The sequence below is a fragment of the Lonchura striata genome, chromosome 5 (genome assembly GCF_046129695.1).
Source record: "Lonchura striata isolate bLonStr1 chromosome 5, bLonStr1.mat, whole genome shotgun sequence".
Classification (NCBI taxonomy): domain Eukaryota; kingdom Metazoa; phylum Chordata; class Aves; order Passeriformes; family Estrildidae; genus Lonchura; species Lonchura striata.
The window spans coordinates 37,366,631-37,438,719 of NC_134607.1; the positions used below are offsets into that span (position 1 = coordinate 37,366,631).

The following is a 72,089-nucleotide window of genomic DNA, read 5'->3' on the forward strand; positions in this document are numbered from 1 at the left end:
AGTGCTGTTATCCTGTGTGGTAAATGGTCAGAACTGTACAGTGTTGCTTTAAGATGGTGAAAAATTTATGAGAATGGTTGAGAAAAGCATGAGCTGTGCCTCTTCCTTATTTTGCACCTGGCTGGATTAGGGCCTAACAACTGACTGTTGTCTGGAGTGAAGTGGAGGTGTAGCAGCCTGGTGCTGTCTCAGTGAGGCACAGAATAGCACCTGACCTCTGGCCACATTCACTTTACTGATAAAAATAAGCCTTATTATGAATCTGCTTCATTTAGGAGATAAGATGAACTCAAAGACCCTCTGATGAGGGCCTTTACTGCCACCTCAGTAGTGGAGGGCTAAAGTGTTTATTCCAGATTTTCTGTCAGCTATAAATTCTCACCCAAAATAACCAGTGTCCTCATTAAGCTTTTTTAACATGTTCACTTGCACATTCTTCAGGATGCAAATGAAGAACATGGATGTGTAATGCATGTATGACCAAAGTCACAGAACTCCACTTATAATATGTAATTGTTCCACTCCCTCGGGAGAGGCCAAAATTTATAGTATGAAAGGGGAGTGTCAGGGTGGAAAAGGTGGGTGGGGAAAAATCTCTCTGGAGAAAGAAAACATCTCTGCCTGCTCAGTAAACTGTGTTTTGCCTAAGCTATCACCTGTTGGTAAGCTTTGCTCCTGCAAGGGCATTGGAGCACACACCAGAATTCATTTATATGCCTATGCAGCTATTAGAATCTCCCTTGCTATACTTTCTGTTGTAACACATTACCACTCTGTACTTAGTGTACAGCAATCCTGAACATGCTTTCCTGTTGTTTCAATAAGCCATACTAGTCATTAATCTAGATCATGCAAAGTCCTTGTTGAGCATGATCGTATGTATAGGACAGGACTGGTAAACTGCACTGTTTGTTCATCTGTGCTCATACAAGTTTTTATTTTGAACTCACCCAGATTTACAGTGCTTAAATTGGCTATAATCAGAAATTAAGCTCAGCAGCACCCAGTTCCTTTGATCTCTGAGAATCAGTTGAAGTGCAAGGGGGTTTATGTTCTGCTAAATTCTTATACCCATAATGAAACACCTTGAAACTTTTCATCTTCCTTATCAGAAGCTGTTAAACACATTATTTGATAGAATTTACCAGCATCCTTAAAAATGACAAAAGCTTTTCCAATCTTTCAAATTTCATACATCTTTTATATATGACAGTCTGGGAAGCAATAACTGTTCTCATTTCATTCAGACACCAGATGTGAATGTCATACTTTGAAAAGTTTAACCTAATCTTACCTAGGTTCTTATGTGACTACTGCTTGTTGAGTTTTAGCATATTATCTGTTGTTGCTCATGATATTCCAATGACCAGATTGTGTAATATGTGTAATAACAGGATATTCCCCAGTCTCTGTGTTTAACTTGAGCCTTTATTTGAGTGTACTGGTATGAAATGATGCATTCTCTGTTCATTTTTCATTAAGTAAACCAACCCTTATTCTTATGATTTTTTTGCAAATGTTTTTATGCTTTCACAACATTGCACGCTGTGTCTTTAAAACTTAAATTTTAATTTGAATTTATTTTCATGTCCCATGTTTTTTTTAACATTTTGTCATTCGGTGAAAAAAAAAACCTCTCCAGGAAGTCTTATTCTTTTCAAATTAATCACCAAGTGCTATTTTCTGTCACAGTGCAGTACAAACCAAAATAAACAGCAGAAGCACATAACTCTTTTTTTTTATATACTTCTGTGATGTTAGCAGTTGCTCTTTGAAGTGTTTTTCCTTGTTTGTAAGACCTGTGACACTAATAAAGCATTGCACTACATATGACTGTACTGTGAGCTATGAATGCCACTGAAACAGGAGTAATTTAAACAAGAACATATCTGAATATTTCTAGAAATTACTTAAAGTGTATTTGAGATAGAAACATGGTGACTCAGTTTATCCTTTAAAATAAAGGCAGACTCCCAAGAATGTTCTGCTGTAAATTGTTGCCCAGAATAGTTGAAGCCAGATATGATCCTTCTTTTTTGTCTTTTCTCACATTCAGGATGAAGAGAGGGAAAAAAAAAGTAGTAATGTTAGGTATTAAATGTTAATATTTGTGGTGATTTATTGGGAGAGGGAGCTTTCAGAAGAGATAGAATAGATGTGTATTTGTGGGTTGGCAAAAACACAGTGTCACAAGGAGACACTAGGCAATGGTGTACCATTGATCTGGATTTTTTTTTACAGTCTGACTCCAGGGTACTTTTGCTCCCTATTTTACCTTTACAAAGTCTAGCTATATACCAGTATCTACTCTAAAATTAATGTGGTATTTTCTTTATAGTTTAAAGATATTATTTCCTTAATAACATCAATTTGTAACTGTATTTTGAGCTTTCAACATACAACTCAAAGACCAATTTTGCTAGCCAGGTTTGCCCCTCTGTCAAATCTTGTTTCCAAGCATAAATAGATTTTTTAAAAATAGGTCGCCACATTCTCTGGTTTTAATTCAGCCTATTATAAAAGGTATTTTGAATTATGTGTTATTATACTTGTCACATAATATCCATATATTTATACCAACATACTTAAACAGTAATAAAGATGAAACTATAGTATAGACAAGATAGTCTAAAATTTAGTTTAAAACAATATAGTTTAAAATTAGTTCACTTACAAATAGTATTTGTTTAAAGGTTATGTTTAACCATTGCTGAGAAGATTGCATTTCCATAATGTCTCAGAGTAGAGGGCCAAAATGTTTATTCTACCTTTTCTGTCAGCTATAAATTCTGACCAATGTCCTCATTAAGCTTGTTTAACATGTTCACTTGCACAATCTTCAGGATGCAAATGAAGGAGAACATGAACATGATCACTTGTGTGAGCATTGTACTCATATCCCAAACAGGCAAAATAATCTCCCAATGACACCTGCTTTGATGTCCCATTGATGCTATTTGTCCCATTTTGACCAGGAAACATTATATATGATCAAACCAAAGAAACAGAAGACTATGCACAAGCAACAAATTAAATATCATATGTTATTAGCCAATTGATAAATAAAATGTGTGCAGATGTGTTTCTGTAGTGGTGTGTTCACATCATCAAGTTCTGCTGGAGAGGTGGGTTCTTCTTAGCTGCAAGTTCATTTTTCCTCCAGGAGTCACTATCAGATACAGCACCGAGAAACTGAACATATAAGGAAATCCTAAAAAAATAAATTTGTTTTCTTGCAAAAGTTTCATACAACATACATTATGACATTACAAATAAAAGCTTATACTCTTTTAAAAGTTTAAAATATTTTCAATGGAAAATTGAAAATTTTCAATTTTTTCAATTTTTTAAATTTTGTTTTCAAAATATGTCCAAAGTAATGAAAATTTTAAATAGTTCAAGAACTTAATTTTTCATTACCATGAAAATCATTGTAAAATTAATACATCTTTTAGTGAATTTTCATAAAATTTGCTGTTGATATTTAAATGGTAGTTTAGCAGTTTTTGTAGCTGCTACTCTGAAGTGCATAATAAGTCTTATAAGAGACAGAAGTGTCTTGGTGGTAACTGGAAGAGTCAACATTTTTAAACTGATTTTTTTTTCTTTATTCATGGGGTGATTCCAGCATGCAGTGTCTGATTCACTGGTGTTTCTTACCTGCATGTCAGAAATCAGTTTGCAACAGAGCTGACTACAAATTTTCACTCTTGCAAACCACATACATAGTGAAACCTCAGTTCACTGCCAAGACAATGCCAGCTTTTTTCAGGAACTGTTGCTCTATAAAGGTGTATTGATTTCAGAGGTATTTAAGAGGCATAGAACATTTATCCTTGATCAAACCAGTAGCTTAAATTTAATTACCGTCTTCCTGCTGAAAATGCGTAACCTAAAAGTTAAATACCCAATTCTCCTCTTTTCTTTTTTTGTTAAATGTACTCAATACTGTTGAACCCATCTTCTGCATGTTTGATCTATAAACAGATGAATATAAAATTTACTTAATAAATCACTAGTGACAGGTTCAAGAGAACCCTGCAGTTCTTATTAACTGGATGCCAAATTAATATGGTTAAACATATAAAAGGAATTTGTTAATGATATTGCATTATTGCTATGAACTGCTTATAACCTTTGCCATTCTTTTTTAAGTTTTAATAAAAATGTACTACTGGCTGTGTCACATTAAAATCAAAACAATCAAACTGTAGTCAGTTTACCTTTTTTTGCTGGTGTTTGCCTGTTTTTTTCATGCTTCTTTTTTTCTTAACTCAAGTGAAGCCAAACTTCAAAACATATTTTTCTTTTGAGACACAGCAACTGCTGCTGCTGCAAACAGGCAGAATGGGATTTAGCCTCAGTTTTAATGACCTAAAGTTGGCATACCCTACAGGGTAAAATGCCCAAGTTTCCATTTCACTAAATGGAGATGTAGACTCAACTCAGTCACACAGGTCCAGCCTCATCTTTCCATAAACGTGTGGGTCTTTTGTTCATCCTGTCTTTTTTCCTCCAGTTCCATGCAAATGTCTCAGATATCGTGGAGGCATTTCACAAACCTTTATATGATAGCATTTAGGCAAAAAATCTCAACCTTTAATGTAAAGAGAGTTTGAGTGTTGGGCAAGTGTGCAATCATCCTCACACAAACACCTCGATTTAATGTCATTCTTATTAACTGATTCTCCCTTCTTACAGTCAAAGTTATTTTGCCTTGGATTTCAGTTCCTAAATTCCAAGATGTGTTCTATCATGAAGTCTATCAACTGAGAAAAAGTTACAAAAATTACACAAAATATTGTTGGGCCAAAATTTCTGTTCAAAGAAATAAGTAGTGGCAGGTAAAGATCATCCTGCCCAAAGGTCAATTCCTTTTCAAGATTTTTAGTTTTTTTCATATTTCAAATGCTGTAATAAAAGAATATGCATTTTTTCAGGCATCATTTAAATCCAAACTGGTCCTATTTCTCTTCTGCTTTTTTGAGCATGGACAGGTAGGATAGGAGAGAACAAGTAATTTCTTGATTAGAAAAATTACTCTACAAACAATACATTCATCAAACAGGGACCTGCACTTCTATCTCTACAGTGTTCCACAGAGCCTCAAGTGAGAAAGTAAAATTTATTGTATCCATGAAATCTTAAAGGCAGAGATATTCTCACTGAACTTTCTTAGCAATGCATTAACTTTCCCTTCAAACTTCATTCCTTCTTCTTATTAACACACTATGCTCCTGGGTAGTTCCAAGGAGGGTTCTTTGGCTAATGTTGAAGTGTTTCAGCATTGGAAAGAATCTCAGGTTGCATTCACATTCTTCTGTATTAATTGCCTCATATCATATTTTCTTTTTCTGACTAGAACTTCACTTTAAACAAGTCTCATACAAACATTTCTTTACTGATATTATGTCACAACCAGCTATTTAACAAGTTACTGCAGTTATAGGATTAAACCATGTTTCACATATCCAGAAATATGCCTCTTTTTCAAAACATTGAAAATTGACAAAAAATCTCCTCATATGTATAATAGAGGGAAAATAGGCTTTGAAAACTGTACAAGAAGTTTTTCAATAGAGGCAGTAATAAAACATGTCTTTCTCTGACTGTCCATTTCGTATCTGAATTGTGATATTACATTGTCCTCTGTCAAGTTTCTTATATACTTCTATTACAGCATTTTAAACTATCCTCTCTATTCCTTTCTGGGATTCTGCCAATTTTGTATGCAGTAATTTGGCCAGTTAATAAGAAGTGCTGATTGCCTGTCTGTCCTCTGCTCTTGGCCTCCCTGTAAACTCCACAAAACTCTTCGCCTCACAGGAGCTGATAAGTCAAACCAATGACTGTGACCCTGTACAGGCTCTGTGGAAATTAAATATTTCACAGACATGCTTCTCTAACCAATCTGGTAGATGTTCAGTAGCTTTCCAAATTTTGAGGGGGAGAAAAGGAATGGAGCAAATAGATAAGAATGTGTCTTTATATTCTGATACATACTAATTATGGGTACATACTTTTTTTTTTTTTGAAGACCTAATCTTACAAAGTCAAATTTAAAAAAATCCAAAAAAGTTTAGTAAAACATTTTAAAATCTTACTCTATATTGGACCAGCTCATAGCTCTGCGGAAATTTATTTTCCTTCCTTCACTTTTCTAGAAGCTCCTTTTAGCTGCTCAGTATTCAGTTTTAGTTATGAATACACTTACCTCCTTCAGATTACATAAAAATATGTATCCTAACCAAATATGCATAGAGTGCAGTATTCTTTTCCTATGACTTTATAAAGGTAATTTTTTTTTACCTATATAAAACTTATGTAAACTGCTAGAAATCAGAATCTTAGTACTAGAGACTAAATGCTCTTATTTTTACTCAATTAGATGTCTTTTTTTTCTTGACTCGTCTATGTCTATTCACATGTCTTGCAACATGCATGTATTTGTCTTTCAACAATTTGCATCAACCTGTTGAATATTTGAGAGCAGCAGAAGAACACATTAATATAGACTGAAACAACTTTCCATAGTACAACTTTCGTCTGAATAACTTGTTGAGTTAGGAAGCAGGGACAATGCCATGAGACTCACATGGCTAGCCACTCCATGTAAAACATTAACAGTAAATGGCTGAAGCAAACAGTTGGCAAGAAGTCATATGCTAAAAGGCAGAAATGTTCAGTTGGGGTAGACTTTTGCAGTTAGAGTACTTCAAGCAATCAATATGACAGAAAGCAACATTATGCCAATGGATGCAATGCCAATTAACTATCTTCTGGAAGATTTTCCAAACCAAAATGGTCATATCTTCAGCATTCATCAGGTGAGGTGTCTGCTCTTGCACAGAAAACTCAACTTTAATCTCTAGCTAACCATTGGTGTTGGGTACAATTTGAATGAATAGAAATTAACAGCAAGATTATTTAGATAATCCTCAATTCCTGGAAAAGGCAAATTATTTTCACCAGCAATAATTAGTTTCATTGGCAATGTATCTGCAAATTTACTTTTCTCACTAGTATCTGTTGCAGACATTTAACAGTTATTTGGGTTTCACATAATGAAATAGGGTAAGTAATTCTTAAGTATTTATTCAACCTACTGGAGATGACACTGCTGAAATATTCAGTCAGCACAGCATTAAAACAGGGGACAAATATATTGTAAGCTTCAAATCTGTCATTTTGCTATGTGACTAAAGGACCCATAGATTGAAGGCATAATAATAATAAAGACTTGATAAATGTGGTTTGGAGAAATGGAGAATTATTCCGGTTAAGGGAAGTTTGTTTGCTCAGAGACTATGTCAACTATTATGAACAAAGAGAAAGGTGGCAATATTCTATCTTAGCCTTTTATATAGTTTCACATTACTCTCACATTTCAGAAGTTAAATCAGCAGCAAAGTCACTAAAAGACTTCAGAGAGTTTCTAATACTCTTGGTTTGAGAAAGGAGTGGGAAAGCCAAGAACTTTTCCTAGATTCCTGTCACCTCATCTCTAAAAAAATGAAAATGATTTGTTCGAATTCTTTGTCCTGCCATCCCTTTTACTGTGGTCTAAACATCAAAAATAACAAATTAAAACTTTTGCAAATGTCAACAAAACTGAATGAAGGAACATAAAAGAGCAAGTGTGACTGATAGAATGGTCAAAGGAAGATTTCATACCCTCTTTTGCACAACAGTCCAAACAGAGGGTAAATTTTTCAGCAACAGGTAAACCTCTTATCTTCTTACAGACAAGCCTGTGCCAGTCAATCACAAGCTACAGCAGCACTGGATATCAAGTTAGTTTCCAAAGTGCTGCACTTTCTGGTTTATGCCTCTTACAAAACAAACTCCCTTCCCTTTTCTGAATTAGTAATTAAGTGTCTGAAATTTGAAACCCAGAAAGGGAAAAACAGTCATGAGCCTTTTCTCTTTTTCAGTTTTTCTAGAAGGTGTATTTAAATGTAACATTTATTTAAATGCAACATTTAGACTGCCCTTCAAAAAGTCCATATGCTGGTGTGTCTATGACATCTATTCTTACATAAATTACTCTTAGTGCTTTAAAATTAATTTCCCAAGCTTCAATTTATCCAAGTTCATCTTTCAAGTGTTGGAGAGTCTTATGTCTTTGTCTGAAATTCTCAGCACTCTCACTATCAGATCTCTTTTATTTGAATGAGGATCTGTACTCTGATTAAATCACCTTTAACCTTCTCTGCAGATGTGCCAAATTGTTTGAATTATTTAAACCTCAGATAATAAGACTCTTTCTGATTCCTAGAGCCCTTTTATATCCATTCTTTGAACTATCTTCAGTATTTTCATATTTGTCTGGATGTAGACACTGGCAGTATACACATCCTGGCAGAAGTCTGTTTTTTGCATACTAAGTCAAAATTTTATTTATTTACTTTAACTTGACAGTCTTCTCTCACGGACAATGGCCTTTTACTCCAGTATGAGATTAAAATTTCACATTAAGAAGGTTCTCTTATGATTTCAAGTAGCTTTCTGGATAATTACATTCTGAGGTAGTGTCCTCTTCTGTAGGTATAGATATAATTACTTGTTTCCTTTGCTACTACCCACAATGAAGTGTGTTAAAATACATTTTGGTAGGTTGTGACCATTTGGTTTCAGAGTGACTCAGGTAACTGATCACTTGTCCTCTTTATTTGTTACAATTCCAGACCTAAGTATGTCTAGCATACAGTTCATAACATGGTCTAATTAGACACTTCATAATAATTTCTATGTGTGGAATCCCAGTCAAAACAGCTCCACTTACAGATCCCTATACACTTAAAAATACTAGATTTAACCAGTCTTTAAGGTGGTTTTAAGCTATTTATTATGTGCTATCTATATTTTCTATGAGTTTTTAATCAAGATATGATTCAATGTCAAAGACCACTTTATTAAGGCAGGAATGTCTCAGACTGAGCTGCATTCCTTATAATTGAATCCCATGTAATTTGTTGCATGTCTGATCTACTTTTAGTTACCAGTATGAATCCATACTTCCTGTCATATTTATGTGATCTCTTTGTTGATAAAATGATAACTTAATCTAGCTGAATTTAACATGGAAAAATGGTTACTGGTTTTATTGGAAAGAATTTACCTGATATTATTTATTTGTCCAGGTAGTCAAACTTGAAGTCTAGTCCAGTGCCATTATCACACAGGCTTGGGAAGAAAAGGCCAATAGCAGCATATCTTTTACAGGGGAAAGCATGCTAGAGGAACAGGCAAGGCAGCTTGGCAGTTCAGGAAGTGCATAAATTAGCCCCATGGTAACTCAAGATCTCTGAGGGACTGTAAGCATAAATGCCTCCTGGAGTTTTAGGTGCCAAACTATTTGTGACTAGATGCTAAAAAATAGCCCACATCATGTCAAAACAAGATCAGCCTACTCTTCATAAAGTAATCTTACACACACAAACATGCAAATATCCAAACACCCACAACCTGCTGGAGAGTTTTTGAGCAAAACAATGCACATAAGCACATGTAGATACTGTGGTCATCCCAGGTTTTCTCCTGCCTGAGCCTTGTTTAGTTACAGAGCTAGAGGCATAAGGATCAAATATGTAGGTTCCAGTTACTTGTCTATTCAGGACGTGGCTTTCAAGTATTATATAGCAGATAATGAAAAGGCAGAAGGATTTAACTCACTTGAGTAATCCTATTTCCTAACATTCATTATCAGTAACTTCACAGCTGCTGTATGGCTTACTTATTAAAATAAAAATTAGGAGGAGAAATCTGTTGATGTCAGATTTATTCTGAGTGGCAAGACTTACCACCTGACATATCTAGGTAATTAGAAGGGGCCTTTAACAGGAGGTTAGAACTCAAATATTACACAGAGTTTATTGCTTGTCATGCTGAAATGAGTCTTGGCCAGTGCAAGGAATTTTCTCAGTAATGTTCTGCACCAATATTATGCAGAGATGTTTGAATAGTTTCTCTCTTTAGAGTCCTCTTTTTTTCTCCAGGTAATTATGTTTCTTTATTCTGTCTGCTCCTGAAATGCCAGTTCAGTGATTGATCCTTAACTAAGAATAAACAGATGAATGATTAGACAGAACCACACATTTTTTCAGGGAAAGCATATAGGTAAGGACAAATTTCTGATTAGAGATTATATCAAGCATGTCATTATATATTTTACTGATTTGGCAGTAGCATCATCAGTTAAGTATTTTTTTTTCCTTTCATTATTCTGTTGTTCCTTTTTCTGAGAAAAAATGGCTTTAAAAAATATTCACTCTGTAGACCTATCCACTTGTTCTTCTGGAAAGAAGAAGAAAGAAATCTGAATTGATTCAGCATATATTTTACTGATTTGGAAGTAGAATCATCAGTTAAGTATTTTTTTTCCCTTTCATTATTCTGTTGTTCCTTTTTCTGAGAAAAAATGGCTTTAAAAAATATTCACTCTGTAGACCTATCTACTTGTTCTTCTGGAAAGAAGAAGAAAGAAATCTGAATTGATTCAGCATAAGTTTCTTTGCTGTGTATTACTCACAGTGAGAGTGATGTCCCAAAGAATATAGGTCTTCAAAGTCCTTCAAGCTTATACAGACATGGTAAAAAATATGGGCAGTATGAACAAAGTACTTGCAGGAAGAACAATCTCCAGTTATTCTAGAGGTGGTATCTTGTCCAAAAACAGTCCTATGCATGGCTTTGTGGAAAGTCTATTTAGCCTCAAGCTGTTTGTCACTAGTGTTTGTTGCATGATAATACTTTCACGCTGATTTTTTTCCTCCAGGATAGCAGAACATTTGTCACCAGCAGGATTGAGACAGGTTTTTATAAAAAATACAAAACTTACAATTTAATCGTCTTTCTTCAGTAAGCACCAAATTCCTACTGCAAAAGAGAAGAAAATTATAAACCAGCAAAATCTTTGTTGTTTTCCAGGAGGGAACAGTATAATAGAGTGGACTGGGTATGGTAATAGAATTTTCCCCAATATATAACTGTAGCATGTCCCCTGTGGTTCTTTAAAACATTCTAAAGAATGTTTCAGTAAACAAAATAAGAGAGTGATAATGAAAACTGAATTAGCAATCATTTGGACAGCCAGTTGTTTTGGGTTAATGTGCACGCCAGTTTTTGGAGATATTCCTTCTGGTTTATTTGAACATACTTAGTTTTCCATCCTGTCAGATGTTTGCAGTCTAGCATACAACAAAAAACAGCAGAATGCTGTGTGTGTTTTTGGGCTGCAGTGTAGCATCTTCACAGCTGACCAACAGCATCCAATAACTGATAATGACTGATTTGTCTTAAACACTTTCACTAAAAGGAAGGAATTTATCTCTTATTAGCCTCTTCATTGACACTTCTGTTTGGCAAAAAGAAAATTAGTGCTTTGAATTAGCAAGGTTGGGGTAGTGAACTGTTGGGAGTAATGCTTTTTTGGTATAAGTCTTCTGATCAGGTTAACTCGGGCTTGTTTTCAAATAGCATAAATAAAAGTTACATGGAAATGTTTCTGAACATGACAATTTTTCTGATCCAAACAGAAATGTGTACCATCTGTCAGAGCAGAGAAAAAACGTTGATGTTGAAGAGGCATTGTGGGTTTTTTGGGTTTTTTAACTGTAAATGTTCAGGACTTTTAAGGGTTCGTTTAGTACTTTCCATGTAGGAAAATACTTTTAACTCAAAGACAGAAAAAGTGATATAGTTCCTTACATGAAGTAAAGGATATAAAAATAAAAATTTGAATGATAAGCCAAAGAGGGACAATATCTCACCAATAATTTCCCTTTCCATTCCACACAGTACTACACATGAAACTACACATGATCTCACAAAGTAGACATACAAAATAATTATTTTAATAAATGCATCTTTTATACATTTAGAGTAATGAATATTAGGGATCTGGTTGGTTGCAAAATAGTTAAATTGGATAGATTCAAGTTCAGTGATATCCTTTATTATCAGTAGCTGAGGAGTTGAGTTTTCAAGTATAATGCAAGTATCTTCCAGAGCTGAAATACATAACTGCCAGTAAAGAAATATGAACTTAAAAGATCTGTGTTGCAACTTGTGCTCTGTGTTGACCTGGTTAAGATGTCCAGCTCCTAGAGTAGCCAACACTGTATGTATATTCATCTTCTCTCTACAAAGATAGAAATTGGATTATTGTTTTTGTACTTAGTGATATTCATTAAATGAACACCTTCTTACTTCATGATGAGATGTGGTTTAGTGATAATATTTGCTCCTGCAAAAGAAACGGGACATTTTTCTATAGCAACAGAGAGAATATTACACAAAATGGTCCACTATGCACCAACACAGGAGAAGATAGCATGAACTTCAATATGAGCAGTATCTCTGCATCTTAATTAATCAGTGCAGCAAAAGAGATGGTGAATGGGAAGTATCGTCAATTCCACGTCTCCAATATCTTTCCAGTATATATTTTTTTTAAATTTAAATAAGGCATATACACCCCACAGCATTAAACTTATGCATTAGAGCAGAGATTTAACAATGACAGAGGAGCATAAAAGGTGAACAAAAATACATTGAAAATATATTCATAATTAGGAAGGATAGAATGACTTCAGGAAAAAGCAAAATCCAACACAAAATAACCCAAATAATTAGAGTGTTATTTTCTGTGAGAAAGGGAAACTTGGAACTAATTCTTGTCAGTAACATTTAAATTTATATTAAATTAAGCTTTAATATTTACTGTAAAATTTCAAGTACAACTATAAAATCCACAATGCAACATTAACTTCTGTAAGCTGTTGCATTATTTTCCAGAATAAAAGGCAATGATTCCTTTTAAAATTGTGACTGTAAAGTGAAGCTGTTTGTGGGCTTCTCATTAATAGAGCAATAAAATGTATAAAATTTACTCCCCTGAATTACCAAATACAGGTACCTGTGCCAGCAAAAAGACTTCACACAGGTACTTATCCAGTGATCCATGTTGAACAATTAGCATATACTCATGGGCTATTAGAGAGAAATCACTGCAGAACTGCCTTTCTGGACCATGGCTGTGAAATAGGGTGTGTTGACAAGTGACATTTCAAGGGATAAGTTTGCCCTTCCTGTTAATCCATACCCACCTGTTAGCTCACTCACTATCTACAGCAAATGGAAGACAGAGCTGACAAAGCCACTTAGGAATCTTGTTTCTGACAAGGAGCACATCTTTCACTAGGCTCTTTATTGGCCACTTTGAAATTCTTAGGATGTTTCCCTAGCATTGCTTTGAATCAGGCCAAATTACATAATTTCTGAGCAGTTCCTCACCACCAATAAGGAACTACCACTGATCATGACTGTTCTCTGCTGTAGCTTGTGTAATGTTAATGATATAAACATAGGCCATGTGCTGCTACTTGTTCCAGTGTCAAAGACTATCAAGGGCTTCAGGGCTGTTTGGGATCACTAATCTATCTCAAACCAAAGTGCATATGGCCTGATATCAAGTAAGAATTTAGCACTTTCTACTTGAGTCTGATGCTGCTTTCCTATATACTGTTTTATGTGGCTTCTAGTGAAGTCAGTCAGGACTGACAGGCAAGCAGAGATCTGTCTAACCTGAGAGAGGAATGTCTTTAGGCAAGAAAATAAATCAAGAAGAATCTTCCATGACCCCATTTATTGGGCATCATGGAGGCCCAAAACTGGTGACCTTCCAGACTGTCATACAGACATTGATATTTTACTTCCCAGTGGCTAGCCTTATTACACTCCATTTCTGTAAGGGCTTATTTCTTTTCACATGGTTCCCTGGAACACACACTTTCACTCATAAGCTCTTGCAGAGTGAAAATGGTAGCCAGATGAAAGGGGAAGCTCCTGGGGCCCTTGCCACCTGCCATCCTATCCCAAAATTTAGTCTGTTTTTTCAGCTGTAATAATTAACTAGCCAGGGATATTTTAGTGCCTTTTCCTCACAAAGTTGTTTATCTATACCTTATATTACTGAGTAATTCTATACTCAGAAGCAAATAGATTAAAAATTTCTGTGATATGTTATACTGCTGTCCAAAGGATTTGGTTCAGAACAGATTTCACAATATAGTAATGATCATGTGGATTTTAAATCTGAGTATTTTGGAGACTATGGGATGCTGCATCTTACTGTAGACTAAGGATATAAGCATCATATAATCAAAAATATTCTGGCCACTAATCTTATAATTTTAAGGTCTTTTGTATTTCAGAGAAACAAGCAACAGAAATTATTATTTTAGGATCTCAGAGTTAGGGCAAGAGTACCCCTTGCAGGCAGGTGAGCAAGGAGCTTAGAAGGATGTGGGTGTGGGTTTCCAGGGGAGGCTGATTAGGATCACTGGGGCCTCTTGTTCTTATGGCTCTGAATCCAACAGGATTCCCTATTTTAATACAAATATAAACAAATCAGTCCACAGTTACTCTACAATGTAAAAGCTCATATTTAGGTAGTGTGGAATCCTCACTAAAAAATAATAACTCACTACTTTTCACAGAGGCTGATACAAAAACAAGATCCTTATAGAAGCATCATAGGTCCCGTGAGATGATAGAGCAAACAAATTTTAAATTGACTGAGATGTCCTGTGAGAATCAGGTTCATGATATACTGGTCTGTAAGAAACAAACTTAATTACTTCTTTGAAGTTTAAGGAGTTTTAAATTCCTTTTTTTTTTTTCCTGATTTTCTTGCCTGGCCTTCTCCCAGTAAACAATTTTAATATGATATTAGACTGATGATCAAATCAGATTTACTCATAGGCTTTTTATTCCTATTTAATTCCATGGAATTGTTTTTTTAGAAAAGACAGTGTTTTTCCAAGCATGTCCTGGCTTTAGATGCAGATGTAATTTGCCCTGAAGATATGATAAAGAAGTGACATTTTCTGCCATTGTATTTAAGAACCTAATACATAGCTTGACTTTTGTATTCTGTTTTTATTATTTGGACTAATCTTTTGTTAGCTTGCTTACAAATTTTTGCTTCTACAGAGAGGCTAGTAATTTCCTTAATTATTGCACTGGATTTTTCATTGAATAGTTTATGAAATCATTATAAGGCCAATGAACTCATTGTTCAAAGCAAACAGGATTAAAGTTCTACTGTACTTCAACAATAAGACCTTTCCTAAACCTCCCTTTAAAACCCACAGTTTTGCCTGTCTTCACCAGGATTTTGCAAATTAAATTCTGATTCTGACCTTGCATAAGACCAACATTTCCTCGATGAAAGTTTCAACAAATCCATCTCAACATTTCAGCTCTGACCTTCTCTCTCAGTGGAAGAAAGAACATTTGAAAAAATGTTAAGCAAATACCATGTGAAAATATGGGTGGTTTTTTAGCTTCAAATCAGGCAGAAATTTGGAGCTCTGACTTTATGGGATGACTTTCTCTAGGACAGATAATGAAACTCAGATAAGGTTCTCCAGCTGCATGAAATACAAAGGTAAGAATTTTAAACCTTTTTTTTTTTTTTTTTGCTTGAAAACATGCCTGTAAAACAGAAAAAAATCCTGTTTGCTCTCTATCCATGCTCAAAAGCACTGTTGTCAGGATCTTATTACAGCTACTAAACCACATCATTGTAGTCGAGTGCACTCTTCGAACAGATAAGACCAATGGACATGACAGTGTTGGAAAAAATATTTTGCCAAAGGAATTAAAGAGAGAAATAAAAACCTTAAACATTTTAGTTTTAAAAAAGGATGTGATACTCTCAGTAAAATGTGCTTTTATTTCTCATGATTCTAATTTGGGAATTTAAATTTTTTTAGGCTTGAACACCTAACAACTTATTTTACCAACTCAGATGACTACTATCACATTTAAATGCCACTGATTTTCAGCATCCTGAGACTACTATATCTAGAGGATCAGAATCTATTTTACCTGAGATGTCAGTCCTCTTTCACTTAGGCATCAGCTAAGAGATTTTCTTGCTACTGAACAAACAATCCAAGTTCAATGTAATGGCAAAGAAGATGAGAGTGTCTGTGTTTGGGAGGAGAGTTAAAACTATTGCAGCTTTTCATGCCAATAAAAAAATATATCTCTGTGAATTCAGTGTTGCTGGCAAAATCCCAGTCTGAAATAGGATTTCTTACTCACTTAACATATTCTTCTGGTGTGAAGGAATAATTTCTAGCAAAACGTCTTATGGAAAGCTGGTTGCTGATTTTGCTAGGCACACTTACTGAAAATTAGTTCTTCTAATTGCCAAAAATGCTTCTTTTCCAAATGTTTCTACCTTGATTCTAGCCAGCAAGCAAGATATACACTGATGGGTAGAGGAGGTATGAATCAAACCATGAGGTGAGTTACAATCTTTTCTATTGCTTCTGAAATGAATAGATCCTCACAGATATCAAATCAAATTAAAAATATAGTTCTGTATAAATAATCTGTTAATAAGATTTATGTTTCTGTTAATTTCCATCAGAATGGAATGTAATGACAAGGTAAAAACTAATGACATGATACCTGTAGTCTTGCACCTCTGGTTGCACCTCAAATTATTGTGTTGGTAATGTACAGAATACATGCTTAAAAACTACTTTTTCAAAAGCAGAATGTACCTGAGCTATGTCATGCTTGAATTCCAATGCAGCTGAGAGTTATTGAAAAGTGTAATGCCTCATAACTATATTCTACAGTCTTCTGTTGAAACTATTTTCTTTTCATAAGTGCATGATATTTTTCTCAGATTTTATTGATATCTTTATAACTACTAGAAGGGAAAAGAGTAGCTGAGATTACAGTGCCTCTGAAAACTTAAGTTCTCCTTCCCAGAAAAGCTTTATACTTCTTAAAATCATGTTACACTTAAGTAACAGGGAAAGAAAAGAAAAAACATTCTCTGTTTTTACTCTGCTATTTTTCTTTCAGTGTTGTGGATACCTGGTAACACTTCAGAAGGTGGAAGATCAATGGAAAGATAAACTTTGATTGTGACAGGCTTAGGATCCAGCCCTATGTACATGATTGGTTTTATTACCCAATTAGTCTACTCCTCCTCTTTGAAAAGCATGACATCCCAGACATAGATTTAGTTTAAAGAAATAAAAACCATGATACTATCTCAAAACTCAGTATGTACAGTATTGTCTGTCATTTCAGTTTTCCCCTCATTTATACTTAACATTAAGGAGATCAATTTTATAATGGATCTCAAGTGTTAGCTAAAATCTATGAGTGTATATATATATATATATATACACATAAATAAATAGTTGTTATATATATATGTATATGGGTGTATGAATACATATATATATTTATACAAAGATTTAATCTGTATTGAACTTCATTTTGTGATGCTTTGCATACCACTGTTAAAAGTTTGCTTTATAATCAGCACTGCCAATACTAAAGTAACTATTTTAAGTAGCACAAAGATGAATGGCATATTTTCCATGGCCAGACTGTGCATTAGTTAGCATTGTGGATAAAATCTGATGGTTTCTGGAATTTTGATTTTGTTTTGAGACATAATTGTCATGTTTCAATAAAATTAAAATTAAAGAAAAAGGATGCTCAAGTTAAAGAGCTCAAGCTAAATTAAGCTTTATTAAGATGTTTAAACCAAAATGTATATACAGAAAAAATAAGAATGCAGTCCTGAAAGTTGTTGTGTGAAACCTCTTCCAGTGACTGCAATCAAATTATATGTCAGAATTACTGCATTAGAACTCTATAGGTGAAATAATCCTCTCTTTGTTTGCTTGCTTGGTTGTTGTTGACACTTTGAATTTGCATAAATTTTTTAATCCAAAACATTTGGGTAAACTACTGAATACCTTTAATTTCCCAATTCTTTCTAAACATCTTTGTTGATCTCCTGACGAACAACATTAATGAAGATTGAATATATGCCTGGCTACCCTTACCAGTCATTTTGATGACTAATATTGCTACAAGGAATTAAAATTTTTCATATAGAAAGGAGTTGGCTTAGAATTTGAAATTTCAGTGACTACCAACCAAGTTAAGAAGAAAATTTCTTCTTTAGTACAACAGTATGGTTATACAGGTATGTGAAATTGTGTAAAAAGAGCTTAAAACAGGGAGTTAGATGACAGTTTTTCCAATTATTGTCTTTCCTTTTCAGAGATGTCTGCTGGAAAGGGAAGGTGATGATGCTCACAGATGATACTGGCAGTGACCTAAGGAAGGAGAAAAAGCAACAGAAATAAGGTCTTGTTAAAAGACCGCTTGACATAAGAGTCTTTAGTCAGAGAGCACATACAGACTTCTTGTATTTTTAGTAAGTATCAGCCGGCAGAGTTTAGCAAAGTAAAGATTCAGGAAGTAAAGATGAAGGTATGCTGGTTTAGGCTGGGGTAAATTTTCTTCCCAGTGGCTCATGTGGGGCTATGTTTTAGATTTGTGCTGAAGATAATAAGATTGATAATAAAGAGATGGTTTTTTATTACTGAGAAGAGCTTACACAGAGCCAAGGCCTTTCCTGCTTTTCATACTGTCGCACTGGGGATTCACAGGAGGCTGAGAAGAGACAGAGTCTGGACAGGTGACCCAAACTGACCTAAGGGATATTCTATATGATATCATGCTCAGTATATAAAGTGGGGGGAAGAAGGAGGAAGTGGATGGGGGAGGGGAGGAAGGGGCAGTCAGAGTGAAGGCATTTGTCTTCCCCAGTAACCATTACATGGGACAGGGCTCTGCTTTCTTGGGGATGGCTGAACACCTGCCTGCCCATGGGAAGCAGTGATTTAACTCCTTGTTTTGATTTGCTTGTGTGCATGGCTTTCATTCTCCCTATTAAACTGTTTTTATCTCAACCCACAAGTTTTTTACCTTTTACCCTTATGATTCAATTCTCTCCTTGATGCTGCTGGTTGTGTGAGTAGCTGCATGCTACTTGGCTCCTGTCTGGGGTTAAATCATAAAAGAAAGTAAAAAAGATTGTGGAACACATTGATATTTAAAGATATAAAGGATAAAAGGGTGCAGAATAATAACTAGAGCACAGACTTTTGGACTTTGATATTTACCATGCATGCATGGTAGAGGAAGAGACAGTTACATGTCTTAACAGTTCAACAGCAAATTTGCTGGACTGCAGTGGTAGAACAAGAATAAAAAAAAACCAACCAAAAAACCCCCACAAAAAAAACAAACCAAACCAAACCAAACCAAAACAAAAAAAAAACAAGAAAAAACACGCCAAAAAACAATGAAAGGAAAAGAACACACACACAGAGCAAGCCCATTAGAGGGAAGAGAAAACAAGAAGGAAAGACATAGATCAAATGGTAGAATCATTTGCAGAAATAATGAAAGAGGGATGAGAGAAAATTGAGCTCCACACAGACAGAAAACAGCAGATATTTGTGACCACAAAAAAAAGCAAATCAGAAGGCATGTTGCCAAAGTATATTCAGGAAATAGAAAGGTTTTGCTATCAGTGAGATGGTATCTGAGAATAGTTCAGTCAAAACAAAGTGTCTCACAGACAATTTTTCTTCTTAAAAGCTTTGGTTCAACTGCTAAATATGTAGTTTACATCAGTATTAATGTCTCTGGCAGATGCCTGTTGAAATAGGTGAAAAGAATGAAGTTCATGTATTCGAATGGAGAAATACAGTAGAATGGAGTATGCATAGAGGCTTACACCATAGATTTTTAGCAATTTGTTGCAGTGAATGCCAGTGAAATCAATTCTACAAACATACAAAAAACTTGTAGAATTTTAGATGGCCATGCACTGACTTTATGGATCTCTGGGAAAAATGCTGAAGTCACCAAGGATTAATAGTAATTCATGCAGAAAAGAACTAGTCTCACATGGAGGACTTTATGATAGGAATATTGTGTGGCATCCACAGAAAAAGAGCTTCTCAAAAGACAGAGACTAATATCATAGCACATAGCTTTGGGATTATGTGGATTATGTGTTGTTCACAGATGAGAAGAATTCTAAACTAAGAAATTATATAAAATTGTATGAAGTCATGTAGAATCTGATGCTGATTCCCCAGGTACTTTTGCTTTCCTCCTACTTCTCATAACCTTTAAGTTTTGCCTCCTGCTGGAGGTAAACAGGATAAGAGTAATCAGCTGCTAGTAAAATCCAGATTGTCAAACAGCCATATTCCTAATATAGAACTTTATACTAAAGAAAGTAACAGATTTATTCAAGTTGCCACATAAATTATATGAGTTGATGATGTATTTTCTTCTTTTAAATGTTCACAACAAAAGGGATCATAACAAATGTTTGCAAGATGAATCATCTCCACCTCATCTTTTATTTTAAGATTTAACAATCTTGTACAGTTGAATCCATCCAACCAACAAACAAACAAATCCTCTAACAAAATCTGTTCCTTTCAAAGTGTGTTCTCAAGTTTTCTATTATCACTTGGACACTGAAATAAAACCCCCAATGGTTTTAGTGCTAGTCATTCCCCCCCACACACCTAGAAAAACCCACAACACAACTCTTTTGTGGACAGTATGGAATATTGAAATATTTCTGTATTCATAATCCTACGATGAATGCTACAATGATTTGTCTAAATTCTATTTTTCTTTAGACAATATTGAAGACTTCTATGAATGTGAACAGAAAGATACAGGCAGCAGTTTGCAAGGCTTAAGCTTAATGCACAAAATTTTGCTTCAATGAGCCTTCTAAAATTGACAAAATATTTAACATCATATTTCTTAGGGCAGTTTACAAAGAGAAAGGTATCAAAAAGAGCATACTTCTGAAGAAGGGGAGAAGTAATCTGATGAGCTTCCTTAGAAAGAAAAGAAAGTCCTTCAAGGATGACTGAACCAGCCTAACATATATTTTCTAAGCTCTTTCTGAAAGAGGCTTTGTTTCTGTGTTGAGTCTAAAGAAAACACAGTGAGAGAAACAAACCAAGAAAACCAGCCTCTGTGACTAATCTCCTTTAAGTTAAAACATATTGATTCAAACTTTGTGGTGCAGTGCTTGTTCACTGGTCAAAGCCTGATATGAGTACAAGAGCAATTCAGCTACAGAATACACATGACTTTGATTAACCATCAAGCTAACAGAGAGAACAATCTCAACCCCTCTAGAGAAGAGGAAAAGAAAACAATTTCTAGAACCTTTCAAATCAGGCAGCTAGTCTCTTCTATCCTCTAGCTAATAAGCTACTCTCTGCATGAGTCCTCTTTTTGACTGGGAGCCTTTTAAATTTGCCAGCTGGAAAACAGTCTTCCATGTGGCTTCTCATCTCTGGCACCTATTTGTCTTGACAAACAGGGCCAGCTGCAGTTCTGGGTCTTTAAAGAACTATGTGGCCCCATATAGTTGCCCCATGTATATCACTGCATTAATGAAGATGTCTTAAGACCCAAGCAGAGGATTCACCTAGTGGAGAAAATACACTTTACTTGCATAGGATCTCCTTCATGCAGAGTATGACAAGGAGATTTACCTTAAACTTTCAAACCTGTAGATATTCGGCTCATTTGAAAAGAGTTACAACACACCATCTGTTCTCAGTCAAAGCAAAACCTAAACAGAATAAAAATAACTTTAAAATCATCTTTCTGCTTCTTCTGAATCTCTTGAGGTTGAGCACAGAATTAGACCTCCATGTTATTTATACAGCATTCTGAGGTATGCTGGATGCTTTGTAGATGAAATGCAATGACATTTTCTCAGACCTTAGAAGATAGTTTAATTTTAAACTAGCTGCAAGTTATAAAAACTGGATAAGGGGAGGAGTGAAGGAGGAAAAATATTACACTGATATTAAAAAAAATTTAAAAGACCCATGCTTTGTAATTCCCCTGTAATAACTCTGTTCACAATTTTTTGTTGTATTTTATTTTTAACATACTTTCTTCTAGGCTGAAAGTTAAAAAAATTCCCTCTATGTTTTCTCCATCCATGATTTTGTGGCATCCTGAATTGGCATTCCTCTCCCTTTTATTGAATTACCCATAACAGCAGCCTATCAGTCCCTACTTATATCGCTTTACAAAGCAGACCACTCAAAAACCAATTTGTGGTGTGCATATAGAGATAAAAAAGGGGAGAAACATGCTGTATAGGGAAACATACTCACTCTTTATCTTAGGTTGAGTTCCTTAGTAAATGGCAAGACTAGGTTAATAAGAAACCCATACTGGAAACACACACAAAGCCATAAAGATTCAGATTGTCCTTTTTTAATTAGTATTTTCTGTGATTTACTGTACTCATAAGAAATGTTACAATGGGCATCATCACCCTACCAGAGCAAAAGCTGGACAAATGGGACTAGATATACACTTTTTTTCTGAATCTGTTGCAAAAACTTAGGAAATAAAGAAAAAAAAAAGTTTGAGTGTAATCCATTACACTCAGAATTCAACAAACTTAGTTGCCAGAGTAAAGCAGTCAGTCTAGGTCACTGGGCAACTCCTTTTTTTTTATAGTTAAGAAGGTGCGATGCAGAGGATCAGCTCACTAGCTTTCTCTCTTTGGCAGAGGCTTGTCTTCTTTGCTGCATCTTGGACTACATATCTGCTTATTTGCTTTCTTCAGAGATCTATGGTTTTCATTTGTTCATACCTATTGGGTATAAGCCTTACATTTTATGGGACAGAGACATGTTAGTAACTGGTATAAATATTGTTTCTAATGTACATTGGACTTACATTGTTTGTATGTAGTATATTTGCATAAAGTTATGAATAATAATATGGATTCATTGAGGTAATTGAAACAATAGAAGTGCCTACTTTCTACTGAGTATTTTTTCAACTGTTAAAATGTTATAACACTGTACAACAAGCAATACTTCTATGTGTAACATGCATTCAACATCTCAACATATGCACAATTAGCATCAACCTACTTGCTAATGTGCTCACATTAGAGCTCACAAGATTTAACATCACATTTTTGTTGATCTTTATAATATATCAGCTGCTCCTATTGAGCAGCTCTTTTCCTCTTTGACTCTTGGCTGGTAATAGGGATTCGATCCATCAGACATTTCAAAATGTGCAACAACTCAACAAAACAGATTGGTTATGCTGGATTGGCTGCCAATAAGAAGGACATGACCACCATGAAGCTCTAGTAGATGTTTTATGCTGATAGATATATACCTCAGTGCCTACTGTTCACTCTGACATAGTGACCATCACTGTCAGCTTGATCAAATTCCCATCAGGGAAGAAAGTGTAGGAATGTTGCACAGTTGCATTAATGTGTGTGAAAGAGTGTGTGAGTCATGAGCCAGTGTCTTGTGTCCTACGTTATGTACGACACCTGGCACACCTGTAGTTTTACGGTGCTTGTTTATAGCAAGTCATGGATCGCCAAAAGACCACCCATACCATATGATATACCAATCTTCAATATAGCAATAATTTCTAACAACCTAGATTTATTTATATCTTCTGCGTAAATGGAGAACAGTTGACCACATTACAATAAAAAAGTTGTGATACTTGTAAAATGGGAACTCATTGAAAACTTATTTTCTAAAGTAGTTTTACAGACTGTGATGAGAAAGTAGTTTTACAGACTGTGATGAGAAATATTGTTTTCTGCATAGCTTGGTTCAAAATCTCAGTTAATAGATGTTCTTGACCTGGACAGAAACTTCTTCAAGAATTAATCTGAGAAGTTGTAAAGATTTTGTAATAAATATATCAGCAATCCTGCAGCATAGACTCCTCTTCTACTAAAATACCTTGATATATGCCAGACGAAGAACATTTAAAGGCAAATATAGTCTTATTTATGTATTTGCATGCACACTTAATGTGTAAGCCAGTTGGAAAATTTCACTTCCCACATTTTAATATCTTAAAATGGTTTTTTTTTTTTCCACATAGCCCCATCCCCTTTACCACCACCACCATCCCCCACCCTGGCCCAGGGAAGGATTTCCAAGTTTCTTACAGAGAACTGAAAACTAAAATACTTTGATCTAGAAATTCCACAGCTGTATTCTCTGGAACATTTAGTTTGAAGTACCCCATGTTTTAATTTCCATTTTAGTCCCTTAGTCAGGCTACTGTCTATAATATTTTTATATGTTTTCTCTTCATTGAGTGTAACAGGTGACATGACCTTACCTATATCACGGGAAAGGAAATCTGGTGGAGAAGTAGAATGTATGTACAATTATTAAATGTTCCCTTCTCCCTCAACATGGCTCTAAATATATTTCACAATTCAGCTGCAGAAAAAAGAAAGAAAAGAGAGTGAGACATTTTACCTTAGTATAGATTTACCTTAAAAAAATGGACACCAAAATAAAGGAAAATTCTTCCTTTAACTATGAGATTAAGCTATGAGAGAGAATTTATTAATTTTTTTCTTCTACCTGCATTTCGGCTTACAGAAAAGTTTAATCTTTCCAGCCTTCTTTCTAACATAGACATAATTTTTATGAATCTTGAACAGTAAGGTTACAATGGCCTTTGACCATAGAACTACCATAAAATAAGTGACTAATCAGTATTCATTCAACTTTGTTATACATACTCATTGTTATGATACTACTTGCTGTTTCAGTAGTGATATTCATGCAATGCAATTTACAAGTTATTTATTTCATATGCAGTGTTTGCAGCAATACCCAGAACACAGTGACTTTAATTGAACTGTTTCCAAATGTCACCATTTACTAAGGACATGTCAAGAGATAAAGATGAATGCATGATAGATGAGCAGATATAAAGGTGCTTAATTTCCTATTAAACTGCACTAAAAAGTCCATACAAGTCTCTTCTACCCACTCACTACTTCTGTCTCAATTTACAGGAATTATAAAGATCTACCTCTTCATTCAAAAATGTATCTCTCTTTTTTTTCCAATTTCCTTTTGTTTCTCTTTTTGATATTCACTTTGTCACAAAAAGACAGGTATCAACCCTTGAGGAAAGATCTTGACACAAGTCAAAGACGTTTAGAAACAGAAAACTTTCTTTCAGTGAGAAAGACACTAATTTATACCAGTTTTATTGCAGTGAGACAAGACAAATCTTATGAAGTTCATATTTCTTATGAACTTAAAAATCTGACATGTAACTCCAAGCACTTTTCTCAGAACAAAGACAAGACATACTTGAACTGTAGGCAACATTCCCTTAACAGTTGATAGTAATAGAATTTTCGAAGTATTGTAGTACCAAAAGAATCAGCTTGCTCTTAAATGGAAAAAAATACTCCTAGGAAAAGGAAACATGTCCTAATTTTTATGTAGGATTACGTAGTTTTTTGTACTGGAGAAAAATGTTTTACTAATTGCAGTGAAATATAGCAGGCAAACAACATATTTATCTCCTCACAGATAATATTACTGTTTGAATACATCTGATATTTGAAATTACTCACCAAATGAAATCCTAATTTATATCTTCATTGTCATAATTTGTATTTCAGTAATCCCATAATGGAGCAAACATATTTGCATGGAAATATCTTTTTGAAAAATTTTAAATTTCCACCATAAAAAAAAATATATTTTAACCAAAAACTCCATTAGAAACTACAACCCCCAATATGAGGAGCAGGAGTAATTTGCTCCATGTGTTAATTTGTGACATATTGGTTCAATTGCTCAGGAGTGACTCAAGTTCTCCAATTAATCAAGAAATATTTACATATGTAGGTCTCTATTTAATAATCCAATAATTATTAAAAAAAAAAAAAAACAACAAGAAAATGTGTAGTGTTTTTTATTTTCCTCATGATATTGCTGCAGGCTGCAAGGAGCTCTATAGGCAAACAGTGAAAGTCAGTTCAAGTCCTAAAGAGCTCTCAGTCAAACACTACTCTTCTGTGACAGCAAAAGAAGGTTCTGTCTGAAGCCATTTATTTCCTCAGCTTTAGTTAGATGAGAAAGTAAGCATTAGTTTATTTTCTGGTGTGGTAAATTTAGACAAGGAGAAATTGAGTGACTACATGAGGCTGAGGAAAGTTGATGAAATTAAGTGGGAGCATATAGTTAACTGGGTGTTAATCCTACAGCTTTAACAAATAGTTCAGTGGTGTAAACATAATTCTGTACATCCATTTTACATAGCTGAGTTACTGGGAGTATTTTGTATCTGAAGTTCAGACTGCTTTAGTCACACAAGAAGCTTTTATTTGAGAGATTTCTCTTTCTCACTAAATGAACATAAATTACATTACAAGTAATTGCCATAAAGAATTTTGAAATCACCTTCTATAAGTTTTCTTTAACATTTGCAGAAAATATTATTTTTCCTTCTGTCAACACTTCTAGTAGTGTATTCAGCTGACAGAATATCCATTAAAATTAACTAATGGAGGTGAGAACACAGCTTTCAAATTCATTTTAATCTTGAAACTTTCCCTTTTTGCGTACTTGATTTGAGGGAAACTTTGACTGAAATATTTCAGATTAAATGAAAATTTTTTACTCTTAGAAAATATTAGTGGCACACAAGGACATACCTTTTTGTGGCTTACAGCTTTACATATATGGGGATTGCACAAATGTGTTTGATCTGTTCACATTATTTTAGGTAAACAATGGAGGAGCATTTGATTTCCAAGTGCTAAAAACAGGAGCACTGATCAAATATGCTAAAGCATGTCCATTTCTGCATGAGAATAATTCTTGCAAGTTGCTATTCAAAATGTGCTTTTGTCTATGATGTAGTTTGCATTCTTAATACAGCTCATACATGTCCTGTAAATGTGTCAGTATTTTCATGGGTATACATTGTAACCAGTATGGCAACTGAATAGTTAAATACATGTCAGATACAAATTTTTAATTTGATTCAAATGAGGGAAAAAGTCCCTCTCTATGTCTAGCTCTTTGGTGTAACTAGGAACAAGATTCAGTGGTAAATGAAGCTACAAGAGGAATAGAAAACTTTCAGGCTTTCCAAAATTCGATTCCTATGAACACCCATTCTTCTGCACAAGTAAGAAAGATTAGAAGTCACAAGCAAACAAAATCCAGTAATTAGATAGAAAGAGAACAGCCATTAGTAGTACCTTTTGGGAAAAGGTATATGGCATTTTTGTACAGCTATTGTATTGTGGAATGACACCAGGGAAAGTAATGTTCATTTCTGTTCAGTTCTGTGCTTAAAAGCTGTGGTTTGATGCTTGCCAGTAATCCATAAATTTATGTCAATGGTACTGTATGAATAAATAGACCCTGGGAATTTATCTTATTTGGTTCATGTAGTCATAAACTTTAAAACAGATACTAAAGATATTTTGCATTTAAAATTTTCCATTCTTGCCTAGGATTTTAAGCAATGGTCTTGCTTAAACAGGATAATTATCATACAGTCATAGTTTGGAAGGGAGGGGACCTTAAAAATCACCTTGCTCCAATCCCCTGGTCATGTGCAGAGACCAGGTTGCTCAGAGCCCTATCCAAACTGGTCTTGAACACTTCCAGGGATGGAGCATTCACATTTTCTCTGAGAAACTTGTTTCAATGCCTCACCACTCTCACAGTCAAGAATTTCTTCCCTAATACCTAATCTAAACCTACTTTCTCTGGGTTTGAAGCCATGCCCCCTTATCCTATTACTGCAGAACCTTTAAAAAGCCCTTCTCCAGCCTTCTCATAGGCCTCCTTCAGGTACTGGAAGGTTGCTCTAAGAGACCTCTCCTCCAGACCGAATATCCAAACTCTCAGCCTTATTTCATAAGAGAGGTGGTCCAGCCCTCTGATCATCTTGATGCCTCTCCTCTGGACTCACTCCAGCAGGTTCTTGTTCTTCTCATGCTGGAGACACCCGAGCTGGATGCAGGTGGGGTCTCTCCAGAGAAGAGCTGAGGTGCAGAATCACATCCCTCAACTTGTTGGTCACAGTCCTTTTGATGCAGCTGAGAAAGACATTTGGCTTTCTGTGCTCTGAGTGCACATTGGTGGGTCATGTTCAGCATCTTGTCAACCAACATCCCCAAGTCTCTTTCTCAGAGCTTCTTTCAATCCATTCTTAATTCCCATAATTATATGGAAAATAATTTAGCCTAATACCCTTCTAAGACTATTCATAATGGATTAATTGGAAATGCTATTCAAGAGAGTCTGCTTTGAGATTTGCCAAAAGTGAATTTTAATCCAAAATGTGTGGGTGTTACTTTTCTTTGATTGTTTAAATCCCCCATCACATGCCACTGCATAACATTATTACCACTTCTTGATTCCCAGCAGCAACTTGATGCCATCCAATTCTCCAAGAGAATTTTAAATATTTAGAATACTGTCCAAGTATGAACTCATCTGGAACACCAAGAACTACAATTAAACTAATTAAACTCTTGCAATCTGGCTTTTCAAATTATTGCAAATAGGTAGAAACCTTTAGCTGAATGACAAAGTCTATAACACACTGCATTCTGCAGTCCCTTTTGTTAATTGCAGTTTGTATTGTCAAGATTTTAATGAGCTGATAAACTTGTTCTCCAGCACTATTCAACAAATTATGTTGTGCTTATAAGTCCATAAATTAGTATATTGAGTAAGAAAAAAGCCATTAAATTCATTGCATACTTTTCTTCTACATATATTGCATGCAAATAAGACCAGCTAGAGGAGATTCTGTTGAACAGTCATATCTACTGGGGCAAAATTATAATTATTTTTCTCACTTCCACATCTTAAAGTCACATATGTAGGAAACTTACTGAGACACTAGTTTGCTGTTTAGGACTTGAATAAACAGGAGATAATTTTCTAATGGTTAGAAAGTAAAAGAGTGCAAGAAATTGAAAAGTCAAAATCAAAGACAATATGAGTTATACATAGCACCAGTATAGGATCAGGCCCTTTGTCATTCAGCTTTACACTCTGTGTCCAAGTCATCCAATCAATATTTATATCTGTTAATTTTTTCCACTTTAAAATAGTCATCAATGCTATCTCACTAGCACCCAATATATTCACATCTCATAGCTGAACAGGCTTATTGCTATCAGTTTCTGAGTACTTTGAAAGTGTGAACTGTTTAGCAAGACATAAGTGGTGTGCCAAGAGCCTGAAGCATCAGCTCTGAAAGCACAGGCTGCTTCACTGATGGCCTGCAGAGTCCCAGATGCTGGGTCTATGTTACTGTGTAGAGCAGCCCTCAGGGTAGCCTCAAGGCCAGAAGAGCTTGCCATCCACCTTGATTGCTTCTTCAGTCATCCCAAAGGCGAGCTCTGGGGCAAACCTGCTGATACTCCTGGATGGCATTGGGAATTGGTGATGTACCCAACCCATCAGCAACAATATTTGCACGTATCCTTTAGCTATTCTATTTGCCATTTCATTGACATCAAGTAGGGAAAAAAAAAAATAGTCTGGGGATTATCCCTTGAAGATGCCCTCAGGTTCTTCCCAAAAGGACTCAAAATGTTTGCTCTCATAAGGGCAACAGGGACTTCAGGCAACCTTAGTTGCCTAAAGATTAAAGATATAATACTGATGATTAAAGATATAATGAATGCAAAATGTGTACCTCTTATTTACAGGAAATCTGAAGTCTTCACTTTAGCTACAGCATGGAGGTATTCACAGAACAGATGAATCTGAAATAATGAAATTATTCTACATAATTTAAAAATGTTATCTTCCTGAAAAGCATGGTGCTGTGATTCAAAGATAGTTATTCTCAATCTATTTATTATGCATGTATTCTTGGCCTGATAAAGTGTAGTGCATAAGTTAATGTCAACCTTTAACTACTGATGTGGGTAACATGGTGAGGGTACTCTAAGCTTACATAATTTATTTCACATGTAAGATAAGACAGGGGCAGTCGTGGATAACTACTGCAGCTCATACAGTTCACTTAAGTGCAACAACACCCTTTTATTGCCTGCTCAGATGTGAATTTACCAGAGCAAGGAACCTATAGCAGTTGGCACTCCACTTTTTGTTTTGCCTCCCTGTGCCCTAAAGTGATACCCTTACTGTTTCTTTTCTTGCTGTCTCCCCCTGTATCTTCTTTCACAGAAAAAAGCAATGGGATTAGAGTACATTGTTTCCTCTGGAATCAGACTAAGTCAGAAATGCACATGAGCTTGAAACAAACAAAAAACAAAAACAAAAAAGGGAGCTGGAAGTGCAGTCTACCTAGTTATGGCACTGAAATCAACAACTAATTCAAAAATATAATTCATTAAGTTGATAACTACTCTGGTTCCATTGGTACCATTCTGTCCTTTGTCCTACCCTGTGGTAAGCATCATGGTAGAAGAGGGCTCTGGATTCAAACAAAGCATAACTCCAAGAGACAGTCTTCAAACTGGACCTTTTGGAAAAAAAATCCAGACCTCAAACCCAATAATTTATAACCAGAACTAGAAGAAAATATTTTTAATGAAAAATTATTTCAGAGCATCCCTTACTGCCAATGAGAATGTTCTGTGGTAAGTTTGCATTATGAGACAATAACATGCTGCTTTCTTTTTTTATTATTATTTTTATTAACTGCTATTATTGTGGTGCATAATATTTTGGCATCTTTAGGATATCTGACCTAACACAAAATGGCACTTTATTTAAACTCAGAATATTTGAAATTAGGAAGATATAAATAATATAACTTAAAAATTGCTTACTGGAGGATCCAAAGCTTTAAGTGTTGCAAGGGAGCCCTTCATAAGTACTTCTAGTTAGGTGTCCTCTACTATATTCAATAAATCCTCTTTATAAATAACCTAGGCAATGAAATAATTCTGATTAAATGTAAAGGTAACAGATTGCAGGTTCAATGAATAATGGTGTTCACCAGAGCTACAAAGGTGATTGAAGCTCGTGAAGACGTGGTTACTTCATTTCTGTTAGAAAGTGTCCTGTTACATTGTATCTGGTAGCATATTAAAGAGTCTATATTTACAAAACTGAATGTTTTTTAAAAAGGAGTGAGTTGAAGTATTTGATGATCATATTAGATGATGTCTCATGTACTCTTAATGTAATGCTTGGTGAAATTTATGACAGAAAATCTTACAGAAGTTAAAATATCTGCTCCATGGTTACATTAAGTCTTGTGGTGGAATATAATTTATTCTCACAATATCTACCATTCAACAAGTCATTAGTAACAATTCAAATTATTTCTAAAATATCCAGAGAGGTGTGAGAAAGACTTTAGATGTCTAGCTTCATAAACTAATACAGCAATCTATGAGAAAACAGATTAAGAAGTTAACAGGATCAAAGAGTATAAGTGCTTAAATATGGAGCCAATATTTAGATGGAAGGAGAAAGGCTTTCAACATTTCTAAAAAAGGAATAAAAAGTCAATAATTGGAAAGTTTTCTATATTATACATAATATTATAATATTATAATATTATAATATTTATAATTAAATATTATGATAAATTTTATATAATTATATTATAAATTATATGATATAATTATATTATAAATTATATTATATATAATTATATTATAAGTATACTACAAATTTAATAAATTATTATATAATTTATAATATTAATAATATAATAACTGGAAAGGTATTTAAAAAAATTCAACTCTAAATAAGTAAAAAAATCCTAATAGCAATGATGCAGATTATTACTGAAGATTGTATCTTCAATATTGTTTGTAACCTCTAAAGCAAAATTTGTGACCCTCTGATGCAAGTTTGAGAGGCATTCTTCAGCAGACAAAGCAGAATCAGTGCTCCTTTTAGCTCTACAATGCTGAAAATATGAACATTGCTTCTCATTCTTTCTCTTCTGCCTCAGTTTGCATTCTGAGAAATTTCTCCAAGTACATTTAATTGTTTCATCACCATTTGCAAGGCAAATGGCTTTAATCAAATTTCTTGCTTTATGCTTTATTCTGGTTGTGTATTTTGGCTTCAGATTTTATGAGGGTTTTTATTTGGCTGAGTTTTAATATCATTGAAGGTGTCCTATTTGTAAGTGATCAACCAAGCCTCTATTTGGCTCATTTAATTGTCTCTTTGTTGTCCTCACTAATCAGATCTGATTACTTTTACAAGCACTGTGTCTCTGTCCAAGAAGCAATCACTATTATCTGGTTTACTTGTGCATAATTTTTTTGTCATCATCACATCACTGAAATCATATCTGCACAGCTGGACCTGTTCTGGTCACTCTTCTGTCTTGTTTAATTCTGAACCCCGACACCAGTCCTGAGAATCTCATGTCCCTTTCTCTGGCAAAAGGTTTTCTATTCCCTTTGTTTTATACTTCAAGAATCTCTACAGAGATATTCAGATTTAAAATCCTATTTGCTTTGAACTCAAGGACAATTTATTTCCTCAATTGACCTCATGCAAGTAAAATTCAGAAACATTCTACTAAGATGTATAGCTAGAAGACATGCATCACATAAGCATAAACATATTAGATGTTCAGATATTTTAACTAGGCATGTTTGCAGCTGCATTTGCATTTGCATATACTCTGACATTTTTCTTGTATTTACCACTCAAACCTGGTTTCTCTCAAGGTTTGGAGACAACCAGGACTGACTTTCAAACAAAATTATATGTGTAGCCCTGATAGACATATAGTATTTATAAAGGGATTATTTTGCTCTAAAAGAAATTTATACAGTAGACAAAGTCCTTAAGTCAGTCCTTAGCTTACTATGTCATTAATGTATAATGTGACAGGACCAGTATCAAATATAAAATTAATTATGCATGCAGATGAACTTTTAATTTGGTTGCCCTGGATTACAGCAAGGTTAACAGAATTACAATGAAGCTATTACAACTTAAATGAAAATAAGATGCATTTTCATGTTGCTGGTTTAGAGACCTGGCTTTAGCAGTATTCAAATCCTGCTCCAACTTGACTCATTCACAGAAAATGAGCTCAAAGTAACACCATAAAATGTATTTGCACTCTCTCTGGGCTTCATACAGCTGCTTTATGGTTTGTTTTAATAAAAAACATTTTTATTGTTGCAGTATGTGATAAAAATTACATAAATATTATATATAAATAAATTTGAATAAATATGGCCACATCCTGAGGCCTGCAAGGTACGAGGATGTAGATGCTCTGTATGAACTGGGGAGATGAAGTGACCAGTGTAAGACTAGAACTCTGGAGACCATTTGTTTTCATATATAGCTTGTTTCTGTGTGACAATCAATAGATAATTTGCCCCAGGGGAAAATATTCCTTTATGAACAATTGCCAAGTTTTTATCATAGGATTCACCTCACATGATTAATTTCTTTTCCAGTGCTAATAGAATTCTATTACTTTGGTAAAATCAGATACATTTGTGGCCTACATTATGTCAAAAGCTGAATTTTTCTTCCTACATGGACATTAGAGGAAGATGTAGGTTAGGATAAATATATGAGCCATACTATGAAAATTATTATTTTTTTAACTGGGGTGTTGAAGATCCTTAATATAAATCAGACCCCCATTTCTACATAGGGATTTAAGCAAACAGAGCATATTGCCTTTTCATGACAAAATCTTGGTTGCAGGGCAGGTTGCATGGATGGCTTGTGTTGGAAGAAGCCTATTCCAATAGACTCCAAGATGAGAAGGCAGAAGAGTTAAGAATTAAGTTGAGCCCAGGAAAAAAGGAGGGGTGGTGGAAAGTATCTTTTAGTCTACTTATTATTTTTGATCCTACTCTGTTTACAAATAATTGGCAATAAATTGAATTCATCTCCCCAAGCCAAATTTGTTTTGCCTGTGACAGTAATGGATATGTCAACGCACTAGCTTATCACTGCATTTTCTCAATCTATCTTGTTGATGAAGGAGGAGTGAGAGTCACTTGGTGGGCATCTGATGTCCAATCAAGAACAATCTACCAATCTACCACAGAAAGAAGAGGTCTCTCACTCTCCTTTAGAAATCTCTCATCCCTTCATTACTGATTACATATATACATCCAGAGAGTAAGGCAGACTTTATCACTTTCCTCTAACATCAGGATCCCAGAAAAGAATTTGGAATTCACTGAGACCAAAAAAAAAAAAAAAAAAAAAAAAAGAACATACTATAATCCAATAAGTGAATAAGTGAAGATCTCAACTGGCTTTTGTCGACTCCATCTTTGGAGATTTGTCATCTTTGGAGATTTGTGGAGATTTGAAGTCAGAATCCTTTTTTCAAGATGAAGGTTATATTCCTACAAATGTTTCATAAAGCACTATATTTCTTTTCTACAGGAAATTTAAAGGCTTTAGATTCCATTCCAAAATACAAGACTGGCATTCAACAAACCAGTTAAGCAGAGCTTAAGAGCCTAGTTCAAGACTGATTTGAGAAAATACTAGCTTACTTACAATGTAGCCAACTTTTCATTCTTGAACTAGGATTTATTTGCCTGTCTACTTTTATTTAGTGCCAATTTAGATATGCTAAAGTGTCCCATTTGATTTCTGTTTGCCTTTCAAAAACTGTGTTGAACCTTTTTAGCTGATATCATATATCATATTTGCCAGCCCTAAGAGAACAACTTGTACAACTGGACAGCTGAAAATGGGAGATGAATAAACTGAATCCTACTTTTAACACCCAGGAGAGAAATTTCTCTGAGCACATGCAATTGTGTTTGTAGGATCCTAAAGGTATGTCCATATCTTTGGTATGAGATGGATCATTTGGTTTATAATTATCTAAGCCCAAAGAAACAGACTTCCTTAAATCATGCCTACCTTACTAACACTTAAATTAAGAGTGCAAATTTTCAGCAGGTCCCTGCTAAAACACTATGTGTTTCACATATCAGAAAGTCTACCTTTAATATTCACCTTTAGCCAGTTTATAGATGAAAATAAAATGTCAATGAAAGGCTCAAATATTTGGACTGCCATTCAGAGGAATCTTAACAAGCTGAAGAAAGGGGCCAAGATGAACCCCATGAAGCTGATGAAAGAAAAGTTTTAGGTCCTTTATCTGAAGAGGAATAAATCCACACACCAGTAAACAGTGGAGACTGATTGTCTGCAGAGAAGCTTTGCAAAAAAGAAACTAGGGTTCCTGATGGACCATGATTTGACCATGAATCACAAGTGTCCCAGGAGTGGAAAAAAAAGGCTACAGCATCCTAAGCAGGAAAAGCATTTCTAGCAGAGAGAAAGAGGAGATCCTTCTCCTCTACTCAGCACTATTGAGCGTGTCCAGTTCTGGGCTCTCTGTCAGAAGAGCCATGTACATACTGGGGACAATCTAGTGCAGGGCTGCAGAGACCCTTATGGGACTGGAGCACCTTTCATGAAAGGGGAGCTGGGATACGTAGGACATTTCTCTTTGCAGAAGGTTTGGGGGCACTGCAAGGGGCTGGTGCAGATCTTACCAATGTTTATAAATATTTGATGGGAGTGGATGAAGAAGTGGGAGCCAGATCCTTCTCAGTGGTGCCCACTGACAGTACAGAAGGCAAGAGATAGAAATTGAAAAGCGTAACGTTTTCATATTATCACAAGAAAAAACAAGTCCAACACTGGAAGAGGTTGTCCAGAGAGGCTGTGCAGTTTGCATCCCTCAAGATATTCAAAACCTGAGAGGACAGAGACCTGAACACCCTGCTATACTTGATCGTACTCTATGCAAGAGTGTTAGACTCCATGGTGTCCAAAGGCCTGTTAGGACCTGAATGATTCTGTGATCCTACTAATCAGATACTTAACAGTGGACTGTTAGAATTGAGCCAAATGAAGCTTTAATGAAGAATGTACAGTCTCTTACCAGCTGAACTACACTAGACTGGGGAATATACCTTGCTGTTTGATCAGTCATCTGTGTTTTAAAACTGTTTCTGTGGAAATGAAAACAATATTTCAACAACTTTCATCATTTAAATTGCACAAAAAAAATAATATAGAGAACAATCTTTCATTGGCAGACGTTGGACTTTGTAAGTTATGAAATAATTTTTAAGCCAAATTTATTACTATATCAACAACAAAAAACCAAAACAAAACAAAACAAGAAAAACAAACAAAAAACCCAAAAAAACCACCAAACTAATTAATACTTGCTCTAGTAATTTGTTATACCATGGAGTCAGTCCCTTTAATATTGAAAAACTGCGTAAGTAATGACATCTTGTATTAGTATTAGATCTGCATTTATAGTACAGTTGCTGTTACTGCTGTTGTGTTTTATATTATACTTGTCTATGAAAGTTGGGAGGTGTAAATCAACTGAACAATGCTGGTTTAGCAGACATAAGATAATAAAAGGACAGGTTGATAACAATCATTACTTTAGAACTAATAAAATCTGTTGTGTGTAATTTACTTATAAAAGTTAAAGCTCGCTATAATTGGTCTGTCATTTTTTATTACTGCAAAATATGCTCCTTTTCTTATTATAAGACTTGTTGTTGCAAGGCAGTTTGTAGGTGTCATAGTCTGGCTCAGTTTGACATTGCAGAAAAATTATAGATGTCTTCTCTAGGAGAAGAAAACCAGAATGGGCCGTATGTGCTCTTTTTACAATGTTTCCAGGAGGCACACATTATTAGTAGAGAGGATATCAGCCCAAAGTTTCTTAGCTGAGAAAAAGGTTTAGGGAATTTCATTGCTTATATTTAAAGACTAAGTTGAATTGTTAATATATAAAAGTTTTAAAGCTAGTTCTTGAGGAGCATATGACAGATGGTTATGGTAAGATGATGGTAATGATATGAAGTATGTCCTTGCAGAGGTCTTCCATTGTATTTCATGATGGAGAAATATTGCCATTATGTCCCTGTCCTTTCCATTTTTCTCACTTCTGCCTATGATTTTTGGAAAGCACTTCCTTTATTTAAGTGCTCTACTGGATAAAAGAAGTCAGAAGAAACTTCCAGGAGGATGAAGTGAAGACAAAATATGTGCTGAAGAGAGTGACACCATAAATAACAAAATAATACGAGGTCTACTGCTAATAACTCTGAGGTCAAGACTCACAGTTTAATTCTATTACAGATTCATCACACTCTGGTCAGTTTAGGATGTAGTTGTGAAATAAGAAAATAATTGTTGCAGTAAAATGAAAAGAAAGCAAGTTAAAGAAATTGCCTTTGGATTCAGAAAAGTTATTTAAAAATAGGAAAGCAAAATACTACTTTTGTAAGTGTTGCAATTTTTTTTTTTCTTTCTTGGAGTTATTAAATTCCAGAACTGACTGCTTGTGACATTTCAGTAATCATCTGACTGGTGACAAAAATGATAAAAATATTAAAATATTCCTGTTTTCCTACAAAAAAAGTGGCTGATAGACCAAAAAATAAGGGAATATAATTAGCTGCATGGATCAGATGCTACATCTCTTATTTTACAAAGCAGCACACTTAGCCATTATCTAGTGTTTGTGCTTTTAATCCAATCAGAACAAGATATGTAAGTTTTGAAAACAAAGTAGGCATATTTCATATGCTATTATTGTCACAGAGAATTGATAATAGAATCCTAGAATAATTTCAGTTGGAAGACACTTAAGGTTATTAAGTCCAACTGCCACCTAGTACTGCTGTGTCTACCACTAAACCATGTATGTAGGTACTTCATTTACACACCTTTTAAATCCCTCCAAGAATGAGGACTCAACCAGTTCCCTGTGCAAAAGGTTTAAATAGCAGAAAAAAAATTGCTTTCTCACAACTCAGAATTTAACAAGAAAAAAAAGAAAAGCTAGAACAAATTTATAAAATTAAAAACAATTGAGTCAAATTAGAATTGTCAATGTATATTTGAAGGGGTTTTTATCCAGGTACAACCTCAAAGCAATCCCTACAGTGGTGGCTGAAAAAGATTAGAAAGTAAAATTGACTTATACATGACCTTTCCCTCAGGCTTCTACTCCTGGCATGAAATTATGTTTTGAGGAAAAATACCAGAGGAAGCGTTTTCAAGAAAAGTACCAGAGGCTATTTTGGTCTTTGCTAACTTTATAATTATCTGGGAATGTAGGAATTTTATTCTTACTTTCATATCATGAATTATTTTATTCTATTTTTATTATAGTTTTTGGATTAGATATAAGTTGCATTTTAACTTTGTTTTTTATTTATATAATGCTAAATATTTACTAATTACTTAATAGAACTTTTTACTTGTTTATTAGAAGCTTTTACTTTTCCATAGAATCACAAGACTTAATATTAAATATTAAATTTTCTTACACTATTTTGTGCATCACTTTTGTACTTCCTCAATTTTAATTTAATTTCATGTTGCACATTTCAGCTGTACTTCAGGTATTGATACCTAATAATTTTTTTCACTTTCCATTCTTTTGAGGCTTTAATAGCAAGTATGGAACTGTCTGCTTAAAGTCAAAGTGGCATTGCCCCATTATATTTTATTGAACATTTTATATTGAAAACAGCAAATAAAATTTTCATTTCTATGAATTCTGTAAGTGAATGTTAAAGACCCAAGGGCCTAATAAAATTCTTACATGAATCAATGATTTGAGATTACTTTGGAGAAAAAGGTCTTTTCCAACCTAAATAATTCAATCATTCATTGATTTACAGTAACACCAAACAGCTTTTCTACCTTCTTGGCTGCTCTCAGAAATCTTTTACCCTTCTTAAATGACACCAAATAACATCAAATATTTCTACATCAGTTACAATGAAATGAAATTCTTTTATTATGTGTGTAGAGTTAGCACAAGTGCCCTTCTCCCATCCTTTCTACTCTCTCCAGGTACAGATTTTCATTTTTGAATTTGTTACCATTTCTGTAGGGCACCTTGATGGAAAACCTTATTAACACCTGCAAATATATGCACATTCTAACAATTAGATCTTCATTATTCTCAAAGTTTAGGGATATATTAATACCAACATATTTAATGTGCTTACAACTGCTCTCTGACACTTGATCTCAGAAAAGCGCACAGTTTTTGTTTCATATTCTCCAAAACATGGCTCCATGTTGAGAATGCTCTCTGGGGATTGTGTCAGCTTTTAAATTGTAAACAGGACAGTGACAGTTGGCATGAGTCACTAGTTTTCCACAGAGTATTCTAACAGTTTATTGGTAAATAAAATCGAGCTCCATTGCCTAGGAATGTTCCCAAAGTAGCCACTGATTTTTTAGAGTATTGTATTGATTTTAGATGGAAAGTATGCTCTCTCTCTATCTCCATTGATTCTTTTCCCTTTTACATCTCCCTCTCCATCTCTCTCTGTCTCTTCTCTCTCTCTCTTCTTTTTCCCCTTTCCAGTCTTAGAGTTCAACAGTTTGCCTGAAATTAAATCAGATTTGTCAGTTCATTTTCTTAGTTCTGTCCTGGAGTCTTAAAATTTATGTCCTATTTGATCCTTTCCATCCTTCTGATTTTAACTGGAAGTTAGCAATTTCATATTTGATTACCTTTAGTGTTCCTGGCTGAATATCATCTCTTCACGTCAATGTCTTATTAATATTTTTATTGGTTTATCTTAGTAGTCATTTACTGACAATTTAATTTGAGATAGTTCCTAAAGTGTTCCTTGATTAAAAAATAGAGAACCACTATGAAGACACATTAGGAGTACAAATACACTACATTTTTAGCTGTTGTGCTATACACATTTCTTCCTTGAGTCTTTAGCACTTGTATCATCTTTTGAACCTCATTGAATCTTTGACTGTATTCCTGACTTCCTGTGCTCAAAAATCCTCTATTGTATGTTTTAATGATGTTAGTAAGTCACTCCTAAACACTTCAAACAGCAACATTTAGCTCACTATCATATATTCTCTTTTCTCCTACTTTCTTCATTCAGACTCAAACTTTATCTTTTGAATAACTATGGGGGTGTTCTTTGTTTGTTTGAAGGTTTTTTTGTGTATTTTTTCCATTATCATTGGTTTTGGATGTTATTTTTTAAACATTTCTAACAATCCCTTACATTTAGCTGTTTACTAGCACCTTTTAATCTTTTAAATCGGTATTCAAATGTTGCCTCCTGTAAAGTTTTTATTTTTCTATACTGTCTGAGACAATTTAGATATTGACTCACTTCAGTTTCTTTCTGATTTTAATTGTAACTATTTTATTTCTATATGTAGCTTTTCTTTCTGAAGTGAAAAATTATAGTGGTAGCTTTCAGTTCAATTTTTATCATGCACAGCTGTTTGACTCTAATATTTTTCAAAGGTGATCTATTTAGTGCTTTGGTGGACTCTTTGCATTAGTGTCCACCATTAATGCTTGATTTCTTTTACAACAGCTTGAGAACTAAGCATCTGAGAAAATGAATGCTAAAGCTCCCATGATCAAAAAAGGTAATTAAAAATTCCAAACAAACCAAAGTAAATAAAAAGGCTTAGTATGGCTTAACTTCCCATTTCTCCTTGCCTGATGGAGGAATATGAAGATCTATCAGCCTACTGAGGTTCCTCTACATTATGTCCTAAAACCAGGGAAAGACTAATATTCTTGGATGGACTTTATCAATACCAACCCTCTGGGCTTAAAATAGTGATAAAGGAAATGGCATACTAAAAAAGGGCACCCCTGACTGGGAAGAAATGATGATGTCTGGCTCCAGATCAGAAGGCTGAAGGAAAGCTTTATTAAAACTATACTATATGACATTAATATTCTATTTCAAAAGGGACTATCGTATTCTACATACATACGCCTTAGTTACCTATCAACTAACTAACAGCTCCTGACTCTCTGCTGAAGAGCCCGAGACACAGCTGGATCCAATTGGTCATTGAACCCAACCAACCTTCACCAGAATCCAATCAAGCAATCACTTCTGGTAAAGAATCTTCATACCAAATTCCACATGGAGAAAACAAAGGAGCAAAGATAAAGATTGTTTTGTCTTCCTCACTGTGCTTCTCCTGAGAGACAGAATTATATTTCTCTGTCCGGAGAATGTGAATGCCACAGAAAAGGTATTGTCTGCAAAGGAGTTTGGCATCCAAGCAAACTCCAGATCTTAGCCTTCTTTATCCTGTGGGATTTCAAACATGTATGAAGTCAATTGAATAACTTCACCTTGAAGTTAACATAGTACATTCTACTCTATGTCTCAGATAGAAAGGAGCATGTAAAAAATTACTAGAACTAGATAAGCCAGAAGAAGCATGTGTGTCTGTAGAGGAGAGAGACCACTGTGAGTCAGTTCTGCTTCTTGTTGTATTTGTATAAATAGGTGCTGCAGTTTAGACCCATATAGGGAATTATTTTATAGCTAAAAATTCTCTGTGCTTCTGACCTACTGCAGGGATTTTTGATGTCTGAAATACAGAAACAGGTAACAGCAGAAGCTGTTAACTCCCTTTGAAGCAGCAGCTTTTCAAAAGGAAGTTCTTTGAAACAGACTGTTGACAGTAAAAGAGAAAAGATTTAAAGCTGGCATAATGGTGAGTCAATTCCTTTTTTTGTGTGTGTGTGTCCTCTGCACCCCCACTCCAAGCACAGTTCTTTCTGGCCTACCAGTTGAGTGACTGTCCCAGTTCCTACTTTCATGTTCATCCCTCCATGGGAGCCTGGTTCTTTGTACAGATTCATTACAAGACAGTATTCTGTTTCACATCATCTTGTTCAAAGTGTGTACTAAGCTAGTATAATAATTTCTTTATCTATATTCTTGGCCCAACCTTCTAGAAGCCATTGTGAAATCAGTGTTTGTTTGTAAGTGTAATTAAAACATTTTTTAAAGGCAAAACCTCTTCTATTTCAGGGAATTTGATTGTACTTGTCAGTTGCTGGTTTTCTCAAGAGGGCAAAAATGTAAAATGGTTGTTCTTAACTTTCCTTTCTTAAATGTCAAGTTCATTATAGATTATGAGCTAATACATAAATAAGGAAAGAAATAAGCATGGTTTTCAATTTAGGAACAGCTATTTACTTTGGTAGGTGCCAAATTTCAACATAGTCATTATCTCATTGTTTCAAGAACTTTTTGTGTTATGTCATAAACTCCATGCAAGTTTGTTACTAAACTAGTTCAAGACACCAGCTGTAGAATAAAACCAAACATTGAGGCTGAGCAAAAAAAAATTCTGATTTGCTTCAAACCCCGTCTTCCACTATAAAATTTATAAAAACTGAACTTACCATGCTACCATGAAATATGACTCAAAACTCTGTATTAGATGAAGGATAAGGGGAGCTTGGAGCTTTAGTACATCAGTTAGTGGAATAATACAATGATTTTTTTATATATGAACAATTTTTATGAGTGTTGAGAAACATAAAATTTGGGCTTGAAGTACACCTAACAGCTCTAAAAATAAAGAGCAAATATGCAGCAACGGAGTGTTCAGTGTTTTAAGCAATCATTCAATGATGTCATTCTGAAGCACAAATTGGTTTATTTTTTGTTGCTTCCAAATGTTATTAGGACAAATACTTTTTATTGATGTTTATGAATAGTAACTGACATTTCAAACTAAACCTTAACTCTGCAGATTGTTCTTGGTTAGATTTGTACATGACTGAAGGCTCACAAAAATGTCCTGTAATGAAAGCATTTTACAGTGGTTGAATATCAATGTGCAGTATGCAAAGTTCATTATAATGCTGAGCATACTAAGAAATGTGTCAGTTTGTAATGTTTATGGCTGATAATGTCATCAGAATAAGTTCTGATTTATTGCCACATGCACAGCAAGAGGACGATGACACTTAAATAAAATTAGTGTTTTCACATTTCTTTTTAGACGTTTGCTACATAGTAGAAACAAACACTTATCATTAAGAAGGCTGAATTAAAATTTAGTGCAATAACCATGAAAATATTGTCATTCACAGCATACCTGCAATGTAATACATCCTGTGCAGTATGACTCTCTGGAGAATTTCTCCTTATCTTCCTTTGTTCATTCACTTATATTTCAGACTGCACTCTATTCCAATATCTTTATTTAGGACAATAGCACAGCTATCAACTCCAGCTGTGTTTTGAGAATGACTCACAGAACTTTAGGATCTTAGATGTTCAAAACAGATATCCCTACTGAGCAGCTACCCAGAAAGACATTAGGCATTTTGACAACATGTTGGAGTGTAAGAAGTTATTATAATTGATATGTGGGAAAGGAGATAAGAAACAACTCTAACAACAGTCGAAGAGACTCAGCTGCTAAAAGAAAATGCCAAAATCACAGGTCAATGCTACTTTGCTTTGTGGCAGATAGACATAATTTGTTTCTTTTCCAGAGAGGAAAGGAATGCCTTTGTTACCCTTTACTCAAATCAAACTTGAAGTATATCCAAGGTACCTCTGTGCATTTTTGATAACAATAAAGAATCCACAACTTTTTTTTGTTTTAGGGTTTTCCCTTTACTGTCATAACCAAGCTTCATTTTCAACACTAGCTTCAGTATATTTGAATTATTTTCTTTCTGTACCAAAGCAAAGTTTAAAAATATGGTTTACACTTTGGGGCTATATATAGATAATCATATTCACCATCCCAACACTGTGATTCCTATCCTTTCCTCCCTGTTTTCAGGTACTAAAACAAAACAATGATATTTTGAAACTAATTGGCATATGCTTCTGCATTATAAAAAACTTTACTGATGAAAATAGCAAGGTTTGACATAATGAAAACAGCATTATTTTGGAAGAATAATCTAAAGAGAACATCCTCAAGACCATACTCAAACTACCATCTTAGGTCTGAATCCCGTGTTAAGGTTTCTGACTGTCCTTATCCATTTCAGCTTAGTTTATCCTTTCAGGGAAGCTTTTAAAGCTTCTGCTTATGTGCAGAAATGACCTAGCCAGAACAGGAGCTTAATTCTCAGCTGCTGCTCTCATAATTTAGAGTTAGGTTCAGATATGTTTAATAGAAGGGTCTCCTCTGAGATGCTTGACATACAGAAGTTCCCAAATACAAGGTTAAGAATTGTTCAAACCCCCAATGTTGTAGCTGTAGATCAGAGGGTTTTTCTACTTGGTTACCACAATGAGATAGAGCTGACTTCAGCTCTCTAAAGCTGGTGAAATCACCTCTCTGTCAGTAACAGTTTTCCTGTGCTATCCATTACATTACAAAGACAAGTAGAAAGGATCAGGGTAAATGCTAAAAAATTTTACTGAAAGATTTTTTCCTTTTTTTTTTTTTTTTTATGGAAGGGAAGACACAGCTGGAAATAGCAGGAGATTCACATGTTAGTAATTAATAGCAAATAATTAACATAAATTCTTAAAATGAAGAAAAATCTGAAGCACTTCTTTAAAAAAAAAATGACACCTTCAACACATCATGGGATTATGACCCTAAATTTGGAAGAACTGATGAGTTGTTTATGCCCAAGGAGATGGTTTCTGCAGATTTGAAGACCTGTCCTGGGATATGTTTTGTAAGATACTGCTCATCCTTAGCCCTGTTAATAGTTAGGATGAGGTCAAAACATTCTTGTCTCCTTCTAAAAAGAGATGTAGATAATCTGTCTTGAATGAGGGGTATTTTGTACACCACTCTCTTCCTTAGAGTCCAGAAATAGAGGAACAAAGGATGTAAGTACTTTTGTCTCTCTCAAGGCTGAAAGATAAAGAAGCATCCTCAGACACTGAAAGCCCAACTACTTGGTGGACAGTGTGTACTAGGTGCTTTATTTACACTCCTTATCAATTTCTTAAGAACCAAAAATTAATGAGAGCTAAAGCTGGCTGCTCTCAAATCCTCTGTGGCCAGAGAGAGTAAGTTCACTTTTCAGGCTGCAGCAGTGGTACAGGATGGCTCATGTAGGTAACAGCTGTCCAAGGGAAGAGAAAGGAGTCAGCATGAGGATTTCTGGTCTACTAACTCAGGTTGCTTGCCAGCATGTCTGTGTCAATTCTTGATTACTTCTGGCATACAGTGCTTGGGGGAGAGCTGAGCAGGGAAATCTCATGAAATCTAAAATAACCTTAAACAAAATAAGTAGATTGTTTTGTACTGCTTACTTTAAATGTCTAAGAAACAGTTGAGGATATAACAACCTTCTTCCTTCTCTGAAATTTAATCTGACTAAGGTATTCCACATGATCAGTCCTTCCTCTCAGATATCCAGAAGAGATTTGTTGTTGTGTGTGCCTGGGGCAAGAAGATGCATCTATTTTGCTTTGGGCACAGTGAGCTCCTGTGCATGCAGCAAATAACCTTCAGTATGTTTTCTGGCAAGGGTTACCACTACAGGACTATGACTGCCGTCCAGGATTTTGTTTTTCTAGATGAGAAATGTTGGAGCAGGGCAATGTGATTTAACCTATCTGCTCAGAGCAAAGGCAATTATTTATTTCTCTCCCTCTCAATCCTTCATGGATGTGGAAAATCTATTAAAGTAAACTCTACCTTTGCTGTTGCCACCTGCCCTTCTCCCACTGGAACCCTGTTTTCTTCTATTTCTATCTTCACTATCAAGGAATTCTAATATATTTGGCAACTTGCGCTGTTTTCAAAAACACAGAAAAAAATATCAAAGGTCAAGTGAGGAAGAGGAAGGACTGGATCAGAAAAAGTCAAATCTACCCAGAAGACCAACTGTTCCCACCCTGTGTTATTTTTGGCAATATGTAGCAGGTGCAGGTTTGCAATGTTATTTCAGCAACAGCCAGGGTTTTAAAGCATTACCAACCATGTAAACACATGGGTTCTGGCAAAATTCATCCATCACAGCAGCTTCAGCTGTGCACCTTTCCTAGCAAACTGTCCTGTAAACCAAAGTTATTCCTCTGAATGGGAGAAATATTTGTTGACCTGAAGGCATCTGCTTAGAGAAAAACTGTGATGACTGTTCTGGGAAGTGTGTCTAACAAATGTTAAACTCAAAATTTTGACCTTTTAGACACTTGCAGTATATGGTGTAATTTCTTCAGGCTAAATCTGGATGTATAAAGCTAAAATAAAGCCAGTTAAAGCAAGTTAAACTCTAGTCACCTATTTTCCAATTTTCTGCTTCAACCAAGATTAGCTACAATAAGACCAGACAAGTCTAGACAAGGGCAAGCAAGTGCTTAGGCCTTTATATATCTCTCATGAATGAGTGTTTTAAGGATGTTTAAAGAATCACCATCAAAGGTATTGGCAAAACCAGGTTTAATATCAAAGAGGCAGCATGACAAAGTTTGCTGGCAAGACTCAGTCTACATTTTACTACATGGTTAAAGCACACCAAGAAAAACAAGGAAAAAAATCTCAAATCAATTAATTAAAACTCAAAATTATCTATGTGGAGACTTGAGGGGGGTGTTGGGGGTGGTGGGATAGGACAAGATGAAAATTATAGGAAGGGATAATGAAAAAAAAAATATGTAAGACCTTTCTGTTGCGTCACAAGTTTCAGAGTAGATGCCCGTGCTAATTGAGCCAAGATTTGACTCATTATGCCCAAAGGCCCAACAGCATTTAAAAAGATTTAAACTTAACCACAGCTAGTACAAGGATGTGGTCCATTAATAGCAACCAGCACAATACAGAGCTACACCATGTTGAACCTGCTAAGGCAGTACATGTCTCTCATAGAGGATTGGACTTTACAGAAAACACTAGCTGTTGATTCCAGGATTTAATGTGTTTACTAAAAACTGTGCTAAGCATCACACACCTCAACTGTCACAACTTATTTCAAAATCATATTCAATAAATCAACTGCTAAATCATAACAGTTTTATATAAGAGAAATAAATTTAAACATTCTAGATTAATTAACGTGTTCATTTTTGTTTTTCTTCAACAAAGTCAAATAGCAGGGTTGTGAGGCTTGTTTGGTAAATATCTTTTACAAAACAGGAGTGTTATTTTCATGCCACTAACAGGCTTAGCTAAAGACTGTACACCATTTATAACACCTTAACCACAAAGCTTGTGTTTTCATGAACTGTGTTAATTTAAAATAAATCCTCTGCTGAGCTGATTAGGAAGGTGTATTAATCCCAAATAATTCCATGTTGAGCTCACTTCTTAGATGATGGTCCTAAATTCCCATTGTTCTGAATCTTTTGTGCTTGTTTATATGACAATGGTGGAAATACTTCTAAAAAGATTACACCAAAAGTTACTGTGATTACTTACACATGTCATATTATAGAGCTGGATTCTTCCTCCAAATCCTCAATGTGTGTGTAGTAGATGCTGTTTACTCAACCCTGATTCTATACCTCAAAATGGAGGGGGTAGGATTAGTGGTGCTCCTGAACAATACCCTGAGGAAAGCCAAGTCAAAAACTACTTAGTTTGGATCAGAAACATGCAATTTATGAAATCTTAAATAAAAAAACCCGATCTCTCCATTCACAGGGAACACTGAAAAAATTCTCTCCAGGATAAGAGAAAACTAGAGCACTTCAGTAATGTAACCCTTATTATTATTATATCATATCCAACTCCAGATGAATATTCTGAGACTAATTTTCCCCTCAGACAAACATAATGAAGACAATATATATCAATAAGTTTACTTACAAAGAAGGCATAACAAAAAAAATTTTATGTATATATGTGAAATCATATTTCTTTGCATATTTGTTACTTTTTTGAAGTATGCATTAATGTCTTTAGATTTTTTTTGCTTTCCATTGCTGACATACCACTATAATTTGAAATTGCCAGTATAGAAAGGTGCAGTGCTGCTCTTAGGCCATATAGTACTGCCTTAGAGGAGTTCCAAAGCAGTGTATACACCATTTGACCCAACCTACAGTACCTACAGAATCCCAGGGAATGATTTTCTAAGTACCATTTAGAGTTCCACTTCTACAATCAATTCATATAGGCAACCCAGTCAAGTCTCTTTGTATCTACAGATGTGTATCCACTGACAAGAACACTTGATATAATACCAGATCTTCAGCAGTCAGGCTAAGTTATTAGTCGCTACCAGATAGTATTTCAAGTTGAGTTTTCAAATATGCAAAAGCTATGCTAGCAGAACCAACAGGGTAAATCAGTTAAACTCTTACTTTAGCATTGTCTTATGCATCCCTTTTCTTCATCCATCCATCTTCCATGTCTCTTTTTGGATGTGTATGGAAAGTTACCTTAGGAACAAATGCAAGGTTTAGACAACTGTTCCAAGAGCAACAGTTTAAAAACACTGCATCTGAGCAGACTGTTCTAAATTTTGCTTACAGAGGCTGAGCAAATTTAGGGCAAGAAATGAGCATTTATAATCTATCAAAATATTATTAAACCATGCAGTTTCTTTACTGGTAAGTGAGGAAAACACCTGTAAATATCAGTTGAAGTTTAATCACTATAATGAGTTTTTGGCACATTTTCAAAACACCTGCTAGTAATACTGCAACATCCTTTCTAAGAAAGTGAATTGCTACTAATTCAGTTCTAATTTTGTGGATAATATCAGTTTGTCAATAGGCTTGAACTCCTTAGGGCACAATAGTTTTGCATTATCACATTTAGCTTACTTTATAATTTGTTAGAATGGGATAGCTTCTGAAGGAATATCATAATTTACCAGGAAGTAAGCATGAAGAGTCCTGCTGTACAAGCGATCTGTGGGTCTGTCATGGTCAAGCAACATATAACAGTCTTGTTTCAGCATTCAAATGCTGTAGCAAATTTTCATTTCTACAAAAATAAGAAACATAGTTTCAACTTGGAAGTTTGACTATAATCTGATGTCCTTAAGATAATTTTCCGCCATGAAATCTAAAAACTCTGTCTTTTTACATGCCATTGCTTTCTAGCCAAAGAAACCTTTGTTAAACTGCAAAGAACTCGTTCTCTTCCATATCTTTTCAGTAACTTTATTCTGCGGCAATCTTTCTCCAAGTGTTCCTAGAGAAAGCAAATTAAGTAAAGCAAAAATATAAATTGCATGTCAGGAGTTATTAGGAGAAGAATGAAGTGCAAAACATAGCAAATTACGGTGCCATGGAATAAATTTATGTTTCACCTGCTATTTAAATTCTGGTTCCCTATCTCAGGGATATAAGAACAGGTTGAAAGGTCAGGTTCAAGAAGGTCTCTACATTATTCACAATGATGGGCCTTCTTGCATCCAAGAAGCAACTAAATGAACTAGGACTATCAAGCAATCAAGGGAGATATGATATAGGTCTACAAAGTCAAGGTGGTTATAAGAGAGTGATTCAAATATATTATCAGCGATTAAATAATTATGATGATAATAATAGCAATAGTAGTAAAGGCCACAATTCCTCCTACAATATCCACTCTGGAAAGATGGCAGTTTAAACTAGTTGAAGGGCAGACTAGTTGTGTGTAAGGAAGAGAAATCTAATGGTAGGCAGAAGTGAGGGAGACTTAGAAAGCTTCCAAAATGGTTATGGATTGACCATGCACAAAATAGCCATACATACTAAATTTAGTCTCCTATCTTGTCATTTTTTAGCTGCTAATATAGGCAAGGTTTGACATAAGCCAGTAGAGATGTTTTTACATGCTCAGTGACTTTTCCTGCCATTTCTTTCAGTGCCTCTGAAGCCTTTCAAACAGGCCTACAACCTCTTTATCTGCTGTCACTATTCTGATTTTGCTATAGCTTTTCATAACAGATGTATGCAACTGGAAGCTGTCGCAGGTAGAAGAAGTGGAGACCATTCACCATGGCAGAAGTGGAAATCATTCACCAGGGCAGTGGGGGAAAATTCACTGCATTATTATAAGGTTATAATTAAGCTAAAACTAGTTTGATTATAATTTCATGAAGTTCATACTCTGGGAATGCAGACATTGAAAACCATTCCATAGGTTCATTTCCTGTTATTTGGTTCAAGTACAAGAATATGTTTATTATGAAAAAGAAACAAGCCAGTAAAACATGCTGATTTATACTGATAAGAATACGACCAGTATTTTCACTTAATTACAATGGGATTTTGGCATCATGGTCTTACATAGCCCATTCCTTTGTAGAGGGCTATTGCACTAAGTTCTTTTTATTCTTATGGGCAAGTGTTTATTCCATCCAACACTAGTTAATTTCTCTAATCATTCATATTAAAATCAAATGTAATCTTATCACTGCTAGTATAATTTGCATAATTCTCATCAAAGTAATTTCAAGTATTTTTGAAAGTCATTCTAGCTTCAAGAGGTTACTTTCAAGATTCTGTGTTTTTCCTGTACCTGCTTTTCCTTTTTCCCAGGTTTTTATTTTCCACTGTTATAACTGGTGCTTTTTTGTTATTACTCAGGTTATTATACATGAATGGTCAACAATATTTTATAATGTCTTAAATAAGTACTCTTTCAGATAATTGCTGTATGTGTAAATGCACCATGCATGTAAATAACTGGGGTTTCTGAGCCCTGAACAAAATCTGAGAATGTATATTGCTATCAAACATTACCTGTTCCATTACTGATTGAAATGATTTATTAATATTTTTGTGTTCGTATTTAATTTTTAATGAATATATGTGCAAGTCTTATTTATTTATTTTTAAATTTGGAGTAGCTGAAGTAAACCAAAAAAATGTCTTTCTTTAATGTTTTCATGGAATGGGTCAGGTTGGAAGAAACCACAGAGGGTTGTCCAGTCCAAGCTCCCTGCTCAAGCAGGGTCATCCCTGAGCACGTGGCACAGAATTGCGTCCAGATGGTTCTTGGATATCTCCAACAAGGGAAACTCTGCACAACACCTCTGTACAACCTGATCCAGTGCTCAGTCACCCACACAATAAAGGTCTTCCTTATACTCAGGTGTAACTTTCTGTGCATCAGTTTTGGTCCATTGCCTCTTGTCCTATTGCTTGGGACCACTGAAAAGAACCTGGTCCATCCATTTGACACACTCCCTTCAGATACCTACATAAATATCTATATATTTTTCAGTGGTCTTTGGCCTACAAGACTTAAAGCAGCTTTCCTGACTAAAGTAGATACTGTGATCATCAGAAGTCTTAGGCCTCAGTGGAAATATGTTTTCTAGAAAGCACATGTAGATAACAATACCCAGTGAAGTAAATGACCATCCAGCCAATGTCACTAACTGATCTTGCAACAGTAAGAGATATAAGAGTTCCATCCAAGAAAAGAATTTTGTTTAACTAACAGGCTGCCTAAAGGCACCTACACCAACAACCCCAAAAGAATAGTATATTCGGTGCAGAATGCCACCTTATCACTAAGGTACTACCAAGCAGTTAGTCACCATAATGTAGATTGAGAGCTACTATATGTACCTTTTATTACTGCATATAAATACTGCTAAGGACTTGAGTTCGAGACTGCATACCCATTCCAAAACTTACATTCTTTAATCTTGTTCTTTGAGAGAAACAATCTTTGCTCATTTGTTAAACTAGTTGATCTGCAAGCTGTCACATCTTCATAATGACTGGTAGGTAACACAACATCTCTATTAGCAGTAAAGCACCCTTAAGATTGCTTTTTTCTGTAATTATATTTTTAGATTTATCACTTCCAGGTGACTCTTGGCAAGACTCTAGAAGCAGCCATTTGAAGATTAAATTTTTCAGCTCCTTGAGAAATTATTCCTGATTTGTCCTTCAATTACAGATTTTCTACAGAGCCTGCAATTTTACCAGCATTTTAGCTTAGCAATCAAGGAATGGAAGATGATTGGAAATAACCAACTCCCTTTTATTTTTTTTCCTTTTCCAGAGACAGTATTTCAGTAGTCCATGAAACTGCTCATGGAATTCCAGAAATGTCATTACCCAAAAGCCAAAGTTGTGGTAACATAGTGACATAAATGTGATAAAATTGATGTAATCCAATACCATTGGAAATCAATTGGACCTGCACAGCCAATTCAGTACCCAGTAGAACACAATGGTATGAGACTTCTTAGGATGAGGGAAAAAAAAAAAAAAAAAAAAAAAAAATCCAGGAAAAATTTGTAGAGAAATAAATGTCACTGCAAAAACCATTATCTATTTTCTACAGAAGAAAAATAGCTGCTATGGAAGGAGTGATTATACAGAAGCTCTACTTACAATTCCTGGCCTTCAGAAAAAGTTTTCTTTGATTTATTTTTCTATCTGTTTCAACTTATAATCATACCTGTTTGTACTGAACAACTCAGCCTGCTGCTCAGTTACTGGAAAGAGTATTTCTGGGTTTTCAGTAGTTGTTGAAATAAAGAGAAATAATATTTTGACTAAAACATTCAGATTTCATGATATTGTCAGCTGAAGGTTACTAAATTGAATTAGTGAAATAGATTCTCTAGGTTGAAAAGGCTTGTAAAATTTAGAAGCACAAAAATTTGTCAACTTCCACCAGAACTTTCTAAACTGAACAGTAATAGTCTTGTGAAAGACTGGTTGACCAACAAATGAAAGCAACAAACGAAACCAAGCATTTCTGAAAATAGATACAGATTATTTAGAAATTCTAACTGAAATATGTGCACTCACACAGGTCATGAGTCATGTATTTGGTCTAAAAATACATCTTGAAATGCTATTTTTCTTAATTTCACAAAAAGCTGTAGAACTTTTAATGCTTTCTTCCATCTCAGAAACAGCTTCAATATTAGTCACTCTGAAGAAAATTAACTTTATCCTAACCAAAACCAGCGCACCTTCTCCCACCCTCCTGCAGAAACTGTTGTGACTTTCCCCTCAGACAATTCTTCCTGTTTGTGCGTTTGGCTGCTTGGGCTCTGCACGCTGCATTTCTGTGTTTCAGTGGTAATTAATTTCCTGTAACTAAATCAGTTTCAAATGCAGGTTGGAGAGGAAGACCCAATGTGTATTTTATATATACTGAAACATCTGAATCAACATTAAAATGAAGTCACATCTTGGTCCTGACACAAATAATGTGTTTTCTCTCATTTTCTGGCTCTCTACTACATTCTGCCCTTATTATGAAATATGTGTATTTTGTCACTGCACTTTTAAACAGAATCAAGTGTATAAATCTACTCAATACATAAAATTTTACCATTTCTGACCAACAGATGGAAGGCCTTGATTAAAATGTAGTCACTTTTTAATATTAATTTGAGTGAGAATCACATATATAATAGACTGGCTTTAAAAAGGCTTCATATGGAAGCAGGGTTTGGACACTGCCTTTTTCATCTACTGTATAATTGAATCTATAAATTACTGTCTCAAAATGCACAACAATCCAAAGAGCATTTCTAAAATCTTATACTCAAAAACTGTGAGGGTGAAACAGGTGCTGATCACATCTTTCTAAAACTTTTTTGGTTCATTTCTCATTTTATTCATGGAGGAATGACAAGGAATAAACAGAAAACATTTAGTTCGTATGCACTTTCATATTTTTCTCTACCACTGTGCATATTTATCTGAGTTGTCATTCAGTTAAGATACATTTATCCTTGCCTATTTACAAAAAATATCTGATAAACCACTTTTAACTAAAAAATTAGTGATTGTGGGAATACTAAACCATGAACTAAGATTATCAAAAATATAGTATCAGTTCATGATACTATAGTTTAAACATGTCAAAAATCTGAGAGAATTATTGAGGGGCTGAGTAAGCTCTAGAAAACATATACTAACCTGTTGCTTCTTTTTTTTTATGAAAGCAAATCTTGTATCATATCTTTGCAGCATATAACACTTTTTTCAGGTTTAAGGTTTAGGGAATTTTCAATGCTGCAGATGAAAAATTAATATATGGTGATTTATTTGCTAGTTCTGAATGGAAAAATTGTCTACATGAACTTCATTACACCTTCTTCCCTTTAAGATGATACCATTCAGTTTGTGACCTAACATAATATTATTAAAGAATATTTTAATGAAATTCTGTCCTCAACTAACCTGGTACAGTGTAACTTTTTCTGAAATGAAACTTTCCATTGACACTCATCATATAAACTGAATTAATTTCTTAAGGTGGCTGTCTTGAACACCTCAACAACTAAATGACTTAGACTACAAAACCGTAAAATCACAAATGTTAAGCCATAATCTTACTTCTTGGTGTTTAAATGTGAAACAAAGGGGATCTTAGGGAAAATTTATAATAAGTATGCCTGAAAACCTAATTTAAACCCTATGCATACAGCAAACAATTAAGAACTACAACTAAAATAATTCTACTTTAATTCTACTGCCCTTCATGGATTTACATTGATTTATACCATTTCCAAAGACCAAAGTTTTGAGAAACTGAGAGATTTTCTCCAATTGTGATGATTGGCAAAGTAGATGAAATGTTCTACACTATGAAAAATATCTTTAAGTCCCCAAAAGAAAGACTTGAAAATGTTTCATTACAAGTATAAATAAACTGTACACAGCCATGAATCTCACCTTAATGGTACTATGTCCTTAACAATACCATAAAAATCATCAGTTTTGAATACAAGGAAAAATAAAACCCAATATATTTTATTTTACTATATAGAATAATTAATCATCATTATTATAAGATGTGATTTTTAAAAAATTTTAACAACTATAGGTACTAAAAAATTGCAATTTGATGAAAAATTATCATGACATTTTTCTCACACACAATATCATGCTTTGTATTGTATCAAATGTTAACTTATATTTTTTTCTGAGATCTCAGAGAAATGGGAAAAAAAAAGAAAAAGAAAAAAGGCAACAGAACTACTAATTCAGAACTAATTTATTAAAAAAAATATGTAGAGCTTCTTATCTGAAATGCATATCAATGAGAGAGTAAGTTGGCTGAGAGAATTGCAAAATGAAATGGTTTTGAGGAGCATATTGGATAAAAGGCACTGACATTTCTGATTATAAATATATACAGGTAACTCCAAGCATAAATGTGTAAAATAAAATTTAGGGCCTGATTTTTAGAAGCCATTGAACTTTTTATAGACATGTTGTGCAAAGGTACTTCAGCATCATACAACACTTTTAAACATTTGAACAGAAGTTCAGGAAAATTCCCATATGTAAACTTTTACCTCATTTGAAAGACAAGCAACCACGATTCAGAAACATTTTCTAAATAATTTTAATATATGTAAAGAGTAGTTTGATGTGGAGAAACACTGCTCATGGAGTAACCATGGATTCAAAAGTTCATTCAAATGGATTGTCAAATATTTCTATTCTGAATTAAAGAGGGGAAAAGCTTGTTCCTTGTTCTTTTGTATTCTGGAGGAATATCAGAACTATTGACTTTTCAACTTTTGATCAAATTCTAGCCAGAAAACTTATTAATAAATTTATTTATGTATATGTACAATTTGATATGTATATGTAACCATACTGTCACACAAATATCCATTTTGTTCAAAAATAAAAAAGGTTCCATAAATCCTTCCTTATTTTTTGAACCAAAATTGACATTAAACCTGGAAAGATCTTCTGAAGAATATATAAAAGCTTCCATCCCTCTTGTTTTTGGTCCTTGACTCTTTGTATCTTGAAAAATAACTGTGGGGTACAAGTTTGCTCCCAGGCAGTTTACAATGATTAAGGATTGAACAATGTTAAGCAATCTCTTCTACCAGTACTCTTGAGACCTAAATTGCTAATCTGTAAAAAAATCAGTAATGAAAGTAGTATGAAATAAGCAGCATAATTGCATATCATATGAAATTTGCTTTACATCTTTGGTGAAAAGGAGAATTTGAGATGTTTAAATTAGTAATGGATTCTTCTGTGTGTTTAAAATTACATAAAATATATGGAGCACCTGGGGCTAAGTCTACAGAAAAACAGCAGTGTCATGGTACTGAGCAATGCAGCAAGTGTTTAAACTAGATACAGTGCACTTTATAAAATATTTGGGGACCGTCGCATAAAGTAGTAACAGCAAAGATGGTATTGAATGAACAGCCATTAACACAGGTTTTAAAATATGTCAGGTGGAGGAATTTGGCTCAGCCTCTTGTGGATGTGAATGACTCACTCTACAGGGCAGAGAGGGAAACATCATCTTGAAGAGAGAGAGGTGAAGTTCCCTGTGAAAAGAAGACCAGTAGCACAGTAGGTCAGGGCTGTAGCCTTGCTGCAGACGTGCTGTTCAGTGACACTGCCTGTTCAGAACGGTCTCACTCACAGGCCCAGACAGAACCACGGAGTTCTGCCTCCAGATGTAGAATATAATTGCTCTGCAAATAACTTTGGATGGATTGAGAAGAAATAGTTATGTCTAATCAAGACGTGTGTTTCAATAGGTCCGGGTTAAGGAGGAAGGAAAGGAGAGACAGGGAATATAGGGATAGTCACTTCTTCTGTCTGCTAAGATTTGAAATCACAAATTTGAACATCCCTTCTGTGAATATTTTATTATTGCACTCCAGGGTATTCTGAAGACCCTCCTGAAGGTAATACAGCATGAAGTAGTTCAACACTCACTGGTCCAGAGAGTATGAACATGACTTTAGACTACATTTAAGAAAGTCACTTGGGAATCAGTCTGGTTCTACATCTGTCCTGGCTCCATTAAACACTTCAGATAAAAATATAGGTCTTTAGACTCAGGAATGGGATTCAGATTTACCTGTCTTAGGCAAGTGCTCTGTTGACTATGCAAAATAATGAATGTGGGGTTTTGGCCTGTTGAATCAATATGCACATACTACCCTAGTTTAGCTAAAAAGAGCAAATCAAATTGCTTCAAGTGGAAAAAGGAACCCTAACAAGGTGTCCTATGTCCTAAAACAATGTTCTAGCTGTTGAAGTGCTGATTAGTTAAACTTTATCCTCCCTAAATATTATTACCCCTTCTCTGATTTAGAATAAAAAACTTGTTTGAACCTAACAGAAAGACATTACAAGAGATGTGAAACCACATGGGGTTTTTTAGTATTCCTTAGTTTCTAGCTTAAGGTAATGAGCTATACAATGGCATTTTTGGCTGCCATTCCTAAGCTCTACGTGTTTTATAAAGAAGCTACTGCCTAATAAGGCAGTTGTAATAGTCAGGTGCTACAGAATTTATTGCTGTGATGTCTCCATTCCGTATATGAACCTACAAGAAAAAAGGATCTACTTGTAGACAAGGACAGTGTCCTAATCCATCTGGATCTAGAGAGTTGCTGACCCAGATGGGAGACATTCACATTCTCCTGCTCCTCTCCAAGAAACTAATTCCAGGCTCTGGAACACACAACCGACATGAAGGCTTATTTACTTAAGCTTTGGATTATAAAGGACTTAATTAACTTTTACTGTTGTGTTGAATCTATTTAAGTGCTTATATGAATCTCTTAATTAAAAAAAAAAACCCACATATTTTTACAGTATTGAAGATTCAATTCTAAAGTTATGGAAAAGTGAAACAGACTTACTTGCACAACATAACATTTTGTTCAGAAGGAATAAATTGCTAAACTAGGCACAAAATAAGTAATTGTCATATAATGGTGTACCAATTCGGTTAAATAAAGAGTACAAAATGCCATCAGAATAATTTAAGAAATAACTGTGTCACACACTTTTCAATATGACATTTTTAAATTGTAAAGAATTAGGGGAAGGAAAACTGAAGGAATGGGGAAGTCAGAAGCAAAATTGAGTCTTTAGGGACTAAAAGAATTCTTTAACTGGGAAAAGTTGACAGAAGTTAAAAGAGCCTGAAGCCTGGAGCTTCTTGTGCATTTCTTTATGGAGCTGATCAGGCAGAAGAGAGATCAATTATTTCAAAAGGGTTTCAATCAGGGCATGGATAATTTTAAAATAAATTATTTTAATGAATTAGTCCAGAAATATTTATTTATCATTTTTTCCTTTCCTGGAGTGGATAAGGGAACTTAATATGTATGGTTTCTTTAAAGTTAGGGGGTAATATATTCGTGAATAATTTCTCCATTATTTGCATTCTTCTAGCAGTACAACTTGAAATTTATCATACTGACTGCATAAAGCACTTCTGCACAATTTCTCAACTTCAAGAGTTAGTAAATGAATGACTTAAATTTATTTGGGAAAAAAAAACTAATTCTGAAGTACAATGGATTTCTACTAGGCTTCTGAAGGGAAAAAATGAATGGCTTTTTTCTTGAGTGGAAATGACAGTGTATGGGAGAGTAAGATTTTACAGAGCAACATAAAAGAATATCCTTTTTAAATAAAGATATATAAATAAATAATAAAGAGAATGCTTTTTAAATGAAAATTATAGAAAATTGCCTTTTACAACTGCTGAATTTCACTATTCTACTATAATAAATTGTATATGTGGTACAAAAATAAGAACATGTGGGCTATAGGTCAAAGTTGGCTCTGTTCAAGAGAAACTGGCTATATCCCCAAGCTAAACTGAATGGAGGTTAGAACTATATCAACAAAAAGGACTTTGAAAAATTGTCAGTTTCAGTAAGCAAGAGTATAGAATGTCAGTTGAAATATCCCAAATTATTCTGGCTTTCTTCTTCTTTTTTGTCTTTTCTAACTGGGGTGTTTGGTATAGAGAAATTATTAGCAAGCACAGAGCATGTATACTGATAAGCATACTGATAAGCAAGTGTTGTGAAGATCATTCAGTCACCAAAATCCAAGATATTGAGAGACCCCAGTACTTCAAGTCTGGAGAAAAAAAACATTTTATTCACTGGAGTGAAATAGTTTCTCATAATAGCTTCAAACAAGGATTGGTAATAAAAATCCACAAAATAATAGCAATAGAGAAATGCAGAGATGATCTGATTAATTTTGCTTTTTGTCTGCATAAGGGTCTGTCACTCTTGATATGATACAAATTTTCAGTGCTGCATCATATAACAAGTCTTGGTATAATCAGCACTTACCTACTGCTGCCCCTGACAACATGCCAACAGCTTCTGGAGAAGCATTTATGCTGAAACTTTTTCCTCTCCCTTCGCTGTCTTGTGAGATAAGTAGGAAAATCACACATTTGTCAGTTTTCTGTGTAGTTTCTGTCTGCTTTAGGTGGTACTGTGTCTTTCATACTTCAGGCTACTGCTTGGTATAAATCCTTATCTATGGGGGGTTGCAGTGCTGTCCAGTGGCATTGGACATGTCACTGAAAATTCAACACGAAACTCTAATTCAAAGAAAAAGCTACACAGCATATTCTCTGCCAGAAGCCTGGCACACCTAACACAGTGTGCCACAGGACCTAGCATACTTCAGTACATATAGATCCTGTGATCCCTGTATGCAGACACTGCACTGGACTTTCCCCACTTCATTTGGCCTCCTTAGATTAATAATCTGTGCAATATCTTACACCTTTATTCTCATGTTTTTACTGATCTGTGCATAAATTACTATCTTTGTACTCTTGAATGGCGTTTTAAAGTAAAAATTATATTCCTTCTACCAATTTCTTACATTTAAATTTGGACCAATGAATATTTTGGCCATCTTTCTGCCTGTTTTCATACCGTATGAGGCTTGTACTTTTTCTTCTTTTCAGGTTCTGTTTAGAGGCATCATACATCACATTCCTAGCCAGTCATTTTCCATTTATGCTTTATCTCCTCATACTAAGATGCACTGACTTGTCATGTTGGTGTGTGTTGTTATACAAATGTAACCAGACGCGACATAATGCAATGCTAAAGGGCAGCTGGAATTACTCCCATTTTTAGACCAGGAAATTATTGTCACTGTGAATATCCATTCCTGAAGGATGCTTCTGACCTGCAATGAATGTCCATTCTTGTGTTTATTCTGTCTTACATAAGGATAAAGAAGACAGACAAAAATGGAATGACATAAGTATCATCTTCAGATTATAATCTACCTCTTTATCAATCCAGATGATATCACTGTTTCTACAATTTATATTGATAAAAATCTACCAGTTTAGAAGGAACTGAAGCAAAATAGTATGACTGCTGTTTTGCAAATTCCCAAGTGTAAAGAATTATTAAGAGCATGAAGAACCAATGAGGAACCAATCCAGAAGTATGGGCCCAAATTACTTTAGCAGTGACCTGCTGAAGACATCCAATGAAACCTAAGCATGGTTAAATGGGATTGACCTAATTTCATTTTATTCTGCCCATCAAAACTGCTTAGGGATTAATTGCAGTAAGTAAAACATTTTTGTCTCATCAAATTTAATAGGGGTATCTTTAATTGTATGGACCCAGACAGTACTGTGATGGATGTGGAGACAAAAAAACCCATAAATGCAAGAGAGACATCATTGACATTCATGTCTCAGAGACAAAAGAAAGACCACTCTGCTCTTTAACAGAGAACAATCTTTCTTTCTACTACCAAAATTCCTACGACATTTTTGCATGGGGTGCCAGTAAAAAAGAATACGTTCTTGGTGGCATTGGATGGTGCATGGGCAGGAACTGTCAATCTGGTGAGCACTCATGATTTCACCATAGTTTGTAAGCATAAAACAATGCAGAAAACTGATTGAAGGCATTCATACAATTCTTGTTTTAAGTATAATCATATGGACCAGGAAGCATAAATGTGTCTTTCCAAACAGACCTGGGAAGCTCACACTGCTATTATCTGTGTGCTAACTAGGTTGTGGATAAATAATGTAAGAGACACTTTCATAGTGCATTTTACAGTGCTTACTTATGAGGTAAGTTCATTAAAAAGGTGTGTTATCTGATCCACAAGCAAAAAACCAGCATTATTTCATGGCTGTCTGATGAAAAAGCCTGCCATAAAATACTATCTTTACCAGCTTGTCAGCACATTTATTTGAATGGTGTTATCATTAGAGTGAAGTGTAATTTACTATCTGAGATATGCTTAAATGCATAATGCAATATCTTTTGTGTCTTAACAGACTATGTGTATATATGCTAAAAGGAAAACAAATTGAGAGGTTTGATAACATTATCTTCTGACTTTCCAAGACAAATCTTTATTAAAAATCATCTTGAAGGTGTTTCTTTCTCTTTTCCTCTAACACTGAAAGTGAAAGCCACACATACTCCTGTCTGGGACTATGTCAGATTGGTCCAGAGTTCCACTTTGAAAGCTCAAGGCAAATAAACCCTAACTGAAATCTTGGCATTATTCAAAGAGACATTTAGGGCATTCTAACTCACAACATTAAAGCATCTGTCAGGAAAGGTGCTGTCATTTGCCACCTGATCTAATTACTTCTGACAACAGATGTGAGTAAACTGCAGAAACTCAACATCTTTAATAAGCTGATCAAATTTCATTAACAAAGCATGAATGCTAACAAGATTATAAAATATAGTGAAATTTATGCTCAATGTATAGGCAAGAGTACAATTACATTTAATAGGTTAAAGGGCAGGTTAATTGGAGGTAAAAGTTACCTTGTTGCTCATCATTTATTTAGTTTAATTACCAGGAAATTAACTGCTTATTAACAACCCATACTTGTATAGCAGCTATGGTGGTTAGTACTCCTAAAATAATAAAATTTCCCCATCTAAGGAATATTCTCTTTCCATGTCAAACCACGACACTCAGCCTATTTGCTTTTCTCTTTCTGCAGAGTTATTTCAGTTTGAATTTAGAATACAGGTTTTACTAAAGGTTTTATGGAATGTTTCTTCAGGACATAGAATCTCAGACTTGCAAAACTGAGATATTCTGGTAAACATTTTCAGATTGTAATACCAAGGTTGGTTGAGGAAAAGGAACAAATGCCCAGAAATAAAAATGCTTATTCTTTACGTACCCATACAATGTTTAGCTCTATTTCATTAAATCAAGCCTTCAGTTCTCCAAGCATTAAAAAGCACTACAACATCTTCAGTTAAAAAAAAAAAAATCCCGTCATAAATATTTAAATTATTATACTGAAAAATGTTTTTGCAGTAGGCATACTTGATATACAGCCACTGAACTGTATTTATTGCCATCACCATTGAGTGATAAAATTTATTATAAGTTTCTGGTTCTAGGCAAAATTCTATGAGAAATCTCACACTGCATCCATCCTTTATTAATTTATTCATTGCCATTATTCCAAGTGTTTCACTGTAGTTTACATTCTTAAGCATTTAATACTTAAGAATACTTTTAGGAAAAGTACCAGTATATATATATTCTGTTATTACAGGATATAAAGTGGGTCACTGTTTTTAAAATAGCTTAATGACATATGCTTCTATATTTCTATACCTGTAAACTTAATTGTTATGTACCATATATACAATTAAAGCTTTCATTGTAAACTACCTCAACTATTCCCACTGTAAGGAAATTTTAGATTAATAAAGAATAAGTATTGTGTCAACTTTTGGGTTGTTTTCAGTTATATCAACCAGCTATGCCACAAAACTGGTCTGGTCTTGGTTAATGTAATTAAATTAATGCATCCACCAAAATTTGGTCTACAAAAATTAAGTCTGTTTAAGAAAATTAGTAAGTTTTTATGAGAAAAATTGCATAAATAAGCCATACTCCGGGCCCAAACTTAAAATATGTACTGTGTGATCTTTCAAATTGCCTTAAGGACACTGCATTCAGAAAATTCTGATTATCAACATCTAAGAATCTCACAGGAATATCTTAAATTTTTCTAATGGCAATAAATTTAATGAGCCTCCTCATTATTTTAAGAATGGCTTCTTTGGTCTCGTTTGCTTTTTGCTTCTGTTCCTCATGGATTTTTTTAAAAAAGGCTGAATATTTAAAAGTGGGTATGGACAAGAAAAAATTCTAAATGAGATCAATATTTTTGAGTGCATATGTGGTGATGAAGGCATCTTATTTGTGCTGCATAAGTTGCAGCTATAAATTAAAACCAAGCAAATACCTCTACTTGGATGTGAATGCATAACTTGAGATCTGATCCAAATACTTCTTTAGCAGAAGTGCAAAAGTGCTGATTTCTCACCACGTCCTAGTCAGTAAATTGAAAGAACAAACATTGACACAAACATAAAGAATGATGACAGCTGCAGAAGCCACATTAGGATTGCCTCTGGTAGAATTAAATATAAAATACTTTATAATTCTGTTTTCATAAAATTAATTTAGAGAAGTTTGTTCCTTTTTTTTTTTTTTTAATTCTGTGTTAATCTCTCTGCAGAATACAGTGACAATTTTCTCCCTAAGAAACATGAGTTAAAAGTGATAATTTAAATCCTATGGATTTTGTGAAATTGTAGAGCATGACTAATAGATTTTCTAAATAAAGCCATTAGGGACATGATACAAAACAGTACAGTATAAGAATAAGCAAGTAATTTTGGGGATTTCAGCTACTGTTAATCTCTATTTGCACCCTCCTCGACTTCAGCTCTATTCTTGCCTTTGTCCTCTTATGCTTAGTCTTGAATTCACAGCAGCCCCATGCCACCTAACCTTCTCTTTGCTATAGGTAGGAATCAGCATCCTGTGGTAAGAAAAGTAGCTGTAAGAGAGGATGGAACTCGTATTCTAATTGCTAAGTTCATAATGAAGGACAGGGAATGAATGAATACTTTTCCTACATTAATTGTACTATCTGCTTATTACTTTTAAGAACCAAAGTTGAAGTACAAGAATACCTACCCCTTCAGCATACTCACCTAAATTATTTTATTTTACATTTCCTAAATTATTGGGTAATATTATATGCTATCCTTGAAAACTAATCTAGCTGATAAGGATTGAAAGAGTTGCTGCAGATTCCTGTAGATTTCCTAGAAGTTGTATCTTAAACAGCACCTTGTTTTTTAATCATGCAAACAGCATGTCCACAGCAAAAGATGAAGGTGTTTACCAAGATTCTTTTTATACATAGATTTTGCCACTGGTCTTCATATAAGCATTGGATTTCCATCATGGCTCCTTTTTCCTGCCATTCTTTTTTCTAGTATTTAATACTTTCCCTCATATCTGTAGAAGTCTACTGTGTACCATGTACCTTAAATTGCTGAGACCTTAAACAGGTCTTCAATATCCTTCCTTTTTTTGTCTAAGTACACTCTGTCTGCCAGCCTCTGTTTCTGGGAGTGAAGTCCAGTGTCAGGTTTTCTGGTCAGACTGGGAAATTGTTTCAGTTCTTTCAAAGACCAGTCTAGTATTAGCTACAGATAACACATGACAGGAAGGGCATGTTTAGTGGAGTTTACATGCACTGTAAAATCAGAAAGTTGAAGCACGTTTTACATTTTCTAAATATACTTGCCTTTGGTCTAATTTCTCTGTTTCTACTGAACTACTGAGGTACAAAGTCAATATCATTTTCTGAAGAGGGAGGAGTTCAATGACCTGTGTTTCTGTTAAATGCAGACCTTTCGTTGTCACTGTCTGATCTTCACTGACGGGTACAAAAGTTCATACATTTCATACAAACTGCACGTAGATATAATTTGAGAACTTCTTATCTCTATTTGTCAGAGAGAGCTTCAGTTGACTCTCCATACAGTTTAAGATCAGCTTGAGGTGTGTAAAAAGATCTCTTTAGGCAGTGGAGCTGGGACTGTTTTTTCCTCAAAGGATAACTAATGCTAAGTCACAAATTATTAAAAGCAGACAAGTAAATGCCTTGATTGTTAAAACAAGTACCTGGCTGAGAGTGAGAGGTCTCCTTCACACAATCACAGAGGTATTTATGAAATAAATTGCCTTGCAATTCCATGTTATTCCCAATTCTCATTATATCAGTATGAAAACGGAATCAGATAAAAAATGATCTTGTGGTTTATGCACTTTGTGTGCAAAGTGGCTTTTTTTATTTGTTTGTTTGTTTCAGGAATCAGTAGTTGATATAATAAACTTGCCAGTCAGGAATTTTCACTTCTTTTTTTTTCAGTATAACAAATATTCATGGGCACTGTTGGTCATGGATTTCATCTGAGAAAAGCAAAATGTTTCTATATCTTTGGGATACCTGCAATAGCCTGGAAAATTATTATGTTATCTGTTCATCCACTCTTCTGCTGTGCATATGCAACAGTAAGTTTTCCTCATAAAATTCTCAGCACATAGGATATGCTAAGTATTACCAGCAAAATACAGTTGCACTTGAGTCTAGCAAGACTTTTGTTTTCTTGAAGGTGCTTTTGACCTCCCTCATTCTAAAATTTTCATCTATTGCATATTTTGAACAATATAAGCATGTTTTGACTCCTTATTCCTTGTGTACTCAACTGATGTTTCTGTAGATATTGATATTTAAGAGATGTCTTGAAATGACAGTCTTTGCCTAAAAATTACACAGGGTTTTCTGTTTGTCTTCCATTATCAGGCCTCTTAATTTGAATTAGTCAGCCTCTTACATGTGTCAGAGATGTCACACAGTAGTAACTGGTGTGAAGGTTTGATTAGCTCCCTTCATGTTTTGCATTCTTATTATTTATGATTACTAGTATTTATTATTCTTGATATTAATCATAATACCTTCAGAACATTGGGCACTTGGATCAGGCTATGGAAAATATGAATATCACATAACTAACAACAGCAAAGTGCTTCAGTGAAGAACTTAGAACTAAGTAAAATATGAAATAAAAATTCATTTTAATCATATCTGCAAATAGCTTGAGGTATGAAATACACTTTGTATAAATGAATATTTATAGGAAAATGAGAAAATGATGCAGAGAAGAAATGAGGTTGTGATCTGGAGAAACTATGACCACTAGGACAGCAATTCCCTCAGCTTAATAAAGGTCAGTTTCAGAGATGCTTCTTGAAATAGATCTTAAATTTTATCTCTTCTGAATCACTCCAATTCCATTTAACTATATCCCATTTTACTAAACTGAGTTAATTTCTCTAGTTGTAATTATTTATTGCCAACTATTATAGGAGAGGCCTTGCAAAAAGCAGCTCAACTCCATGGTGAGTTCCTTGTCCAGTTCCAGGGAAAATTCAGGCAGTGCAACTCTTACATGAATCCTTTGGTTGACAGAGACATGGGTTGTAGGCAGAGAATATTATACTCTCTCAGTTCTCTTGTGCTGGTGTGGTCTTCAAATTTTAAAGTATTTCTGTATTTTACAACTAAGTGGTAGAGGGTAAAGTGGCTGATTTAAGATGATGGTACCATTCCACACAAAAGGAAAGATCACTACTTCTGAAGCAACAAAGTCTACTCAGATTCTCATTGTGTGCTCCTCTATTTCCTCTATCTTTTATTATTTCTTCCCCTAAATTTTATGTTCAGGCACATGTTTTATTTTCTTTGTGTATTTATAAAATACTTTATCTGGGTGTATAAAAACCCAAAAACTATTCTAACAACAACAACAAAAATTTATATAATTTTTAAGCTAACAAAATGTTAATGCTACTAAAACCTAAAATTTGGTCATGCATATAGGTGAAATATCTTGCCAGGAACAGAAAGATTAAAAAAGAGATACAAGAACGATCCTGTAAAAGCATAATGTCTCACATTTCTTTCCTTATTTGTATTTTCTTTATTGTTTTGTTTCATTTTGTTGTCATAAAACAGTGCTGTTTTGCTAATAAATTTATTTTCATTGTCTTTTTGAAGAGGAAGAGTGAGGGATTATAACAGGTTGTTTTCTCCTTGAAACATGGATTTTCTTATTAAAGTTCTAAACAGTTTACAAAACATCTAAAAGTTTGTGAGCCATTCTAATATATCTGGTTTTCCTAAATATTATTTGTTACCTGTGATTTTTATCAAGACTTTTATACTATTTCTATATAAACCAGCTTTATACTTCTGTTTGAGAATCTATGATTTAACAGAGTATGAAAACTATGGGATATATCAGGTCTTTATACTAACCACTGCTCTTAAATGAAATTATATCTACATCTCGGAACTAGGGCTGTAAATAGGAAGTGCCTTTGCAAACAAAATGTTTGTTCTTAACCATCAAAATATTGCATTTTTAACTCAACATTAAATAGAAAAGGTTTCAGGAAAAGGAAATCTTTATGCATCATATTTGTATGAAGAAAGTACAGAGCCACCAATAATGGAAACCAATTAATTGATGTTTTTTCACTGGTTAAATATAAATATGGACATTTTCTAACAGGAAAAATTATATGGCTCCATTAAACATTTGTGTGTCCCTCTAATAAAAAATATTCATAAGAGCTGCAGTATTATCTTTTAGAAGTAAACACCAGCACATTTTCCATCTGGTTTAGTGACTTTTTACAATGGTTGAGAGTTGCCATTCTCTGGTAACTCCAGATATACCGTTTGAAGTTGAGATGACACCTCTGATTTGATTATGGTGTAGAAAAACCTGGCCAACTTTTCAAAGAAAGCCACTACTTCCACAATTAGAAAGAGCTACAACTAGATTGTGCCACTAGGCTTGGCAATACATTGTGTGTCTCCTTTTTTTGTCACTCATTGCTGGTATCCAGATATTTGCCCCTAAGAAAAAGAAGAAAAAGACTGCAACAAGTATTATCCAAATAATATTAAGCACCAGGCTAAGCAGGCCTTGAAGCCAGTTTCATCTCAACATGAGAAATGTTTTCTTCACCTTTGTCACACCAGTGTTCAAAGGGACTGAAAAAGACACCTGGGTCTCTGCATGCCTGGGAGTCCTCAAATTGCCAACCTGGTGTGGCACTGAAAAGGCTGGCCAAATGGCCATACTTTAGGAAATTCAACTGAGGATTTCTGAAGTTAATTCATGTCTATCTGAAATATAGTTTGGTGTTAATATTGAAGATATATGTTCAGTAAGTTCAATGCCAGTAATGTCAGAGTCCCTGCCTTTCCATTCCCTAAGTATCTTTCATATCTTCTGCTGTGCTCACAGTGTGCCTTATGCTTTTATTTTAAACTGTGACTCCATTTCCAAGTACATGCTGTAACTTCTGGGAAACCATTCATAATTAGAGCAGTTTAATAACCAGAATGAATATTTATAATATAAATTATTTGATGCATAATCTTAGTCATAAAATTATTTTCTTCATGCATTTCTGACTAGCTTTAGTGACAGCAGCACCAAAATATTCATGAAATACAAAATGCTATAAAACAGCATGTTACATTGAGCTGTATATTTCTCAGAGACATAGTCTTTTTCTTCATTATAAGAAAAAATATTTCAGAGAAAAACAGGAAATTGCTATATGCCATAAATAAGATAGATTTATTTCTAGCAGAGATATGCTATTTTCACTCATAATCAAAACTGTTTTATTAAGTAAGATTTTCCTAGAGACAAAAAGGACCACAATGTTGTAGTGCTGTTTTCATGTTGGTATCGTGTCCATATTATTTATTAATATAATTCAAGTTTTTCATTTATTTGATATGTGTGAAATGGTCTACCACCACCAATGGCTCACCACCATCAATTTGAAATATTAATGCTTCTACTTCTTTTAACTTCTTTTTGAAACATTTTTTTTTTCTTTAAGTGAAATATTCTATTTTGGTGTCTAATTCAAAATGGTCATATTGTTATTTCTGTTCTGTTCTGTTTACTTCTTTCTGATGAAGTACTTCATACAATGTCATTTAGCATTTCAAATATATAGTTATAGTCATTAGTTGCCTTGGTGATGAATGTGTTTTGTACCTGAGGGACAGTTATGTGTACTTTTCTGATGTATTGATGGAGATTATAATTTGACAGGAATGTTCTATGTATCAGAATTTTACTGGTAAGAAAATGCCAATAATGAATTTTATGAGACTAATTAAAAATCTAATTCAAAAACCATTTATTTAAGTTTGTATTACACGTTATTTTTTTCCAAGACAATCCATTAAAAGGCCCACTACTGTTTTGTAATGGAAGTCTGCATCTTTTGGTCATCCTTAAAATCTTAGCAAGACAAGCTCACTATAAAGATGAAGGCAAAAGCACATTAATCAGAACAAAGCTAGGATTTACTGCAGAAGCCCCAGAAGATTAAAACCCAAAGAGTTAACTCTGCTGCTCATCTCAAGCTCCTTGGCAAGGGACTATGTAAAGGTGGCTTACACATCCATCGTGCATGCATCAAAGGGAAATCACATGGCCATTCTCAGGCCTCTGACAGATAGCCCAGACCTCTGAGCTGCCATTTCAAAGTGGAGTGGAAATAATCAGGTGGGTAAGGCTAGAGGGAAGTATTTCAGACATACCCTTCTATGTGGTATTTCTCTCTGGACTGGCTGCTCAACATTAAGTGATTTTATGAACTTTTAAACTCTTCCAATTTCAAAATAGAAAGAGGAGGGAGCTTACTTTCTGCTCTGCATTCTGTGTCAGGTCCAAAATAGTTTAAATACTATATTGAAACATAATTAATTTTTATTTAAATAAAATGTTTATTTTTATTATCAAAAATATTTTTCATTTATCTTAAAGAATTTAACAACAGCACCCCATAAATACACACGCCTATTTCTTCAATGGCCATATTGTGATCTCCATGTTCACATCAGGAAACAGTTGTTGCATGACCGTTCAATACATGCTTTCAGCCTGGCCCTGAAAGAGGAATATGATAGCAAAAACTTAGACTTTTCAACCAGAATTCAGTATATCTACCTTTTAACAAATTGCTTTGGGACATGCTTTTGTATTGCAAGTCCTTTATTCTCCAGAAACTTTAGAGTTTATAGTGATAGCTTTGATAATATTAATAGACATATAATAGATGAAGACAGTAATTTAGTAAGAAATAAGTATGAAGAGGAAAGCATTGTGTAGAAATGTACTCTCACAGGGTAACTGGCATGAGGTATCTTTCACGAGCTGAGGCAGCCAGCGTAGAGAGGTTTTGCCAGAGCTCATCCCTGATGGGTCAGGTCAAGCATACTCACCACAGCATCACTCTCCATGTTTTGTAGCCCTGTTCTGGAAGTCCCTTTAATGCAATGTCCAACCAATATTTCAATTATCTTAAGTAATTCACAAAGTTTCAGCTGCATTTTCATTAAGCTCTCAACTCTGCCACTATCAGCATGCTTGACCTTTTAATTCTTCTTGTAAATCAGGTCTCAGATGAGCAGCTTGTATTCTAACCCATTAACTGCCAGGAGAGTCACAAGTCTGAGCAATTTCTCACAATGAACTTACGACTAAGCAGTATCACAGAACTGGCAATATCAGTACTGCCAGTGACTGTTAGGCAGTGACTGTTGCAGCTATTTCTGCCAGTTTGGGAAATTGTGATGGCATATTTTCCCTTTGTTGACACACACACACACAAAAAAAACCCATTATTATCTTCTTGTTTTATTTGTTTTGGAACATCTTTTCCTCATATCTCATGTATAAATTAATGCTGAATATTACTTTTTCCTGGCTAGATCAGCAGCTTATGTGCAAATTGAACTATAATGCTCTTGCTTCAAAAACCCATGATAGGAGGAACTATAGCCTGCTAATGAGCACTGAGGGACCATTTGTAGCCTCCCAAGAAATTTAGGGCACTGTATTGTTTAAACTTGTGAGTATTATCTTCATAAAGGGTTATGAGCTGTTGCATGTAGTGTGGTAAATTAAACTTTAAAATAATCTTTATAAAATCACTGGAATTACACAATGGATGCATGCAGTCTATTGTGTATGATTTAGGTGATTCCCCACTTAAAAGAAACACTTTACTATAACTTATTTGAATTTCATTGAATTCACAGCACAAATATGCAAAGGGAAAGGGATCTAGAACATTTATTCTTTCTCTCCCTATCACATGGTTTTAGTATGCAGATCCCTCATAGCACAGAATCACAGAATTGACAAAGTTTACAGGGACCACAGTGGATCATTTGGTCCAACCTTCCTGTTCAAGCAGGGTCATCCTGGAGCATATTGCAGAGAATTACTTCCAAACGTTTCTTGAATATCTCCAGTAAGGGAGACTCTGTAACACCTCTGGGCAACCTATTCCAGAAAACATAAAACAATTATTTACTGGCTTTCACAGACAATATAGGTCTAAAATTTAAGAAGCTATTATCGTAAGGATTAGAATCTTTATTCTTCTGCTAAGGCACCTGAAAAAAATTGAAATAATTAGGCCAGTAGGTGAATGATCTCCAAAGGAACTTCAGGGTGATGTGCTGGATATGGGAGAGAAAAGCTGTAGAAAAATAAACAAGGATAAAACTCACCCAAGAAAATTTTGCCTTAAAAGGTAGATACACTATATAACCAGAAAAAAATCTGCTGAACTCTATCAGGAAAAAAAAAAAATCTCACCATACATCCCTCATTGCATCATCTGAAAGCTGAGGAATAAAAATCAGAAAGAACTGCTGAAAAACCTTCTCCTTCCATAGCCCAAAATTTTGGTTATTTTGCATTGTTTAAGACAAAATTTGGTTTTGAATTTTATGAGCTGAGGCAGCTGTTGTGCAGAGGTTTTGCCAGAGCTCATCCCTGATGGGTCAGGTCAAGCATACTCACCACAGCATCACTCTCCATGTTTTGTGGCCCTGTTCTGGAAATTCCTTTAATGTCATGTCCAACCAATTTTTTAATTATCTTAAATAATTCATAAAGTTGCTTGTGGATCCAAGCCTCCAGCAGGACCTCTCCAGTTGCTTGGTATTCATTCAGGGTCACGCCCCCACCAGTGCTGTGGCTTTGCTGCAAGGCTGCTGCCTCTGTCTGCCATGCTGAGACTCCTGCCACGTGCTCTTTGTCCATTCTGTGGGTTGAATACACAATCTGTTGGCTTGAAAACTGAAGTAGAGAATAATAAGTGAGCTGCTTTCTCATTTTCTAAATGAGAATATCTTATTTATGTGTACTTGTATGCAACAAAAAGAAAGGTAAAAAAATCAATGGAGACTTTCCCTTCAACATAATGTATAAGAGCATTCCACTGATTTCTTCCTTGTCCTGTCTATTAGTTAGGAAAATCAGATTAAGAAGAATTACAGCCCTGTGTGTACTCAGGGGAAAAAAATGAGTTTTCTGTTGCTTTCTGTTAAGATGCACTGAAAGTTTTAGAAAATACAAAGTGAGACTATCACCTCGCCTGAAAGGAGGTGCAAGTGGAAGGCAGCCATACTAACACAGCTGTGTGCTTCCTTCCCTGGCTGCTGACCCAAAGCCATCAGAGCTCTTTGAACTGCTGGCCAGTCAGGATAGTTCTGGAAGAACAGAAGGGTCAGCGCAGATCAGGCTCAGTAATGAAATAGATTGGCACCTTATGCATTTTCCAAATTTGCTCAGGAAAGGGAGAGAGTAGGTAGTTATGTACATAATTATGCAACATGCTCCTAAAGCTATAACTCTTTAACAAAAATTGCATGTGGATTGCAAAACTGCTTATGGATTATGAACAATTTGAATAATTTCATTTCCTTACCAGAGCCTCAAAAGTTGAGGTAGTTAACCTCATTCTTAACTGGGGTAGCTGTGAAATTTTAACACTACCTTTGCCTCTCTTGTTTGCAGGAGTTACAAATATCATCCACAGCTTATGTAACTGTATCCTTCTGTATTTTACTTACCATTTTGCATCCTGGATTTTTAGTAAAGAGAATTTAAATTAATTG

The 72,089-nt window shown here is 34.7% G+C and overlaps 1 long non-coding RNA gene across 1 annotated transcript; it reads left to right on the forward strand.

The window, feature by feature from the left end:
- Window positions 1-15,342: 15,342 nt before the first annotated feature.
- Window positions 15,343-17,096, forward strand: LOC110478553 (uncharacterized). Its single transcript, XR_002466775.3, has 3 exons — window positions 15,343-15,454; window positions 16,267-16,320; window positions 16,894-17,096. It is a non-coding gene; the product is annotated as an uncharacterized LOC110478553 (long non-coding RNA).
- Window positions 17,097-72,089: the final 54,993 nt, after the last annotated feature.